Below are 72089 nucleotides of genomic sequence, written 5' to 3'. Positions count from 1 at the left end.
AAAGACAGAAAGGAGCCAGTGTAAGAAGCAAAAAAAAATAAAAAATACGGATTAAAAACCAGTAAGAAAGAGAAAGTGTTATACTTTTTAAAGTGTCTTAGTGTTTTCGTAAAGTAGTGATACTTTTAACAAAGCATTTCTGCAGACACGTTTATATTAAAGGATTTTAGCTATTTAATGTCTGTAAACAACTCCTGTAAATGATTCATGCCATTGGAGAGGGGATCCTCGTTAGCAAAATTACCAAAATGCATCCCACTTGTAAAGCTGCCATCAGAGGTGTTGCTGTTTAGTTGAAAATGTTAATCTAGTCTGCCTGACTCTCATGCTTTGACTGAGGTTTGTGTTAGAAGTTAGAATCTATGGCCCCGACCATGCTTCTAAAATAACCTTGTGCGGTGTATCGATAAATCCACGGCGCTGCCCGCGGTGCTGAAGACGCAGACGGGTTAGAAACATCACATTTTTCTTTCAGTCCCGACCTTCTCTCAGTTTCATCTTGGATTGGTAATATTCTCTGAAGTATATACTATAAAACAGTGTTTTTAATTTGTTCATTCATATGATCTGCTGCTTTCAACTCTTCTCTTTTTTCCGTCATTTTCATGATTACGAACATGACGTTCACACACGGGGGAATAAAAGGAAGTCAAACTCGTCCACTTGCAATGTGAACGGAGTTAATTGCAGATTATTACATGCTTATTTGGATGTAATTGTTTTTTCTAGTGGCGCAGGGTATTATTTATTTCTTTTCCCCAGGACACTTGTAAGATCACAACAATATTTTAGGGAAGACGTGAACAAGTAGAAATTTTAGTTGCTCCAAAGCAGCAATCCCAACAAGTTAAAGATAAACAGATGTAACAATACACAGGTGTGCAGTACACATATACAAATCTACACACACACACACACACACACACACACACACACACACACACACACACACACACACACTAAAAGCCATGTGTATTTTAATATATTTCTCCATTAAAGAATACCCTTTTCATCATCATAATCTTAAAACTGAACAATCAATCTTTCCTCAACCAGGCTCTCAACAAATCGGTTCGATGCATCATGTAGCTCCACTATGACAGGGACGTATTGCAGATGGAAATCAGTAACTAGGTAACACAACCAACCCCACCGCAGATTGGTGTCACTTATCTACTCGTGTAATCTCATCGCAGCCTCACTACAGTGCGTGGTGAAACAACCCAACGGCTCAAGAGATCTCTCGTTCATATCCTCGAGAGAAGATTGTTTTTTAATTTATACAACAAATCATCACAATCCTGCAGTTCCACAATACATTAATGCAGAGATCCTGCTCAGTATCATGCTTAAAAATCAATAAAGTGGACCAGGCGGGATGCATCCCTCTGACAGTGCTTATACGCTCAGTGATTTTATATTCCGGGGCGTTTTGATGCCTTTCCAATATACATCAAACAATATGGCCATTTTCGTGGCATATTGTATCAAAGGACAAGATGCACATATCATTGATGGGGCAACATTCTGCGCTGTGAGAATAACTGGAATAATTCATCATTAGTAGTCGACTGTACTTTGTGGAATATAATGTGCGCCAACAACAGTTATGTGTTATGTGAACAAAGCATACGCGAGCTTGATTAATGTTTGTTAGTGATAAAGTGAACTTAATTTTATCTTTCGTGTACCGTTTCATTCTGCTGTTTTTCGGAGCTGCGGCATTAATAAGTTCAACAGAATGCAGAGTGTGAAAACATTGTTGTACAAATGAAACAAGGTTAAAGTCGGACTGGATCTAGTGTGCGGAGGGAATAGAAATGTATTGTGAAGTAACGCGAGCACCCGTCTTTGTTATTAGCGCGAGTTCAGGCGAACACATGTGAGGGGAAACCACAAGACCGAACGAGGGTCTGAAACGCACCGCGGACCTCCAGTTAATAGACTCTTACACTCCATGAGTGATTGTCAGCGATAGTGGAGAGCACCATTACACATGTCCTCTGCTTCCATACCTCATCATGAAGAGCGGGGGGGGGGGGGAAGCGTTAGAAGAGAGAAACGTTATCGACTTTGATACCATTTGTTTCACAGCTTTTAAGATGAACGTAGCGCTCCATGTGCAATTTTACGTGTTTATAAAAAAAAAATAAAGTATTTTCACGGGCAGGTGCTGTTGCCCTCTGTGGATAATTTGCACTGTTAGCACGTAAAATAGAATAAGTGATCATTTTTCCTTGAGGGCTGCAGCAGAACCACAACACAGTGATTCCAAAGAGCGTCCAACATGTACAATATTCAGCAAATAAACAACCGATTCCCCCGGTCTTCATCCAATCTGTATTCACAGCATACCATCCTCATCCAGCATGGATCATTTTGAATCAATGGACAGTAATGCACCCACAATGCCCCTGTCAGACACACCTCCCCCCTGCAAAGGCAACAGTTGAGGCCGAGATCGAAGATGGCTGGTCACCCTCCCCTATATAATATGCAGAGCAGTAAACATCGTTCAAGCACCGGGTCACATCAGGCAGCGTCTGAGTCCGAGGCCTGATTGCTGTACGTGAATTAGCCACGTAGAAAAAGAAATGGATGCTGGCAGGGACCACTCGGCGGGCTGCTGCATAAACATTAGGGGCTTGAGGTTACCTGGCTGTTTGGGAAGACGCTACAGGCTTCATGCACACAAACAATGACGATGATTTTGCTAACAGAGAAAAGGGAAGAGAGGAAAATTGCAGACAGAGTGTACGTATACCAACACACACACACACACACACACACACACACACACACACACACACACACACACACACACACACACACACACACACACACACACACACACACACACACACACACACACACACACACACACACAGCAGTCTGAGAATGAAGGTTGAAAAAAAATTTGAAGAGATTATGATGCTCCCCGCCATTTCACTTCTGAGCTCGGAGGACATTTTTCATTCTCAAGTGGGTCGACTGAGTTATTAATATAAGGACATGTCCTGGATGATGGAAAAAAGAAATCCCTCCGTATTTTGATTTACAGACGAATCGGAAAAGTTGTGAAGGGGATTATTCTCCATTAGCGAGTCCTGGCAGGTATTGAGACTTCAAATAAACATCTTTCAACCTCCGCTCCACTGACAGGGCTTAACAGTGCGAGTGTTTGTGTTCACTGTATCCAAGACAGTAATAAATTCAATTTTAAAGGTCTTATTGAGAAAATGCTGCTTACATGCACATTTAGTTTAGTCATATTAAAATAGGATTTTGTTGGAGAATGGCTCGAGAACAGCGTTGTTATTGTGTTTTTCTCTATATGCTCTGTTATCCCAGCTAAAGATGACACATCACCGCAATTGTTTTTGCGCAGCTCAAAGCTGTGATTTATGGACTCTGACTTTGTTTTCAGAGTAACAACAGTCAGAACATCCATATAGGTAAAGTACAGGGTGGACAGGACCAGTTTGACCCCGTGGTCAGACTGTGTAATCACACCATCACATGATTTCCACTGGCCTGGATACATTTTTGAGTGTCCCAAGCACCATGAAATTACTTTGTTTCGTTATCAGAATTTGAGCCATTTGTTCTGATAATGTTGTAAAGTGTAGGAGAGCTGCATTGTTGTATTCCTATATAAGTCAACGGATAACTCAACCATAACCAGCAGAAGTCTCTAGTGTGCACGCTTATGTGGGCCCGACTATTCAAAGGCCATGTGGAGGTTCCAAGTCAAATTTACTCCCAAGGAAGTTTGTCTTTTTTTTCTCCATATGACTGAATGGGGCCCTGCCTCCAATGTTATATCCAGATTAACCTTTTGACATCAATGCTCCACTCACATCAGAGCTTGGTACAAGTTGTCTCTTGGGGTGTGTTGGTGGTGAGGGCTGACCTATAGTATGGAGTATCGCAATCGACTCAAAATCGTATCATGGCAGACTTTGTGATATCGGAATATATCCTATCCAAAGAATCGATATTGCATTGTGATGAAATTCGTGATTTACACCCGTGGTAGTCATCTGTGTTTCTTCTACATTCAATATAACAGCACTTTGGTTGCACTTTTGGTGTCCCCCCTTGGAGAAATGTTTATTTTCCCCTTCCCTACAGTGAAACCTACTAAACCCAAGGGAGCCCTGGGCATCACAACGAATGTAGCTCCATACTGTTCTGTTATATATATGGTTTTCTATTATCTAATGTTTGACTTTAAAAACAAAACAAACACTGAAAAAAGTGTTTAAAAAGTCATGGATTTTCTCATGATGCACACAAAAACTGAACATTTGGACTTTGGGGATGTTCAGCCCAGATATCATCAATTCATAATTGATGTTTATAAACATAATCTCCATATCAATGACATTCAAATGACATTCGCGTTAGCGTCACTTTAATTAATTAATTCAAAGCTTTCACCAAAGGCTTGTGGGCTGTTTGTCATATGTGGCAGCTCTCCAAATGGGCCCTTTGCAACAATGCCATGAGGGAGCCGCTGCACTGCTGCTTATAATGAAATGAGCGCTCTGATGGCAGTTTAAAGATGTCACTGACACAGACGAACCAATGGCTATGGAGTAGTGTTTTAGTGGGCTGAAAGCACTGAGACACTTTAACACTACTCACATGTCATATGAATCAAGTTGGTGACAGCGTATTCCACTGTGTGATGTCTGGCTGGTTAATGAGAAGCCTGCTGTGGGCAGACTCAAGAGCTGAATGTACAGTATGTATGTATGTATATATAGAGTTATTACTATAGATAATATTGTTATAGCTATTAGTGAAGATTCTGACTTAAAAATGGGTATAAAGAACATAATCTTAAATCAGTTTTGGATGTTGGGGCTTCCACAGAGTTGGATTGCTTATGTTATAAAGCAGGTTTACAGGAATGATGTACATGATTTGTCCTCATGACCAAAGGTTGTAGATGCTGACAGTTTTAGGAGTCAGCAGATAAAACAAATAAGGAGGCATTTCGTGCAGTGTGGCCTTATAAAGAAAAATGTACCGATTTTCCATTCCTAAAGTAAATTATATTGGGTATATTTTAAACCAGATCACAAAGAGCTTGCAACAGCATAAAATTTAAATTATTCTGGGTGTCGGTTTCAGTTAAACAGAAGACAGCCACAGGTTACGTTTCCAAATGAATGAATTGATGATGTAACTAATTTCAGCTGAAATGTTGATGGGGTACAAGTACTTCAACAAGCCATTAGCCTGCAGCTCACAACGTCCCCGTTGTACGTTGTACAAATGTTCCACATCTCAAAATTGCTTATTCATGTACGTCTGTATTTGTATGAAGTGATATTATGGCCGATTGTTTGTGCAGGGAATCTACTCGTCTTCCTCACAAGAGGAGACCTGGATCACTTCAAAACACAGGTGGCGTCTGAATATGAATGTTTAGCTTTTCACTCTGCAATTCTCAGCCTGAGCTGCATTTCTGAAACAAATGAAACAGCTCCTAATGTGAGGAGTCAGCAGTGCTGTGGTTCATACCGATAAGCTTTCTTGGAATAAAAGGGATAAATAACTCAAATAACTCATTGAAATTAGACACCAAATAACTGCAGTTTGGCTTAAAAGTGGAAGAATGCTCAGACAGCAGACTAAAAGAGAAAGGGTTGTGATATTCAGCAGAGACTTGCCTGGTCCTTGCTTTTTAATAAGGGCTGACTGTGAGCTGCTCAGATCTGTATAGCGCCGTGCATTTCCACCGGGACTGTGCTGTGTGTCAACCCTGTACTCCGGCTCTGAACACAACCCTGACAGAGTCTCGCCTGCTTATTCCTCCTCACCGAACATGAAACGCGCCATGCATGGTCGCATCTACAGTAACAGGATGTAGCAAATTATTTAGTGAAATTAGGAAATGAAAACAGACCTCTTCATCTAATATCCTTTAACATGTTTTCAGCCGACCCGTGCCTTATTTGCTTCGGAAACAGGATTCGCACGTGCTGTTTGTTATAATAATGCCCTCGAGTTATCCCCATGTTTGTATTCAGAATATAAAGACCACAAGTTGTTTGGTTTTTCTTTTAATTTAGATCAAGGTTCCTCCGATTCTTTGTTCTGCACAGATATCCTAACTTTTTCAACATCATTCTGGTGAAGTCATAAGTGATTTCAGTGATTATGCAGAGCAGCGGAAGTATTTAATTTATGCACCCGGAGTTTGCAGTAAGTGGGTTGTGCAGTCTCGCCTGAAATCCCATTGTTGGCTTTGGTTGTCAGATGTTTATTTCAGCCCGCTTGTTAATCCATATTGACATTCGGGGGTTTTACTTCATCACTTGATAACTGCGAGAGGCTTACCTCACCTCGGGGGCCCCGACTCCTCCTGGTGTTCTCGTTGCATCATGTCAAACACATTCTGTCTATTTTTTGATGACGACGTGCCTGTGATGAGATATAACCTCCTGTTGAGTCTCGTATCTCAATTCATGTTTGTCTGAAAATTACCTCAACTCAAATGAACCTGATTCTTAAATAACTTTGTAATTGAATGTGACATGAGTGTGTGTGTGTGTGCATGTGTGTGTGTGCATGTGTGTGTGCGTGTGCGTGTGTGTGTGCGCGCGTGTGCCACAAGATTTCAAAGCCTCACTTTGATATGAGGAGCTACTCTAGGGGCATTACATTATACTTTCGAGGAGGCCTTGTATGAGGTACTTATCCTTAGTTAGCGTATTACCTGCAGTAGCTGACCGTCAGAAGCGGTGCATGGCTCTGCTAAACAGCTAAAGAGCTACCTGTGATAGAATGAGAAACAAAATGCTTTTCGTTTCATCATGAATTCACTCGGGTGATTCTCTGATGCTTCCATTATCCTGTTACTACTTTGTGCTTTACAGGAGTGAGTCAGATGTTCTGTGTATGTGTGTCCAGGTGACTCAGACGTATAAGAAGCGCCTGAACACAGTCCAGTTGGAAGAACAAGTTCTTTGTCTCGAAAACCAGCACAAAAAGATAACTAGCATTCTATTCCGTGAGATGCTTCCCTCTGACTTATGTTGGAAGGTTTGTTATCCATTCAACCATCAGTGTTTGGAAACCCATCAGAGTGCTTTCCAGGCAATCTTCCACAACGGAGCAGAAGTGTTACAGACTGAAGCATCTTTGATCACGAAGGATCTTAGACCAAATACACGTGCTGGCTTACAGAGAGCACAAGTTCCTCTTTGGCATGCTGACGAGTTTCTCTCCAAATTAACGTTGATTTGTGACAGTTGGTTCGTCGCAATTCACCGTGATTCAAACACACTAAAAAAAAACTGTCCAGTTGCACCTGACTCAGACTCAGATCCCCCTAGAAGCAGTAGACCTTTTATTGTTTCTTTAAGACCGGTGCCCCTGCTCTTGTCCTTTGACCCAGCACCCCCAGGTAAAAGTCTTTGATTCTCTGCAGTATCGACATAATGTGCGATGAGAGCTGCACTTCTTAAAACAGATACGAGGCAGAAGCCTGCTGAGAGAGGTGTAGACAGAGGAAGTGTCCGTCTAGATGGAAAGTAATTGATTTGCGATGGGAAGAAGTGCAAAAGACTCTTTATTTAACTCCAGGCGCCGACTTCAGCGGCCTCCACTCTCTCCCGGCTGGGGCACCTTCGGTCCGACTGACCCGAGCCTCAGACGGACGGCTCTTTACCGTTCATTATCTCTGCCACTCACTTTCTGTCTCACTGTCAGTTTCAAACTGCCCTCCCTCTTAACATCCCTCTTACCCTCTAAAGTCTGTCGTTTCAAGAACAATTTTCACTACTTAACTTTTTAAAATGTTCTATGCTGTAAGGATAAAAGAAAAGATGGAGCGCAGGCAGAGAAAATGAAGGGCACGAGTGATGGATGAGCGAAGCCCAACTGAATTTCAAACATATTTAAACAGGAAGATTACCTACTCACATTATTCTCTAATTATGGCATTAATCCTATTGTCTTTGCTCAAATAAGTGTGTGCAGGATTTGTCAATTCATGAAGTGTTACATTACAAACTGTCATTATGCCATAAGTATTATGTCAAGGGGTTTCCGATTGGCCCTACGAACAAATTCCACAATTGTCATTGATCTTTTCATGTTTAACTCCTTATAGTGTTACACTTCAGGTCCAAGCGGTGTCTCCAGCCCAGTTGCCTGGATATAATGTTCGCAGTTAACGTTTCTGCAGACTCCTGATTCACCTAGACACGAGGGGCAAACACGGCATATCATGTTCTCGTTATATGTTGGTCGGTGAAGGGGATGGTGGTGGGGTTTTTAGAGCCAAAGCTGCCAAACAGCAAACCACAGTTCGAGTCACACCACTGGATATCTTTGAGGACACCTGAGGATATTTCCAGCTGTTTGTGTGGCGATAAAACCCGGGGTTTCTTTGAGAGGCTTGAGGAAATTTCGCGCCGTTTGTGCGGTGCAAAAAACTGAAGTCAAACCATCTGCATCCATGATTGTTTTGACCAGCACAGGTATTTCAAGACAAACCACCATTTTTTTGAGAAATCGAAAACTCAGACATAAAGATGCAAAATAAAGAAACATCATATATTTAGAAATTATCTGTGGTTTTGCAGAAACGTACTTACCTAAAAAGTGTTCTGTTGATCGGGTAGACTGAATTACATACTGTCAGGCATCTTCCGCGGTGATGTGAAGCCCCGGCATGAACAGACTTTGCTCTGTCAGCTGGAGGCATGGACACCTGATCTCGAGGGTGTCCTGTGGTGATCCGCTGAGTCCTCCGGGCCTCCATGGATCGGCTTGTTCAGGCATACCACAAGGCTGTTGGACTGGATTGCAATCTGGAAAGTATGAAAGCCATGTCGACAGCCATTTCTGAACTGTATTTGCAGTAAAAGAGGTCACATTGTCCTGCATTGATTTATAACAATAGTCAAACTACATCTGCATCCTCTGCTCTGATAGAAACTGGGTTGAACAGCCAGCCTGCGCCAGTTTTTCTACTTCATTCCTGATTAAGTGCAATAAAATAACGCACTGTATTTCAATGTGAAAGAAGGATGATTTCATAACTGTATTGATATAGAGACAATACATTTCCAGGCCTACAGATGTTGGCAGATTAGCGGTACTCTACAGTGAAGCAACACATTTCGTCTGTGTCAACCAGTGCCTGCAGCAATGCCTGTCTGACTCTTTTCAAAAAACGCCTCGTGCACGTACACGAGAACACATTGTATAATTCATCAGCTGTTTCCTTGATGGGGAAACCCTTGAAGTCACAATGAGTGATTTATGAATTGTAATACAATCTCTGGGTCTTGTCGAAAAGCTTTAATGTATTACTTGAGTCGGTTCACTGAGCAACTGTTTACGTATAACAAGAGCTCTTCCCATGATTCCCTTTGGTGTGTCAACAGAGGAGAAATTGATCTGCAGCAGGAAAATCATTAAATCGTGAGAACTGATTTGAATATTCGGGGAAAGGGCATGCACATGTGTTAGAATAAGTCTCACAGAAGGGGTGATGAATTGCCAGTTCCAAGAAATTTTATTGGAAGAGTCTGTCCCCCCGGCTTATGCACAGGTAAGTAGTAAATAGGAGTTTGTTTACGTACTTCACAGGGTATTGAAAAGGTGAAGATCGTCACCTCGTGTATGAGCTGAGAGGAACACAAACAGTATGAAACGGCTCAAGTGAAACTCTCACTGTCTGCACGACATATTAATATGGAAAATCATCAGAAAATGAAACCGCTTTCACATGGATGCAGTTCAGCGGCGATGTTAATCAGGCAGGTTTATCACCGTCACCATCTCTCTTCAGGGGAAACACTTGCCAATTAGCACCAAACACAACCTAATGTTGTTCCAAAATGATTGTACTGCACAAAGTATTGTGCAAATTAAACAATTCTGACCCGATGATAGCGCTGGAATAATTGCTAAGGGATCACAGAAGTTATTGGAATTAGGAGTCTAATTGAAGTCTATGCCAATTTCATTAATTAATCACTGGAATCCATTAAACAATATAATTTGACTTTCACTCCTGGCATTTTCTTCCTTGTAAAAAAAATAAAAAAAATAAATGGTGCCTTTATTACCCACGATGCAACTCGATTGTGATCTGTTCATTGTAAAATAGCATGAAGTCACAAACCAAATACTGTATGTCCTTTAAGTACCCAGTCCCTGCTGTGATGGAGAAGACGGTGACTTCTTACTTAGGTGTGCTCTTTCAGCGTTCACCTTTTGTCACATCAGCACATCAAAAGGAAGACACCGACTTTTCTCTGATGACTAACCACTCGGAGTGTTCACTGTCTGTGTCTGGGTGTTATGCATGCGAGTGTGTGTGCGCGCGTGTGTACTGTATATGACTGACTGAACAGTGAGGCACACCGCAGCCAAGAAAGAGGAGCCGCAGTGTTGCTTTCTGGTAAGCTCTGCTTTTGTTCGACTCAGAGAGAGCGTGCCTGGCTTAGGAGAGGGATCAGACTGTTGTGCAATTGATCTCTTTGACTGGATATCCAAAGCTGCAACATCAACAGAAAAAAAAAAAAAAAAAAAAAAAAAAAAAAAAAAAGTCAGAAAAGAATTGAGCAGTGCGTTCTGACAGAAAACCAAAAATCATATCACCAAAACGTAAGGAAAATTTAGTCAGCTGGTTGAACCTTGGAGCGGCAGAAGATGAATGTGATTGTGAGTCGAGTTTTCGACGAAAAGTAAACACTGCTCTGTGGAAGGAGAGTCTTGTTTTCCAGCTAAATAGTAAAACTGAGGCCATGTGGTATCAGCTATGACAATAATGCAATGCGTCGTACATTTGTTTTGAAATGCACGTTCAAAACGTTTCTTTCAAAAAGTCAGTGGATGGGCAGATTTGGAGGCGAAGCCCTCGAGGGTGAACCAATATTCTGTCGGACATCTCAGAAGACGTTATCACCGCGGCAGGGTTGTGTAGTGTGAAATTGCTGAGTGGTGTAGTGTGGACGATTCGGCGACTGAAAGGACCCTCACCATAAAATCACTCGCCTTCGTCTCCCGTCCAGTGTGTGAAAATAAAATGTCTGTAGTTACTTTGGATGATAAAAGTGTTGGAGTTCTGACAGATAGCAGACGGCGCTGACGTGCAACAGTAAACACACATTTTAAAAACTCGGGCCAATGTCTGTTTCACTCGGCTACAGCCGCTGCCTTTTATCCCCGTGGAAGGTCACGCACAGGGCTCGCAGCGAGAGAATACCAAAAAGCAGATTTTCAAAAGAAACGTCTCGATCTGTCCCTGCCGTCTCTGGGGAGTGTCGTTTCAACATCAGAACAGGATTCCAGCCATGCTCGGCTACGGAGGACTGCAAATGTAATACTTCAAAAACTCAATCAGAACTTTCACGCTACATTGAGTGGTTTTCTTCTGCACCACAATGTGAGAACGCATTGCTAAATGATTTTTCTTTCTTGATTATTCACTCAAAAAAAAAAAAAAAAAAAAAAAAAAGAGAAAAAGACGAGCTTGATGAAATGTAACAACAAAGCGCAGAAACAAAATGTTCCAGTGAGGCCGACGTTGAAATAAAGGCGACTGGCGCCTGCCCAGCGACGCTACCGCACGCGACACAGCAGCTTCTGTTCCGTTTTGGGAATTTTTCAAAATACGTTTGCGTCCATAAAAGTGATATCAGTGCACTCGACATATTGAATGAGTAAGCTTAACTTACGTTATCGCCATGTCCCACTGTCTTCTTTCTCTTTTTAGACGTTGAATTGTTCAATTTACTGCCTGTCTGCGTTTGACAAAAAGCCAGCCTTGAACTGCAAAGATAAAGGGACAAATCGGATCTCCTATTGTTATGCCAGTGGTGTATGTAAAACATTGGTCCACCTGAAGCGAAACACTCGAGGGCTGCCACAATCTCTGAAGTCTTTTGACTAAAGTGTCAAAAGAAAACACACAAACACACACACGTATCCCAAACTACCAGGTAAACGCTCTCTCTTCCGCCCATCCATGTGTTAAGTGATGAAGTCACAGTCAGCAGTCCGGTACAACCACTCACCTCTGTACATACAATAACTGATTGGTGTCCCTGAGTAAGGCCAAAGATAAACTACATCAAAATCCATCCAACATGATGACTAGTGCAGCTCACTGCATAGTCGGCAAAAAATAAATCCTGTTCAAAATGAACTGCAGATTCCACCGTGACATTTGACAGAATGCGACACACTGAGCTATCTCAGCGAACAGCAGCACCTCAAAGACAAAGGTCACAATGCTCAAATTAATTCACATTGCTACCTTCCAATCCACGATTGAAGTACAGAAGCCCTCACCTCACTGAGATAACCTTTATCTACTGTTACTGATTCAATGTCATACTAGATATTGTGTGGTTTTTTTTTTTCCTTAAGATTGTGTCCTTGGCTTCAGGCCCGCTGAGAAGCTATAAACCACGACCAACCTGCACGGCAGAGGCAGCATCAGTGGGCTGTCAGAGAGCGAACCGGAGTCTGCTTTGCTGCAAAAACATCTTTCAATTTGGAAGAGAGTCTTTTATTCACAGTGGTCTATAGCTATGAACTTCCATCGAAATGTAATGCAAATTTAAACAGGATGAGAAGGAGAAAATGTAATTTATTGCACGTTTCCATCCACTAATGATTTGCTTCAGGGGTGTAACGGTACAAGCATTTGTCCCAACGGCCACAGAACGGACATCAGGGTTTGGTGCGTGTAGTCATACGATGAGAATACGTCTGACTCATTGAGGGTACAATCATTCTGTCTCAGATTACAATCCTAAAGGTGGAAGCTACTCACCTGAAAGCTTACTGACTTCAAACAACTGAAGACGAGACAGAAAGCAAGTCAAAGAAGAAGACACATTTGTCAGGTTTGTATTTCGGCTCAGGAGCTCGGAGACCTGTCCCGCTTCTTTGAAATCGGCTGTGTGGGAAAAGTTCAGGTTTGCAGTGAACTACGCCAGAAACGGAGGAGAGCGAGCGATGGATTGGACGATGTGTTGGCGTTGTTACCACAGTTGTACGGCACATGTGTGGAAACAAGTCGAACATGCTAACACATGTTACAAGACTTATTTCTGATGTCTTTCGAGCAGCCTTTGAATGTGAAAACAACGTTCAAAGACATTGAACCTAGATTGCCTCTTCTTTTTCCTTTCTTTGAACATCCCTGCATAGAAATAGTGAGAGTGTATCTTCAGGCTGTACTCCTATTTCGGGGAGGACTTAATGACACAGAGTGTGGCAACCTGAAACTCACACCATGGCCTGGTAAAAAATAAAATTAAAATATACTTTTATTTTTTTGGTGACATCTTGAAACTTTTTCCCTGTTGAGCAGAACCTGTGAAACTAAGCTGATTTGTGACTGCTGTGTAATGTAACACCACTAAAAAGCTAATAGCATGTGAGCACATCAAGATCAACAGTTTGTTGCTGCCATTTCTCCACTCCAGCGCCATTAAAGCCATCGCGCAGGAACAGGGCACAATGAGATGAAGAAATTAAGCGCGCCAGTTCACCGTCAAATAGAAAATATGGAAAACATGATTGAAAGCTATTAAAATTTCTTTCTTTCATGTACTATTTTGGTGAATCTTCTCCTTGCTCCTTGTGCGCCGCCATTTTTTTTTTTGTCTCTGTAGTGGGAAAAAGTGAGTATTTTCAAGTCACATACTTCGTGATTTTAATGTCTGTCTCCACTGCAGTTTTTCCTCATTTTGTTTTTAACTACGCTCCAACTTTTACCACTCCAGCCAAGTGTGAAAATTTGTTACCACCCAGCGGTCAGGGGGGGGTTAGGAGTCGTTTGTTTGGACAGGAAAATATTATGTCTTGTTTTTTTGTGGGTTTTTTTTTCCTAGTCCATACTCTGCAATTGCTTTTTTGTTTGTCTGTTTTTTTTCCCCCCACAGAAGAATGCTGCTCATAAAAATATGCAACAGGCCTCTCTCGAATTGATCTCTGGGCTCAGGGCAGGTAAGCACACACAACAACACTCTCGCAATCGCTTCATTTAATCACAAACCAAACATGAAGCGCTCGGCTCGGCTTCGTTTTTTTTGTCCTTCCTGCCAGTAGTTGTGTGTGCCCGCGCCTGCAGTTCCCGGCCAAGAGAAAGCTCATTTATCAGGCGGCTATTTATCAGGCTGCTAATCAACCTGATAACCTGCAGCTGTGCCTGCTGCCTGGCTGAGCCACCCTTCACTCTTCACCCAGAGCCGGTGTTAAACCACAGCCCTCTGCTCCACTCTCATATTTCTCACTCTCACAATTATGTAGTAAATCCTTGAACAACCTCAAAGACTTCTAATATACTACCTAACCGTGTGAGGCAGATTAAAGCCTGACTTTTTGCAGATTACAGTCACAGAAAGGAGTCATATTTTCAGATTTCTGTCATTAGCAATGTCAAACTACAGGATAATGTTCAGATTTGTTGTACAAGATCAAAAAAAAAAAACGAGCTCCCACTTGACTGCAGGAAGAGATCTGAGTCCAAATCCTAAATGACTACACTTGCATCTATGTGAACCACCAATTTTGTGCAGGATCCCTGTGATTCTGAAAAACCACCCATAATTGCATACGGTGCAGCATTTAATGCTCTGTGCTGTTGTTTTGAACGTGTGAAAATGTGCAGATTACAGCTTTAAAACATGAACTGTGTTCAGACTCGACAGGCTCTACAAACCCACACAGGTGTTCCCACTTACTCTGGTTGATTAGGCTGCGGCTCAGATTGTAAAGTGGACGGAGATTTGCTGGGACGAGGCCTTTTTTCACAGCTGACGTTAGCCGTGTTTTCCATAAAGCATCGAAGAATGCTGCATTAGAAATGTTATGGGAAAAGTTTGTACACTTGTCGTTTGTCTTTTGTGAAACAGAGTTAATGCACAAAAATGCTTGATGGAAACAGATTTGCCAAAAAAAACTTTGATAGCGAATGTTCAGCTCACATGACTGATCGGCTCTTTCCGTGTCTGTAAGAAGTCGGCACATGTGGACCGATGAAGAGACCGAACTGCTCCTCTGCCTCATCCCTGAAAGAAACAGCAGAGAAATGCTACAATTTACCAGGATTTAAGAAAGGGAATGCTCACGAAAGGATGTGACTAACCCTCACCCATTCTACATTGTTTAGCTCTAGTCTCTGGTTACCTCCACTTCCACTTTGCTTTTCCCGACCGCAATCCTTCAAAATGTGTTACGTGAAGTTACTTAACTTAAATGCATTGACGGGAAGAATAAAGTCGTGGGTTCCCCCAGTTCAACAGGTGCAACAACGGTGAGGAAGGCGTCACTTAAAGGAGCTCCGTGTCGTTCTCTTGTAAACAAACTAAAGTAGTCATTTCAGCATTAGACACCATAAACACCTTGAACACGCCGTCCCCGACACCCTCTCCCTGCCCATCATGCTACCCACCTTCTCAAACCAGGGCATGCTTCACACGTTGAATTGCAAACACGGGAAAAAAATAAAGGAATTAGGAAGGAGAACGCCGCAAAGAATAATAGTCTTGAATTTCATTAGCTGCTTCAACAATGCACGGAACAATTTAATCGACACAAACACAATTAACCCTGTGCTATCCATACCGCTCTCTTCATTACAGAGTAATTGAGAATCAGACCAAGAGAGCTTCTTCTGTTTTTTTCCCCCCACACGCTGTTTAATTAATCTCTGTAGTTGAAGACTGGAAGCAAAAGTCATCAAATTAAGTCAGACAAAAAAAAAAAACCCTCATGGAGCAATTTACTGAGTTTTATTGCATGTGAGTATAGCACGATGTGTCTCGTATTGAGCGCACGCTGTCACAGACAATGACACGCCAATCAATATTCATACCCGCTGTTGCATTGTTTAGTAAATGGCTTGTCTGACTGTGTCGCGTGCGTAAGGTTGCATGTGTCGCCTTTTTATCGTGCTTTTTTTTGTTTTTATGACGTTTCCTAGAGTAGGAGAACGGTTTCCCGCTGCGGTTGTTACGGATTAATATTCAAGGATTCCCGTTTACGCACACACATCCATCATTGTCCATATGCGGGCATTTTCTGCCGAAGTCCCTATAGATTCATTGTCCTTGTAAATACCCTTGGGTGCAGCCACAAACAATATGGCAATCATCAATTCTGTATTTGCGTTTTTCACGCCGTGAAACGTATTTGAGTGGGTGCATTCAGGCCAGTGTACAGCTGGTGCTCCACGTATACAAGGCGTCCAACAATCAGTCCATCAACGGACTCACTGACCAGCGTAATGGCATTACACAGAGCACGAGGCGCACGAACAAACGGGGAGTCGTTAAAAGCATGATTTTGTCACATATCCAAGACTTAGAAAAAAAAAAAAACGGCTTGCATGTCTCCGATATCTCAGCTCTGTGAGATATCGGAGATCATTCCGTGACATTGTGCCATAATAGAATCCGACACACATAAATGATTAATCCAGCCCTGTATTAATGTATATGGTAATGGAATAACAAATGGGATGCCCAAAAATAAATGTTTTTGCCATTCTGCAACATCAAAGTGTGATTAATGGTCGTCAGAAATGTGCAAAAAGGACAGTTTAATACATCGGCTTTGCAGTGCAACCTTCCTTGTGTTTGTTGTGGAGGACAGAAGGAGATTGTAATTTGTTTATTTTGTATCGAATTGGATAAAATAAACTTTAATAAAAAAAATGATGACAAAAACACCCTGAGAGGTCAAAGCTAATTCCACACAAAACAGAGCCGGGCTAGCATTATTATAGTGGTACAACTTGGTTCTGTGTGTAATAAGTGTAAACATTGATTTCTCTGCCCGTGAATAATGAAAAGTCAGGCCTACATTTGTCATGGTTTACTACATTGTCGAATAGGATTAAACAGGTTATTATAATATGGAATATCTGTCAAATCTTAGTTTGTGCACATTCCATTACATCGCCGCCATTATGTACGATGTAATCATGGTATGGGCCGTATTGACTTTAGAGAATGTGGGGCAAATGTAATTAATTAGCTTTAATAGCTAACTAAGTCGCCTTTTCCCTGTTTTGATTTTCCTTTCAAAGAAATGTGTCTTTGTTCTGTCTTTTAAGAAAAGTGTCTCGGGGCCTTTATTAGACTGTGAGAAATGCTATTAGTGTTAATCCATTACAAAAAAATATGTAAATGCCTCTCAGAGCAGGTTATGAAAGGAGTCTGATATTGCCTCCATTGCTCTTGAGAGACCCCAGAGCTCCAGAGTTAATGCCACTTCTCAACACCTTGTTCTTATTCTTTAAATGAAAAGTAAATTAAGTTATGCATAATATTTCACAAGATCAGATGTATCAAATTTTGAGACGTGCACCGCCAAAAACAGAAAACAAATCTAACAATAAGCATGATTTAGATTCATTCTTCACACACTTGAGTTGAGGCGGTTTTCCTCTAACTTTACAGTTAAGTGATGAGTTTCAGCCCAGCGGCTAAAAACACCAACCCACTGCAACAACATCAGCACAGGCATCCAATAGCTTTCTCCACAATTGGCTCAAATAGATTCGAAATGGAGTCATTTAGCTCTCTTTGGCTGTTGAAGCACATGCCTGTCTCCAGGAGATGGCTAGAGGGGATTTCTAAGTCAGTCTTCCATTTGGCATGTAACGATAAAAAGTAGGCTCAATCTTACCTCAACTGTAAAAAAAATAAAAAAAGAAGCACATTAAAAAGGGAAGCTGTAATGAAAGGACTGGCAGATAGGGTAATCCATCCCGGTTGTCCAAACAAAAAAAGGTTAATAGCTTAAGTGTTTGGGGCTTTTAACAGGAGGAAAAACTGACCTGCCACAAACTGTCTGGGGCAGTCCGCAGCCTAACTTAATTTCCTGGCTACTGATCAGGATGGGATTGGATCAACTTAACTTGATGAAGGTCAAGAGAATAGCAATCTGGAGGCAGTGGTGGGTCGTGACATTATTATGCCCCACCCATACTGTAGGTGCAAGTCTGTACGGTTCAACCAAGTTCAACCATTTAGATTATCACATCACATCCAATTATTGTTTTAAATTAGATCCGAATCATGGGATCATATGTGCTGTTCCTTTTTTTCTTCATAGTGCATAGAGGCTGGCTGGTGATCAGAACGACTTTTCATGTAGACAGCCAGAGAGATTAAGAGTAGAAATGATGATGTCCTGCTAGACTTAAGCCCTCATTTGGACCTAGAAGATGTAGCCGCAATCTGTAAAGGAGAGATTTGAGTGTTAACCGTTTGATGCACAAGCTTTGCAAACCCCTTCTAATACACTACTACACTGGATTCATTTCCTGTGTTATGTCATGCATGCATATTTCTTTGCAATATCTTTTCAATCAGTTTCATCATTCCCAACCATATTTCTAACTATTGACAATTAAATATCTAGTACTTATAACGTGTACTTACTCTATGAACAAACAAATGCTTTGTATTTCTCCATTAACTTTACACACATGGGAAACTTTGTTTTGCAAAAGTGGTTGGGACTTCATGGCTCAGATGACAGATGTGATTTTAGGCAATGTTGTGGGGGATAGTATAAGGTCAGAGTAGATATTTACAACGAGAAAAACAAAATGAAAAATGTTGCATAAAAAGCCATTTTGTCTGAAATGTTCAGTTAACATTTCTCAGTCTAAGTTTTTTCTTTAGCACATTTTGAACTAAGCCTGCCTTTAAAAAGTGAAGGGAACAAAATGTGTCACCTCCAAAAGTGACCTATGCACATGTGTCAAAAGGACCCATATGTATAGTATTTGCAATGTGATTTTAAAATTCACAATAACAAATTTATTTCAGGCAACTATTCACCTGCCACACATTTCCGAACTCAACATGGCTGCTTTTGCACATCTGTTGCATCTTAGTCTTATTTTACTTTGGATAGATAGACACGGTTACTGTTCTTAATATTCGAATCTTCAGTTCTGGTTATCTTCAAAATGTATGAAGGGAAAATTATACTAAGGATTTGTGATAACAGAAAAAAAGAGTTAATTGAGGAATACCTGGAATAACATCATGAATTTATTGAATAGATAAAGACCTTTTGATCCTTGTTGTTCATCAAAGGCTCTGTCATGATGATCAAGGTCATGATGAAACCTCCAATTTATGACAACTTTCTAAAATAGCTGTTGGCTGAACCGTCTTCAGCTAAAATGGAACGCCATGTCTTGTCAAATTGTGCCATTATGAGTGCAATACAATGCGGTACCAGAGAGACGCAGCAGACCAACAACGCAGAGAAAGGATAAAAGCACAGGAACACATTTCACATTCATCATACCCACTAAAGAATACACTTTATGTTCACAGTTGTGTTCAGCGTATATGGAAACTGTTTGAACGCTTTACTTATTGTGAACTTGAACATTCACTGCGATTTGGCGGAAATGTTTTTGGCATAACGACCACTTAGGGATATTTTATTTTTTTAAGGGAAAAAAAACAAAAACTTTCAGCCCCTGTAAGCAATATTACTCCCTTCCATTTGATAGCACTGGGCCTAATAGGATTATGCAAGAGGATGCTGTGTGTGATGGAGAGGAGGGGAGACTTTCATGATTTACAAGCCTGACAGGAACAATTAGGAGGGCACGCTCAGTGGGCTATTACTCAACACAGGCTAAATGAAAAGCACGCCTTTCATTTACATCAATGCAGCCATGAGGGGAGAAACTGGAAGTGTAGCTGGAAAGAGATAACTCTTTGTGTCTGAGTCGGGAGCCTATGGAAAACTGAAATGACCCCTTGCAAATCTTTCTATTTGCACGACACAGTCAAGCATTCTTGATTCTGACATCATCAGGACCACTGCTGTGTTATCTTTGCGTGCTAAAGACACTTACAGGATACATTTTACTGCCCGGGAGCGGGGGAAATAAAAGCTGTACGTTCTCTCAGTTGCTCATTATCTAAATGTGTGTAATGTTCACTACGACTGGTGGAATGAGGCATAGCATGATACTGTGGAGGACTGCCATTTTCTTTTATTTGCAGAGTCTGTAATTGAGGGGTGGCTATGGCTTTTTCTGTGAGTCTAAATCAATGCGATGAATAGGCTGATCATTAAAGTAAAAGACTCAAAACAAGATGAGAGGAAACTACAGCTACAGAATGATTATTAGCTTACGACGATCCTGTATCCACATCCATTATCATCCTTTCTCTCAACAGCATATTCTGACAGTATTTGCTTCCTTATGAGCGAGTGCAGGTAGATGAAAGTCTACAAAGAGGACAGCACAGCAAGAGGCAATTAGAGCAGCTGCAGTATTTCTAGGCTGGCCTAATGGGTCACGTGTGAATGCAGCAACGAGGGACTTCCAGCAGCTCCCCGTCCCCACATCTGCTGAATAAATGAAGAGATCTCTCCAAAACGCACAATGTTCGTTGACAGCTGATCAGAGAAGTGGGGAAGTATGCGTGTGTACGGGTGTGTGTTTGTGCATGTGTGTGTGTGTGTGCATGTCTGCTTGTTGAGCGGTTCGGAAGTAAGGTGGCATACTGATCGCTGATGATCAGGATTCTGCGCACATGTTCATTTTTTGTCAAACAGTAAGAGGAGATGGAGGTTTAAGCAGGACTGTTTTTGTTTAATCCCACTCCCACCTGCTCCTGCAGGCTTTTGCACTATTACCACCTGCTGCAAAAGGGACAATCCTATTCGCTTATATTCATGATGAGATTCTGATCACTGTCGCCCTAAAAAGAGGGAAATCAGAAAATCTGTATCCAACATCCCACAAGGACGATGACACATGTAGTCTTTATGGATTTTTCTAATCTAAAGAAGTGATACAGTTGTTCAGTTACTCTGATGTTTTAGATATTTAGAAGATGTCAATAGAAAGTAAGACTAAGCACTGGTGATGAAAAGTAGATTTAAAAAAACATCACGTTTCCCGACCCTGTTTTCGAGTCTTCAAAACAGGGTCTTGTTATCACAAGTTGGTATTTTATTCTAACTGGAAAAAAAAGTTTAAAAAGATGATGATGTGATCTGCTTGGGTCTGTACCAAATGAACATATTCCCTTACATCAGGACAATATGATTTGACAGCTTGTGCATCTTTTTACCACCATCAAGCTTTATTTGTAACAGCCCAACACCAAAGCGTGTAACTGACCAGCCAATCAACTAGAGGTCAGCTTGCGAAAATTGACAGGTTGGCTCAGTTAGGCACAAAAAGTACGTGGGTTAAAGCGGTGACAAAGACAAGAACACCGAAGTGATTGAAACATCAAGGAAGTCCATCTCAGGAGTTGGTTGGGGATGGTTTATTTACTATCACCCTGGCAACCGATGTTCGAGTCGTGTGTGAGGCAAACAGCCAGTAATGGTGACTGTTTTGAGGAAGTAGTTCTTTTCGGTAAAACCATGATCATGACCTAAACCTAACCAATTAGTTTGTGTGCCTTTATTTTGAAATTACAAGCAGGAAAAAAAAAAACTTGTTGTTTTTAAACTTCATAATTTGATCAGATTAAACAAAAAGCATGGTACTTGTAAATGAGGAACTACTGGCTGGATTGCCATCAAATCTTGACATTCATGGTGCCCTGAGGATGTATCCTGCAAGATGGCAACTCCAACCATCATAGCTGTTCACTAAATTTCCTTGTTTTTGCCACTAAGAGGCTGAGAAAGTTATTCAGTGTGCCTGACAACATTAATGTCAACCCAGAGAATTCGTATTTGACATTTTTCTCCAGAAAGCTATATTTTTGGTTTAAGGCTGAGATTTGTACGAATGGTGGAAATTGCAAATGATACGGATACTCATATTTTACTGTATGTAACCAACTGCAGGACACGTTCACAATGTTTAGTATTTATTTAATGTTTATTAATGATGTTTTAGGTGTTTTTGTTTGCACTGAGTTGTATGTCTTAATATGTGTGTGCTATTATTTTTCATGTCCTCAAGCAAGCAGGGTTGCCTAATACTAAAGCAGTAATTTGTAAGTGAGAACTATGAGATAGAAAACATGCACAATGATCATCTTCGGAGATTAGAGTCATATTTTTGACAACAACCCTGTTTTTAAAAGAGATTGCCCTCGGGTGTCATGTATACAGAAAAGAAAAAGCAGTTCCTGATAATTCTGTTTGCAACAGAGCGGCATAAATGTTTAATTTGCGATGTTCAAAGTCTCAAAATTACCATCATCATACTTATGTTATTGTTATTCACTTGAAGGATCATCCGCACAGTATGCTATTTAATCTGCAGCACATTAGAAACTCTGCCAAATAAATTAATGCTCCCAACTTGTTCAGTATGTTGTTCACTAAACCATGTGTGCCTTTTCTGTATCACTGTTACACACTTTAAGCTCCTTGAGAGAAAAAGAGCACCACTCGCAATCAGTTTTGACAGCAGCGGTCATGTAATTTCACGACACACAGCGTGCTTGCTGTTTGGATAAAGAACTTTCTGTATTAAATCTATCGTTGCTGAAGTACAACAGCTTCTCTCCAACACTCAGGTGACATTAGTATGCAGGCTGAAGCTCCCTTCTCACAGGTTTATATCTCTGTTCGGCCACCTGAAGCACCTTTTAGCAAGCCTCTGATCCATGATGTTAGTGCTTTTCCAAATTGATTACCCACCACTCAGGAAAACCTTAAACCTCTGAACAGTGTTTACTGTATCCTGTCTGATCTGTATTCAGTGACACACAATGTTGGAAGTTATGTATAATGATAAATACACCATCCCCTGTATGTAGGGGCAGAGGACAGAAGCAAAGGCTGGGGAAAAACACTGCTTTTACGGATAGATAATTGGGAACCTCCTGCTTCTCATGCCAGAATAACCAATTTGCCTGCGACCTATGTCACATAGCTATAATTACCTCCATCCAATTAGAGACAGATCTTTAGCTCAGCCTTCAGCCGGTACCTTGAATTTCCTTTGCCAGGAATATTCCCTTTTGATTTCGGATCCCTTTTCATCAGGATTGTGCCTTCCATCCAAATCGTGGTCCCTGCCCCCCCCCCCCAAAAAAAATTAAATTGGTGAGTTTTCTGCTGAGTCACAGCTGCTGGAGGAAAAATGTGAATGCGTGTGTACATCTGTCTGGCTTGCAAAGAGGAGAGAAGCGAAAGAATGACTGATTGAATATTTGTCTGCTCCTGCCAGATGCACAGTGAGAGCAAGCTGCCTGTCCTCTGTGCAAACACACCACATACAGTAAGACATCCTAAACTACCACACAGTACAGTGCGTGTGCATACTGTTGTTTGCCAAAAAGAAAGTCTATGGGCTTCATTGTACAGTACGCTTGTCGTTTGGTTACGTTTACGGCTCATTTATGCTCCCTTTACATCCAAAAATAGATGCGTTAGTTTCAAACAATATAATGGCACTGCCCAAACTGTCATGCATCCCACATTGATTTTAAGCAATTCAACCCTCAGAGGGCGCCGCTCAAAGTCAAATCGGTCTTGCATGGACCTCCACTTTTCTTTCCTCATAATTTAATTCCCATCCAGTCTCCTCCCAGGAATTCAGTTGTAATAACGTCTCCTCAAAAAACTACCACCATCCCCGACCCTCTCCCTGTGCTGACTTTTCGCCCATTATATTACTTTGGCTGACTTCCTCCTTTGCTGTCGTAATAATTGCTACTGCCACTGGAGGTCACCATCTGAAAAGATAAGTCATAATGGGCTGCTTTCACAGTCTATCTCTTTGGTCGTTTTTCAGATGAGGCTTGCCTGGCCATTTGATACTGCACGGAAACATTCAATAAGCAGCATATGTCCGGTCTGTAGAGAGATTAGCAATGGGTGTTTCGAAAGTGCAGTGTGTAAACTCAGCGATGAGTAAGCACCGGCAGTATTGCTCTTGACAGATCTGACAGCCTCTCTCCAGTAATACCGAGCTGCGGCTTCATCTCGAGGGTGTATGAATTGAGACAGATTGTTTAGGTAGTGATTCAGAACTGTCATTATTAGGTCCTCAATGCGATCTGCGGCTATTGGATGGCGCCGCCTTGAACAATCGTCCTGCGAGGCAAAGTCTGAAAACTGTTCCAGATAATGTGTCAGTGCAAGCTCCGAGGAGAACCAGCGCTCGGCTACATGGAGTCGTGGACAGTGTTTTGTGACTGAGTACAAAGAAAGTGAAGAGAAAAGAAATAAATAAATGGCAAGTGAGTTAGAGAGGTTGTGAGGGAAGCGGTTTCAACCTTAGAGCAGCTGATATATTCATGCATCGTCGTGATTAGAATTTCTATTCTGCTGCTGCAGTCCTTACAGCAAAGTCCTCTGTTCCAGGTAGTGCGTGTTTGCAGCATGTGAATCATCGACTGCATATGAAATGACATATAATGCAGCCTGTGATGTGAATGTGGATCTGTTTGTGTGATGTGTGTGTGCGTGCCTAATGCACACCATGTCTTAATGGCTGGTTTGCTACAGGTCATCACACATCATATTAAGTGTCTAGTTGAAACAGACTGCCATATGGTGAGCTGAATATCATTATTATTAGTGTGTAGACATCATATGATTTTTTATTTTGTTTTATCCACAGTGTGTTCATTTGAGCATAATAATTTTTGAGCACCAGCTGCAAAAAAAAAGGTGCGCCACCCTCCACACACTCCATCGACAAGAGACAAAGACGAAGCTGAGGAAAACTTCCCTAACTGTCTAATTTGGCCCCAGAATAATTGCCGTTCAATGACAGTGAGTAGCAGACCAGTACAGGCGAGTTGTAACAAAAGCTTGAGAGGCTTACCATACATCATATTTTATGGACAGGCAGCTGTAGATGATACGGTATGGTTCAGCAGCCTGCAGGCCAATGATAACATTAAAAGTCATCTTAAAAAGTATTCCTATGCTAGCATTTCCCCAGGGTAGGATTATAGTAGAAACCAAGTGGCAATATCTTAAATAGTACAGATAAATAATATATGAAGAAAAAAAGCAAATTAATCTTTAAAGTGTAGGCAGATATTTGTTCATTTAAAGATGTCAAAAAGAGAAACTGAATTAAAGCTAATGTTGGTAAGATATTCTAGAAGCATTTCTTGTTTTGTTGTGTGTGAAGAAAATATATCAACACCCTAACAATCAATAAATCAAATGCTCTGACAAACTGAAGGGAAAAAAATCCAGTATCTGTGGGCATTGCCGGCTACTAATAAGCCCATCCAAATGCTTAACAAGGCCCATATGAAAAGATTGGACAGGCAGTCTTCCACAAGGCTAGGTGTATATATTGCTAAAGCTATTAGCGTGCTAGTGACACAAGAATCAACAAGAACATGTTCCCAAAACTAGCTTGACAGTGGAGAGTAAAAAAGATAGGCATGTTTGTTGTTAAAACTCATTATAATAATGTTTGGTGTGTTCTTACATGTGAGTGAGACAGTACTTGGTCGTTGGATATGGTTAGCAATAACAACTATCCAGTATGCATACAGCACAATGTCCCTAAGACCTTAGCAGCTAACATTAGCACATTAACACAGCCCCTGAGCCAAAGAGTAGAGTATCTGTGGCAGCAAAAGACTCGTTCTAAAGTTAAAGTTAGCACAAAGCACACAGCTCCTGAGTCAAAGAGTAGAGTCTCCGTGGGGCCAAAAGAATCATTCTGAAGCTAAAGTTAGCACAAAGCACACAGCCCCGGAGTCAAAGAGTAGAGTATCTGTGGCAGCAAAAGACTCGTTCTAAAGTTAAAGTTAGCACAAAGCACACAGCTCCTGAGTCAAAGAGTAGAGTCTCCGTGGGGCCAATAGAATCATTCTGAAGCTAAAGTTAGCACAAAGCACACAGCCCCTGAGCCAAAGAACTGATCTACAACATACAGATTACAGCTACAGCTACTGAACTGTAGCCTTTTCAGACTGTGGTACATTCCTGACTTCTAGTTTACTTGTGTTTATAAGATTGTAACATTTAACAGACTTGTTTATTTAGCTAATTATGATACATATGTCCCAGCTGGCTAGTAGAATCTACTGGGCTACGGGGTTTCAAAACTCAGTTTCTGAAACCTACATGCAACACAGTGCTCAGAGCATTGCATAGAAAGTGCATACATGCCTGCATGGTCTTGAGTGATGCAGTAAATCTAATTTGAATACTAGCCCGTGCTGATGTGACCTACAAGGTTAAATACACCAAGAGTTATTTGGGGATCATGGAATATTGCATTCCTTGGTAATAAAGTATCATAAATCATGACTCAAAGATGACGTATCAAGGGTTAATCCCCTGATATTCCAAAAGCGTACAGCAGAGTCTGTATGTCTGGTTCACTAAATGGCCAGTGGAGTTAGTTACCACTGAGATAGCATATTAGCTCAAATGGAAAATCTGATGACTAACAGTGATTTAATTTGGATGAGCAGAGATGACATCTTCATGCATGAGGAAACTTCAAAGCCATATTTGGTGAGTCGCAAATGATGCCCCCCTGAGAGTCCTGGAGTTCTTATATTAGCCAAGAAACATCAAAGTCTCACATGTGTGATTAATATTTTTTTTTAATCTACCACTGAATATTGTTTGAAGCTCATCTCTGTTAAATAGCAGCGCACAGTGAATATCTTTTTACTGATTCCTCGTGTTATTTTCTGACGTGCTATTCAAAGAGGCAAATTTGTTTTGATGAGATAAAACAATCACACACACACACAAACACACAAAAAGAGAAATATTTGAAAGAATCTGATTAGTCACAACAATATGGGCTGCCATGGAAACAAATATCTTCTAGTCTGAAGTAGTGCATGTGAAGGGAGATGGGAACCAAGCACATCCAGCATCACTAGAGCGCAGAGATCATTTCTCACTTTGAAGTGTGTTGTCATCCAGAGACTGCAGTTGGTGTTGACACAGACTGGGAGCAAACAAAATCTGGGCTGTTATGTATTTAATGATGGAAGAGGAGGTACACCCACCCCCAAACCAGGCCCCATCCCCAAAGTGTAACACTCTCCACTCTGTGGGCAGCATGTCAGTGCCACTGCAGAGACTTCAGAATAACTGACGATATCGAGAACATTATGTGCATAATGTGCAAATACTGAAGTGGCTGCTTTGCAGTGTGATTGAAACTAAAGTGGATGATGACCGGGTGATTGGGCTGCAACACTAAGCATTTCTTTGTTTTTGTTTTTCACTTTTTTGCCAATGTTGTGATTGGGAGCAAGTGCTTTAAAATTGTTTGCTTGTCTTTTCAAATTGTTTGTCTTGCTGAGATTATTTTGTGTCATATTCTTAAAGGGTATCATGCTCACAGGAACTCAAACCACTTGCGAAAAAAGGAAATAAACTGTCGGATCCATCATCAACTGAAAATGCTAGTACAATGTGTTTACAGGAAAAGTAAATATTAGGAAATAAAATCTTTAGGGTGAATCAGGGAAGGAGTAAGCATGTGAAATCGCTGTCAGTCGGTCGAGGGATGGCAATCTGTCAAGTGGCTGGTCAGTCCAACAGCTGTAATATAGATGATGTGAAATTTTGTGCCAATATTCATTATCCCCAGAGTGATCTTTAATTTGTCCTCGTCCTTCGTGTCATCACCAAGTCAATGTTTTTGCACTTATTGGCACGACATTCGGTACAAACGTTCATGTTTCCTCCGCAATTAATCTCACTGACTTTGGAGAACCCCTGACTTTTCCTCTTGTGCCACCACGAGGTTGACATTTTAGTCTTTTATTGAAACACCTCACTGACAATTGGATGGATGTCTGTGCAAAGAGGTGAAGACATTAACGGTTCCCAGAAGATTCATTATAAAAACTGTGCTCCCCCAGCCTTGCATTTAACACCATCAACAGTTCTAAATTATTTCATTATTTTGCTCATTATTTTGTTGCTGTTATGGTTGACGAGTTTCAGGATTCACCGTTTAAAAGCTGTGTTTATGTGACTTCATGCTGGTACAAAATTCCAATCAGAATGATCAGACTTTGGTGGTCAAGGTCTTTGACCTCTCTACACCCCATTCTCATGAACACAATATTTCAGAAACACATTGAGGGTATTTCTACTGATTTGATTCAAATGTTTACTATGACTCGAAGATGAATTTGGTGGCCAAAGGTCAAGGTCACTGTGATCTCACAAAACACCCTTTTGGCCATAACTCAAGAATTTATTTCATAGTTAATATAAAATTTGACACAAATGTCTAATAGGAAAAAATGATGATGTTATGACAATGTATATCCAAAAGGTTGGTTAAATGCACTGTGACATCATATTATTCTGTTAAAAATGGTCTCCCCATTATTCATAGCTCAGAATCAACAACTTGACTGGTGCACGGAGGCATACAACCACAAGGCGGTGATTCTAGTTATGCTGTTGTACCCTGTCACGACAAAATCAAATAAATGACAACTGTGATTTGTGGGTTGTCAAGCCCTAAGCCTCACTAGAATATATTGCGGTCATTATTTCTCTTGAAAATTCCACAAACTATCCTAAAGTAAAGAACAATCTTGTTATCTGATATTTAAATCGACTTTTAGTAGTGTGTAAACAGTCAAACCCTCCAAGAGGCTCACTGTTACAATAACTGTCCTAACTGAAAAAAAAAAACATGGTTCCTCATTCCCTGTCTGTCGTTTGTTGATCCAACGAAATCATGCTGCTCTGAGTCCCCAACGCCGGATAAGCTGTGTTTGAATGTGGTCTCAGGAGGGCTGGGCACACAGTGCATATGCAAATAGATTTACAGACAACCAATTACACTGAAAAACTCTTCAAACAGAAACCACAAAGGAGAAACCTGCCATTTCTGGATGTAGAGGGCGTAGGGACCAAAAAGTCGAACCCTGACTTAGAGTTAGAGACACAGTGAGAAGAAGTTCTGATCGTAATGTTTTGGATTATATTATAAACTGGATTATGTTCTTACTGAGCGGTGACACTGAGACTACACTTAAAAACACATCTCTATTATGACTGATATGTCATTATGTTTATACGCTATAAATAGCTACCCAGTAATCATCTACATCCAACAGGGAAATTATGTGTTATGTAACAATTCTATATTACATTGATTATTTTTTTGTGTTTATGTGCCCCTGTTGTATAATGGAAATGAGTTAAAGAGCATTAGCGTTGGCTTCTCTGTGGGAGTTTTTACAGATAGTTAAGCCAATTTTCCAGAGACATTAATAGTGATTAATGGTGCTGTGTTTTTAATGCTATTTGTTGGGATAAAACTGGAGAGGCAGTTTGGTGACTAGACTCTGAAAATAGAGCAGAAGTCAATACCCGCTATCTCCACAACAAGGACAGTATCATTACCATCATGGCAGTTTGGAGAATGACTACCATCTGTGGTCAACAAAGCATGCAGTTCTTGTGTATCTCTATGTGCGTGTGTGTTTCAGGAGTGGGAGGTGGATGATGGGATTTTTGTGTTGTCCATGACTGTGTTTTAAATTCTCAAATAATATGATTACTCTGGACTGTATTCAGTGCTCAGGGGAGATGGATTATCTGGAAGCAAGTCTGTTGTCTACTGGCTCTGTGAGGCTGCTCCATGGATACAGAGTCAGAGGCGGAGGCCAAGTTCATTCCTATTAAAAGCTGCTCCATGGCGCATAAAGCCAAAAAAGTTCATCTTGCTGGGTGTAAAATTACTTGCATTGTGCCATCCCATAGAGCGTGCACACGAGAGACTTCCACCAGCCAAGCAGCTAACTTCCGTTTTTTTCCATGTGCCAACTTGAATGGGAATTAAACAATTTACTGGTGCGGCTCTTGTAGTCTTTCCAAATGTTATCAGACCAAATCGCTCAAATTCTGAGAGTCTTACGTGTCATTTAGCAGGAGTTGTGACACTCATGAAACAGTATCCAGGCTACAACAGCCACTTCCTTCACAATGAAGGCCTGTGAGAAAAAAACAGTGAGCCGGTGTGTGTCACATGATGTTGTAACTTCACCGTATGGCCAGTACATGACTTCAGATCCTTTATAGTCCGCTCTTTGGGGCTGTAACTGTAATCATGCAAAGCAGTGCTGGAGATAAACGCGAACATCATCAAGCTGACGTACCCAGAATGAGAATGCTATTACAACATACAGTAAGCTTAGCATATTAGCATCCTAACATTTGCTAATTTGTCCTAAATACAAGCACAGGTGAGGTTGGTAAGACAGGCATTAGTTTTCCAGACAGTCTTTTAACTTCCTGTCAACTCTTTCACCTCAAAACTTAATGATCGATAACGATGGTTGTTTAACTTTTAACATTTAGCTTTGTACACATTGTTGACATTGTTTTTTGTAGTGTTGCTGAGCATTCTTCATCAATTTGAGCATCAACCTGATAGCGAGGTGAGCCAGTTAGCTAGCCTAGCTGACCACCTAAAGCACTGTCAAGTTCAGGACAGTAATGCAACTTTAATTTTTGGCAGCCAGCTCTTCCAAGTGCCAGTTCTAAAACCCATAGTGACCTAACGTTGGCTAAGTGCTTTAAATCAGGCTTACGTTTGCCCTACGCCGAGTGCTACACTACTTAGCTTACGTAAAACAGTAACTTGTGTCTTGATCCGATGATAATTTGCTAGATGCTGTTATAAGAGTTCTTGGCAATCCATCTAAGGTTGTCAAGACATTTCACTTAAGGGCAAAACTCATGGTGATGCTGGAAAGAAAAAAAAATAAATGGGGGATTTCCAGTAGCATGAGGATTCTGGCAACCACATAGATTGGTAGCATTTTTTTTCTGCCAGTTCATCCACTAGTACATGTTGAGATATTTTACAAGATAAGCAGGAACTTCGACCCCCCTGGTGGTGCAGAGAAAATACAATGGGTTAATCGCAGGAGTGTTACAGGATTGATGGTTGTGGGACTGTGGGTGGTTATTAGATGTGATCATGGGGCTCAATATCTTTTGAAGCGTCATACTACACTGTAAGTGTTCAGTGCTGTTCAACTTCTCCCCCGTGGGCTCCACACAACATTCAGCTTCTCTCAGCAGCTGCAGTGAGGGTGTGTGAAGTAACCTCTCATAGTGGGAAAGTCCTTGTTTATTCATGGCTACATCCAGTGGTCTTAGTTGTTCCAGTCCCCATGTGTTTGCTGCATACAGTGGGGAAAATACTCATGAATAATTTAGATGAAAGATAAAAATGTATGTTTACTGCTTTGGTTGTTTCATATGCTAATGAAAACATTTCTCTTTCACCTAGGGATGCGCTGTGGATCTGAGAGAAGCAATTGACAGTGCACATGTCTCTCACCTTGGAGACTTTGGAGAACTCCATTGAGATAATGGAATCAACCAGAAAGAAGTAGAATAGGGTTTGCGTCAGAACATCATCATCAACTTTCAGTCTTTTAATGCAACAGCTGCTGTTTCCCCATTTACACTTTTATGCTTTCCTAAAGCTGCATTTAAATACACAGCATCAACACTTTAAAGTCTCTGCATGCACAGTGGCCCAGAAGCTCAAGCTGTCCTCAGGGATCCAACCATAATGAATGGTTAAGCTGACAGTCATAGGCGAGCAGTGAGGGCTTTTTTTTTTTTTTTGCATAAATCTGGACACTCCCATCACAGCCTTCTGCAGGTCAATAAACGCTGTAGTAGAGAAGGGATTGAGGAAAGTGGTAGTGGGGGGGATTTTCCCTACTTGTCAACTCTGTGTTGTTCCACTCATTAAGCACAGTGAGATTAAGCTGGTGTTGAGACTGAGGGGGAGCTGTGGTTCGTGGTGGGTTGGATCGGCATGCATGCAGAGGGAGCAGTCAGAAGCCCGTCATAGGCCTATGAGCAGGCAGGGCCGGGGGGAAACAGACAATTAAATCAATAAGACAGCAGTCAGCAGATCACTGTGCCGGCTTCAGCCCCCCCCCCCCTAGCACGTTGGAAGAAAAAACTCATTTGAAAATGCTCCTCTCCTATTCAGCTTCAGTATGCTTGCATAAGCAAAGAATAGCCAAACTTTTGTCCTGTGGTGGAGTTATCTGTTGACTTGTCAATCTGAACTTGAACCTGTAACTACGAGTTAATTAGAGTTAAGTAGACAAACATAACACGCTGTGCTTCAAAACAAGGACTTGACCTCTCAAAGTTTCAGAATCTTCTTTCTGTGGTAAATGACTAAACTGGAATTTACTCTTGAATCAACCATTACTGTGAAAGGTACATTGGCAAGATTTTAGTCTATAACAGTCACCCAATCTCTGGGGGGATCTTATGAGTGCCAAACAATGAAACTCAGTGTGACTCCCCAGGAAATTAAAAGTATTACCTCACTTTATTCACTGCCAGTTATCTTATGTATACCTCTCACCCTTTTCCAACATGTGGGGTTAGAGTGTGAGGACCCAAATATATACATACCTAAACCCACACATGCATATAAATAGAAACTGTTAAAAGTAAAGGCTTGGCAACTAAAGGTTTTTGTAGAATTTAGGTTCTTTAGTTGGCCAACTCCAGAGGACTCTGGTTCGCTCAATGCTCGACTTTCTTCACCAGCCAAAAGGGTTACAGGACGTTATCCATACTGATGCAGCTTTTCAGTTTCTGACTCTGTGTCATTGTGTGTTATCATGGCAGAATGTGTTCCTGGAGACACCCATTGTTGCAGGAACTATCACAGGAGCAATTTTGAGTCTTTTGCCAAGTGTTTTTATGTCAGTCTGCGGACATATTTCTGGCAGCACCGTAGTGTCACACCCGTGCAAGACGCAGCCAGGAAATCTTACAGGTGTGTAGCTAAGATCAAAATGGGCCAAGTTTGGCACTGGGAGTGGTCCAACCCGTGAGTACCGAGTAGTCATGGCGCCGTAACTTTAACATGTTATTTTCAAGATGGTTCCTAGTTGGTGCTGAATTTCGAGAAAACCCTTATTTGCTTTGGGAGAATAATTGTGGGAAAACAATGTGCGGTTGTATTTTTTTTTCCTTGAAGATATTTGTAGTTTGTATAAAGCTTAAATTTTGAAATGTAAGAATCTCTCAAATGGTCCTCATGGCGTTGTTTTTTGGAAGAATTAAACAGTCCCTAATAAAATTGATCCAGTCTTTGTGCAGTTATAAGATTTCTGACACCATCTGTGGGTTTGTGTCAACATCCATAGCTGTCTGTCTGAGTACTGACACTAAGAAGTGCAAAGTAATATAAAATTATAAATCCTACTGGAGCTTTGAACGCACAATATGTCATTTCTGCTTCTAGGGAGCTCTCTATCAAAACAAAACAAAACATTTTTTAAGAGCCTTGGGTGGTGAGGGCTGGGGTGGAGCTATAGCTGCTACAGCTGCTCAGAGCCGACTACCTCAGAAAAGGGAGAGTCAGATAATAAACCAGACCTTTTGGAGGAAAATAACACCCTCGTCACATCTGATTCTCTGCTCAGTTTACCGATGGGAGGAGAGCTCAGAGATAACTGTTCAACTTTTGAGATGGATTAAAAAGTAGATTTATCTTCACTCCTGTTTATCAACCTGACTGCAGCAGTGATCTGAGGACCTTCGTGTGTTTATGTACTGTAGTGTTGACCGCTGACTGCAGCTGCAGGGGAATTGTTGCTTTACGTGATGAACGTAACGTTACAGGGAAGGAGGGGGAAAAGAAGAGAAAGAATCGAAATCTCTGGTGAGTGCTGAATTTAGTGAGAGTTGACCTGAATTTAAACACATAGGCACACACACCTGAGAGTCCTTAAGTACTGTGAAGTAATCTGACTGTTTTGGGTGAATAAATACTGCGCCAGTAAGGCAAATAAACACAAATGATCCTAAAATCTGTCTGAAATGACTCAGGCACAAATATACACAGAGAAAGTCGTGTTTAAAAGTTTTATTTCCGTTAAATTTAGTCTCATTCTCCAAGATCTTTACAGTGGATGGAATGACGGGCAACAAAACACACAGTCACCTCTGTGGGTCTGATAATTGTTGAAAACGTTTTGGATAATGCAAGTACACAACTCAACAAAATATATGTGTGTAGAAGATTTCATACATTATAATTCACTTTTTTTTTGCTTTATTGACATCTGATTGCATCTATGCACTGAAACAGGCATAATTTTAAAAAAAAACTATGTCATAAATCTTTAAGTAAGCAGCTGAACAGAAAACTTTTATCTAATTATTATCTAAAGTGTTATCTAATTCAATCTTTGCAGGTTTCTCTCCCCCCTTTGGATGGCATTGTTGTTCATACTATTATGTCCATTCCCTGAAAAAAGAAGACTCTCTGTCATTAAGTCATGAACCTCCAAGAACTGCAGAGAAATCTAAGAAATTAAAGCGATCTGAAAGTCAATATTCAACGTTTCCCAGAGTCCTCTGTGTGCCTCTCTCCGTCCCACCGACTCTATTAATCCCTCTCGCCATTTCATTTTCTCTCTGGTCTCAGATTCTCATTAACACTGCTGCCCTGTTGGCTCTACGTCTCCTCTGTTTCCCCCCACTTTGTGCAGAGCCACTTCTCCTTCCCTTTGCTCCATCCAGCCCCCTTTTCACGACCCCTCATAAACAATGTGTAAGATGTGTGAAAGTAACGGGGGGGGGGGGCCAGAGACGTCCAATTAAAAGCGCAATGCATTTATTATTTCACAGCTCCCCCTCTCTGCCGTCTCCTGAAGCCCTTCAGATTATATAACAGCTCGGTGTCAACAGAGCCAGCCTGTGGAGGACAAGTTGAGGGGGTCTTCGCCGATGATGCAGCTCAGCGGCTGTGGACTTTCCCCAGCAGCTTGCGTACTACCCCCTCACTCCTCCTCCTCCTTCTCCTCCTCCTCCTCCTTCCTCCCTTTGCCATATCCACCCACCCATCCACCCACCAGCCCACCCTCTCCCTGCCTTTCTTACACACACATACACACATACACTCAATCACGAATGCACAGGGATTGCAGCAACAGCAGCAGCACCGCGAGATGGAGATCTCCGCTGCGTGTGTGAGTGCCTATTCCCGGTGAGTGCAGGGACAAGAGCGAGTGAGTGTCAGTGATGCTTGAATGAGGTGTAGAAGGGAAGAAGAGGGGGAGAGATCAGGGTAGAAGGCAGGAGGGGGATATCTGTGAGGACCTGATGAGGTTTTGAGGCAATGTCTTTCTGCTTTTTCCCCTCTCCCATCCCGATAACCTGAATCTTTGCCGGATGTGTCACAACTACTCCAGCTGTCACTGCACCGGCTGCCTCTCTCTGTGTCCTCCCGCAGCCTGTGAGAGCTGCTCCAGTGGCTGGACGGTGCCCTGGCACCCGCTGAATACATGGATGAACACTGGCTCTACAGGGGATCTGTGCTTTCTTGTCCTTTGCACCTCTGATCTGTTTCTTAAGGTAAGAGTTTCCCTTTTTTTTTTTTGAGGGGAGTTGCACACATATTCACAGGTAATGCAGAAAAGAGTGTGTGCATCATCTGCTCGCCTTTTTAAAATCTCAACTGGATCAAAGTGGGTGTCAGAGGCGTGCATGATCCATGGCAAAATGCTGTTAAAAAGTCTTGGGTTAGTGGTGCGTGCGTGTGTATGATCCCCTGCATGCATTAGATATGGATAAATCAGGGAGGGGGCATTTCTGCATCCAAGCACTGAAAGGTTTAATGACTAATAAGGAGGACACGGCCAAGGTTTTCCTTCACCCCAGATGAAAAGGAGGATGAATGCTGATGTAATTCGACTTTGATTTATGTACTTATCATAATGCGTGTCTTTGCAGCCTTTGACAGACGTGCAGCATTTATCTGATGAGGCAGGGGCTGATTATCAAGAATGCTGTACTTGTGAATTGCCCGAGCTTAGATAGTGAAGAATATTGATAGGCGCTCACTGATAGAAGACTATTGTATATTGTACTGTAATAGACTGTCGGAGCGATGATCATATATTGGGAACAACTATCGCATTAAGTGGCGCAGACTGTATGACAAATTCATATGCGATGAGTGATGTGCCCCTCAAGGCTTAATTTGATGAGAGGTGGATCCAGACTTATCATGACTAACGACATGTGTGATCTAGGAAGCTCTGGGGTACTGCATCACATACAGAGCTGCACTTATATTTGCTCTCAGTCGTTGCCTCCCCCCCCACCACCACCTCTCTCTGTCTCCGTCCCTCTATTTTCTACACGTCATTCCTTGACTACCTGAATTTACAGGAAACCCAGACGGGGTACAGCTGTAAGCTGCCAAACACACTGTAGCGTGCCTATCTCGGCATCTCTCTCACTTATAAATCATCTTCTCCATTACACCGTTAATCCTCAGTTTGACCTGAGTACACATGTTTGCCTGTACCCCAGGCCCCTAATTAATCAATAAATTCATCAGGGTGAAGCACTGTGGATGTAAAGTGCTGAAGCCGGAAACTGTCTTCTCCGTTTTTACCATACAAAAAAGAGACCCACACTGGCAGGGGAGCGTGTGATCACCCCAAAAAAAAAAAAAAGAAGGAAAAAAAAAAATGCCCTCTGCATATCAGCCTCTCCAAACGTACTCTTCCCAAGGATCCATTTCACAGCCAGTGCTCTCATCCAGCAGATAGAGGGATGGGAGCTCCAACTATTCCACGTAACAGAAAGTGCTGCTCAGTGATAAATCTTTTAAGCCAATGTCATAAAGCAAACTTTCACAGGTGTAGCCGGCAGCCCCCCGGTAGATACAGATAGCTCTGGACGACAGCTGGAATAAGACGGTGTGTGTGTGTGTGTGTGTGTGTGTGTGTCTGGTGACTGTGAAGCTCTCAAATCGGTGTTCAAAAATTGAACAAAAGACAATATAAAAAAGTCTTGGACCAAAAAGGGGGCTTACACTGTAGGAGGAAGAAGAGCTCGATGCTGTATCGAGAGGAAGATTGCTGCAAATGCATAGGGGCCGAACCTATACTTTACAACCGCACAGCGCTATAGGGAAGGCTACACACGCACATAATGTTGAGGATCGGACGGCGGCGGTGGAATTTCGTCCTTTACATTGTGCTCATGAAAGCAACGCTGCTGCAGTGTCACTTACAAATAACGAGGGGGGGGGGGAACCATCCTCATGCAAAATAGATACAATGCACGGTAATAATGCAGAATGCAAGGGGAGGGGGGGCCGATGAGCACAAGTGTCAACCTGTGCTGAATGACGAGTGAAGCTCCGTTGTCGCACATACTGCTCAAATGATGAGCTGTGGCATTAAAAGAGACTCCCATGTTTATGATGCACTCAGCTTGTAATGATGGTGCAGAGGAGATTACTATGTTTGAGGAGTGGGAGGCCGCCATAATTACATTACTTAACCATTAACGAGAGTGGCGAGACAGTGTTATCCTATGTAAATAACCTACAGATGCACTTGAGTAATTATTAAGTTGACGCGGGCTGACAGGGGATGTAAGGCGATCCGAAGCAAAGCCGTCTCTTCCTCTCTCTGCTTGGCGATGGGGCATAAATCATGAGTCAGCAGTGTTGGTAGGCCCGCCGTAGCACGGAAAAATGGATCCAACCCCCTCGATTAACATTCTTTACAAACAGCCACGTTTCCTTCGCAACATTGTGGTCACAATAAATCAATCACGATACTGTAGCTAAAGGTATTTTGTTTTTCCTCTTTCCTCATACATGCGGCATTTTAGCGTGAGGAACTGAAGGGCAATTGGAACAGACAACGTGGTCTGCCAGGGTACATAAGGAGATTTCAGAGGATTACTTTTGCAATTTTAGAGTCAATGCATTATTCATAATCCTTTGGATAGCTGAGGCCAAATCAGGGAAGGACCTCAGGTCATTAGCAGAGATATCGCTTGCTTTGAGAAGAGGAGGAGGAGAAATAAGACGCAGAGGCAACGGAGATTCACGCTCAGCCATCTGAACATATCCATGTGTCATATCAGCCTCTCTGTCGGCCTCGTCTTTCATCGCGCTCTCTCTGTGTATCCGACTTCCAACAATAATAAGTCAGCGAGGAGCTTTTCTTTATTCCCTTTGTGTGAATTACCATTTAGCTGCTTTACATGCCTTACATGGCTGCATAGGAAATTGTATGGCGCTTAGAGGAGACTTCCTGCAGATGTGATTACCTTTTCAGTGGTGTGAGATTGGTACTTCTGACTGTGAAATAGTATGATCCCGTGTGAATCGGCCTCGAACAAATTCTTTTTTTATCCGTGCAAGCGCTTCTGACAAACAACTTACGCTAAAAATCAAAGTGCATACTAAGCTATGTTTCAGAACAAATATCACCCCCAATAACATTCAGCTGCTCCGAGATTCCAAAGCAACTGTGTGCGAATTCATGACACAGCACACCATATTGTTCTTGTATAATGAGATTGAGCGAGTTGCTTGTTTGTGTTTTTTTTTCTCATCTGGCACTGAATGCATTGCGGTGACTAAAGTGACACTAGAAGCATGGAGTTTTCTGGCGTGGAGTTTTGTTGTTTTGTTTTTTTTTTTAATAGGAAGCGAGATGAACACACAGTTGCCTCTAAATGTATTCCGTTTCATCAACAGTCTGAGCTGAGGGGTAAGGTTACAGTGGTCAGTCTGCAAGGTAAAAGACATGGCAGGACTCCCAAGAAATACAACCTCATGCGTTTTATGATCAGGCCGTGTGTGTGTGTGTGTGTGCTGGCAAAGGCCTCTCTTTCAAAAGGTGACATCACAGCCCACACACACTGATACTAATGCTAACACTGATACTCACACGAAGTGCACAAGTGTCCATACGCACACAGCCGTCATTAAAAAAAAGTGTGTATCAGTGCCACTCTCGGCTGCTCATGTAGTCATTACGTCACTGCACTGCAGATGCAGACCAACCTGCAGATCAGGGGTTAATTTAATCTAATCTATCATGCATTTCCTTTTACAAATTTCATGGGAGCAGTGAAAGTAACAGTAAGGAAATGTCTGCTCAGTATAAATTTCCCCACCAGAACAATCACACTGATGGATTTACAATGTCTGCGAATGATAAAACATGATTACTTTCCGACAAGCGGCGGCACCGTGAATAGCCCGCGTTTTTTTGTGTGGCAACAAATGACTCACTGGAGTTTATTTATCGCGTGGCGTGTTGTCATATGAAAATGATTAGCCAGCCCTTTGTGATGTTTCCTTTCAAACCTATCAGACATCATTTCATTTCCTCTGCGCTTGCTTGATATATTTTCATGCTCGAGCTATGAGATGTTTTTCATTGCAGATCAGACGGGAAAAAATGCAATATGTCTCATTTGATCATATGGAGCTTCCATTTGAAATTGTGCGTTGGGGATTGACTATAAACAAACATGGAAGTCATTTTTAGCTCCTTTGTTTGATCAAAGCAGTTTGTGATTTGTTACATAATCAGTGTAAATCAAGCGATGCCATTGGATAAATGCAAAAGTGAAGGACAGGATTCAGAATAAAGACAATAAAAGTCTAACTGGCTTGAGGATAATCTAAATTCTCTGAAAATGACTTGAGTACATTTCTGCAACTCCATGGTCTGTATGAAAAATCTAAAAAGTAAAGTAGAGTAAAGTAAAGGTAACACTTGTGAGAGGTCTGCCCAGGTGTAAGCATCAGTACGGAACTTACTGGGTCAGAGAAAAATGGAAGTTGGAACAAAGCATGAATAAAATATTTATGGTCCCCCTTTTTTACATTTTGGGAGCGAAAATCCCCTCGGAATAATGCAGTTGCAGCCAAGAACCTGTGGAAAACCTGAAGAAAACCACAGCACAACATCTAAACATTCCCTCTGTCAGGACCGATGCTAATGAAGTGCAGCAGAGCAAAGTCAGAGATTTTAGTTGAGAAATATTTAAGCAAGATCTGCAAATGGGCCATTTTAGCACATTTTGTGCCATCTTCTCAAATCTTATATCAGGTATTCATTCCATCTAAATACAACTGTTTCTGGCTTTGATCTGTGTAGACACATTTCATTTGGTATATTGTTTGTATTCTTAGCATGGAATGCTATGACAGCTAGCGCCAGCGTTGTGGGCATGCACTGTTTTTGCTGCTTCGGTCGCTTGGTTTTGTTCAGGAAAAAATGTTTATGACTTCCTTTTGGCTGAGAACTTCCCGTTGAGCGCTGCATGAGTTTGCTGCTGCATGACTAGCTTTTACGGTGTGTTGTGTTATAAGACACGCCGCCAAGGTCCTAGAGGTTAAACTAATTTGTTAATGATGAATTACACATAGAAAAATTGTAACTAATTACATAAGAAATGTATGTTAATGACTGGTGCGTCATTGGCACGACTCGTTAAACAAGATGCATCTTATAAATGAAGCACATTAATCCCAGATCATCATCGTGCCAAGTTTAGAAACACTAAGGGTCAGGTTTTACTGAGGATCTGAGCATAAACAACTATGGTTTGAATGCGTTCCATTTCTGAGAAGCTTATTGTAAAATGCTTAAATAACACCTCACACTTCTTGGAGACTGTTACACTCCCACTCTAAAGGGAAAACTGTTTCTCGTTTCCAAATATGCTCAAATGATCTCAAGCCATGCGGCAACTTGTTAAATTTCCTATGGTTGAGTTGCGAATGTCTTTATTGAGCTGTTTGTGTTTTCATAAGCCTTTCATAAAGTTGTAACAAGCAGCAATCTGTAAACATTTAAAGTTTAAGGTCAGTTCAGTCAGCCAACACATGGATGAGATTCATGATGAGTTTGTGTTTGGTGTCAAGCCTCTGACCTCGTCACCGCGCTTCAGCATAGCTGAGACTCAGGAGTGATGATAATGAATTTTCCCCAAGGGACTCAGAGCCTACAGGTGGATACAGGTGGAGGAGCCTAACACCAGCTATTATGTCGAGTCTGGTGTGTTTGAGCCGCAGCTGCTGTATGGTGGGTTCCTCTGTTAGGGACCTCAAACCACAGGGGGAATACATTAAATAGTAAACACCTTCTACTTGTGGCCTCGGCCCTGCGGCGGCTCCTGAATAAAACAACTCATTGTGCGGAGAAGACTGTCAAGATATCTAAATGTACCAAAATATATCTGAGGAAATATTATGGGGTATTGATAAGGAGATGACCATAAGCGGGTGGATATACAGCAAGCTTAAATTTGGCAATGAGTGTATCAGTGCAAAGCAGAGAGCAGGAGCTCAGCAGTTCAGATGTAATTATGATATGAAGAACAGTAAAGCGAGCTGTCACATAAACCCATTTGTTTGAGCTGAAATGCTTCTCTAATGTGTGGCCGGATAAGAACTGTGTGGACAAAATGTAAATGGGCGTCAACAGAGACTTTCCAATCAAGCCGGGTGAAGGGCCTGTGTGCAGTACGGCAGCTGTGTTTAAACCTGCGAACCTAACGAGCGCTGTTAGGCTGTAAGAGAGAGCGACTGGAGTTTGCAGTGATCCAATGGGAAACCCCAAAAATTACATCAGCCAAGGGGGAAATAAGCCTCGAAAACCAATTTAGCCCTAAACATATAATTCTGAAACCTGAGTTTTGCTTTTTCACCACACCATATAAATCAATAACATAAATGTGTCACGGTGCATTTGTAAAACAAAAGCCAAAGGAACAATAAGGTCTAACAGCTTAGTTCAGTCCTGTAGTTTAATGTTGGCGAACACAAAAACATCTCCTGAGCGGAGCAACAACATTAACTCACACGTGAGCATCAACAGCAGATACTTAGCTTGAGAGTGTTTCATTGAAGCTGACAACTGATATAAGCAGCAGTCAATGGTGAAAGCAGCCATCTGCAAGCGTTGGCAGAGTTAGCAATGAGCTGAACAGCAGAGACACAAGCAGAACGAAACAGTAAGCAGGGTTGAACAGTTGCATCATGGGTGGGAGCTATTTCAGGGGCATCTGAAAAGTGACGTCAGAAAGTAAGGAAATTGTATCGAACCGATGTTTCCCAACGGACAATGTTGGGTGACTCACATTTGAAGCAGCTTTGAGCTAGAACAGACATGAAACTCACCAGATTAAAACATCAGCACAAGTGTTGTCCTTTAGCTAACAAAAGCTTGTGTCCTATTCGTGAGATTGTTGATTTTCAATTCCTCAAGTACTGACTCTGTGGGATGGCGGCCGACCCAACCTGCAATACCGAAGCGTCAGCGTTTGACAAGTTGGAGAAAGAAATCAGCTATCTTACAAATGGGAGCTTTATTTACCTCTGCCAAAGAGGCTTGTGTTGTCCCCCGTGTCTGTTTGTTTCTTGGTTGGTTTGTCAGCAGGATTACAGAAAAACTACAGAAAGTGTTTCCACGAAACTTGAAGGAGGTTGGGTCTTGGCCCAGAATAGACCTATTAACTCTTAGTGTGGATAAAGAGACAGATCCAGAGATTTTTTTCATTGAAAGATTGCCATTTCTTGGACATTTTCGTTAATCAGGCATATTCAGGTGGCTGGTATCTATGAGTTTGATGATGAATATGGGTTAGGAGTGAGTTTGATATTATAGTTGAATTAAGGGGGACTGTTGGGCATCGTCGGAGGTATGCACTCTACTGAGTGCCATTCTAATTCTGTTGTGTGTATGGCTAATAGATGGCAGTTTGAAGGTAAAGATCATTTTGTAAATTGAGTTTTAGATTCAGGGTCTATTTTAAATGAATTCTGCAACTATGGCGGTTTGTTTTGTTCACCACTGCAAACAACAAATTGTTCTGAATTCACTTATGGGTACTGTAGTATTTAGAGGTGTTTGCCACGCTACACTAACTGAATAAACAGGATTTCTCAGAAAAAATTAGTTGCAGTAATAGAAAAGCGGTGGCCGCAACATCAACCTGAAGGGAAGTTATATTATCCAGGAGAGTCTTGTGTTTATAACACTGAGGATTTGATTGAAAGAGACTTTTTAAAATGGGAATACAGAATGGGCAAAACACCTCTGGAACATCCCAATCAATAATTTGTGTGAATAGATACAAGAGTTGAACGTGTTCACTTAAATAATTGAGTGTTTAATCGTTTTTTATCTTTGTCGTGTAGTTTTAGATGTTTTAATTATGGCACATTTACTCCGTGCTTTAAATTTTGGATTTCGGAAGACAGATCAATGACTTTATCAGAGGCTTAGTGTGTAATAACAGAATGTGAGGTTCTGGTCCCAGAAGGATAAAAGAATCAGGTTCCTTCGTGCTGGATCACATAGTAACACACAGACTTCTTTCTCTTTGTGATTTTTTTTTACAGGAAATATGGTGAGCAAAGAGGACACCAAATGCGTTGTTCTCTCCAATTCAGATGAATCAGATTCAGAGACGGGCCCGTCACACAGCCTTGATGCACAGTCCGGACCCGAATCAGGCAAGCAGCAAGTGAAGAAGAGAAACAAGGCCTTACAGGTGCGTTTTAAGGATATATGCGACGCTCAGAATGAGCATCGGGGAAGACACTCCAGATCCATTTCCTGTAAAGTGACGCACAGAAAATACATGACCATGCCTGCCAGGCGCTCTATTCCAAACGTGACCAAGAGCACGGGCGTGCAGACCTCGCCGGACCTCACTAAGAGATACAAGACTTTTCCTTTCGAGAGGAAAAAAGGACATACATTCAAACATGCTGCTTTGGTGGAAGATTACAAAGGACAAAACAATGGGTTTTTGAGTGACATAAAGGCAGGAGGAGAGGACGGACAACCTATCGGGGAGTCTTCTAAGTACAAGGGTAAGATTGTGGGGCAGACCAAAGCATTGCTTCACCACACTGATGACAGCAGTGATATAGAGGATTTGCTTTCCAGTGCCAACTGCGTGGACGGACCCTCTTGTCCAGACTCTTCACATTTCTCGGAAGAGTGCCATCCACGCAGCTCTCCTTCCAAAAGAGAACCAGAATACCAGGTGTGTGGGACAAGGACCAAACACAAAGGATTACCCAAAGAAGATATGGACGCTGGCACTTCCGCAAAGCGCCAGCTGGCTAACTCAGAATTTTCACAGGACAAAACAAAGGGCTCCGGCCCTGTTGTGTGGACCTCTTTGACACAGGTGGAGTCTTTAGGAAGCCCGTCTGTGAGCTGTAAACGGAAAAAGGGTACACAGATTAACGAACAGCAGTCACAGACACTTCCCCATAGTGCCAAATGCGCTGCACAGTCACAAGGGCAGTGTCGGACAAGGCATGTGTCAGCCTCCTCTAAACTCCAGCAAACGGTCGGGGGGGACGAGGGCTTCCCTCCAAGAGACACGCGAGCCCCAGGCATGGGGAGCAGCCAGCAGATAATGCCCTTATCTGAAGACAAGGATATCAAAGCACAGCTGCAGGCCATGGAGAGCCTCATCAGCTCGAGCCAGGAGACCATCAAGGTCCTACTCGGAGTTATTCAGGAGCTGGAGAAAGGTGAAGCACAGAGAGAGGGGTGAGTAAAGTAAGCTTCGCTGTAGATGCAACCAAACATTCATTATGCACTCTGTGTGCATCACAATTCACAGTGTGCTGCCAGGAGAAGGCTGTGCTAAAAGGTTATTCCAGTTTATTACGACTCGAATGGTATATTTTTGTAGCTTGGGCCATCATTTCTATTGGCATATCATAACACTGTCACCAAGGTGACGACAACATCAGTACAACACAGTTCCATGCCTAAGAAATACAAGCAGACAGTCAGACTGGTTGTAAACAAGCAAACTACCCAGATTTTTTAGAACTGCTTCATCTCAAATCAAAAATGAAAATATTGGCAATAATAATCCAGGAAGTCCTTCTGTAAACTGTGATTGATTTTTCCACTCTCCTCTGTTTTGGGTAATAACTTTTACTGTTTGCCACCGGTTTCTCTTTTGGTTTGACTTTAACGATTGCCTCACTGCTGGTGCCTCTTGCCTCATCTCAGCAATAATCATTTCAGCAATAGCAGCGTGTTCCCAGATTCCAGTAATTAACTTGGTAAGTGAAATGTTTTTATAAAGAATAACAAAGGTGGTCTAAACAAAAAAAATAAGTTGTAAAAGTAATTATCCTCTCACAAGACTGTTTTCATACTGATTTTTTGCTTCATTTGTGTTTATACACATTACTTGTGTTAGTTATTCGCCCCACAAGACCCAAACTGAATAACTCGCTCTGCATTAGCCTAGCGAGCTACGGCAGGCACTGAGGGTGTGTGTGAGTGCGTCTGAGTTCAGTTCAGCCTCTGACCGAACTCATCACTCACCAGAGATATTAATGAAGTGAAGTGTGTTTCCCCTCCAGTCAGCAGTCAACAAAGAGAGACTAATTACAGTTCACTGCACACAGCAGTGGATTTCAGCACCTCCGAGTCTGACTGCTGCAGAGAAAGAGATAAAAGAAGATAAATCCACTTTTAAAGCCCAAAAGTTTGAAAAGTAAACTTTGAGCTTTCCCTCCATTCCTCTCCAGGTCAGAGAAGAATCTGGTGTTTATTCCTCCAGAACCTCCAGCTCTGACCCAGGCTTTCCTCCCAGAGCTCCCCGCGCAATTTGAATTTTCAGGCCATTCACGACGTTAATTCACATTTTGTGGCGCAAATCTATGCCCATTTGCACTGAAGAAGATGTCTAGGTGTTTCAGTGAATAATTGAAAACATTGATCTGTCGGTGGTGCATAAAATTGCACTACTGTCAGAGCATCGCTATTGTATTTGTATCATATGAAATTCAACAGTCAAGGTTTACAGGGTTATTTCTGAAACACAGTACAATACATGTTGGTACTTGCTCTCTCTGCAATTTTAAAGCAAGAGCAAATGTGCCTCCAGCTAGTCTTTATGTGTCATATTTCATTAGAGACTTACCTGTAAAGGAGAGAAAGCCTTAACAAGGTCCATAAATTCCTCAAGGCATGTCCACAGCCAGACTCTTACCGCTGTGCAATTGTAGGAATCAATGTGCTCCATCTCTTAAAACCCATAGCAACACAAAGCAAATCGTATTTAAGTCTTATCCATATCCAGTGGAGAACAAGGCACCCTAGTGAGGTTCTGTGGAACTTGGTTGTAAAGGCCCAATTAGTGCAGCCTCATAACACTTTGCCTTTCATCTCCACAAAACTGCGTCTGCTGTAGCTATAGTGCTTCCACTGTGTTGTGTTCCATCAGTGTTACTAGAGATTTGCATTCACAGGATGCAAAGGCCAGATACACTTCCCCGTGTTGCGAGGCTGGACAACAGTGGCTTACAGTATAACAAATGCACTATAACTTAAGAACACACATTGAAATTGACAAAATTACACGCGAATGAATAAAACATGCTGGCAAAATACGCACATAACAACCAAATACACGCGCTGCAACAGCCCAAAACACTTCCATTCGTGAAAACGTGAAAATATCAAAAAGATGCAAAGTCACACAAACCCCGAAAACAGGTGCAACAAGTGCTCCAGGCGTCTAGGGGAGCGCTCTCCACAGACTGCAAGAACCAAGACTTTAATCTGAATACTTATTGTGTGACTGATGGTGATGTTTTCCAGTCAGAGAGACTAAGTACATTTAAATCCAAATCTAAGGGTGCACCGATTGATCAGCCACCAAAAAAATGTGTTTTAAAAAAGTGTAATTAGCGGCCTCGATCAAAGGTGCCCATCAGATAAAAGCAAGACGGTTTTCTCTGTGCTCTGCTGAAATGCAGTAGCATGCTGCAGGGCTCGAGACTAATGGTGTCCCATCATCCCTCAGTGGCAAATTGAATTGATAATTACTGTCTACTACTGAGGCCGCACTGACCACAACTGAGCTCATCTTCTAATGCTGTTACTATAGTTTTCTTTCCCTCGACTGTGCTGTGTCGGTGCTTGTTACAATCACTGGCTACTGGCTGGACCTGAGAAAAATAAGAAGATTCTGAATTATTCCCACGCCAACGGTCAATCTATCCCCACAGCCACAAACCGCTCGCTGACGGGACTCAAATATATGTTGCGCTGGTTAAGAGGACACTGAAATCTGTATTGATATCAGCAGGAGGAGAGCTAGTTAGCAGTTGGTGAGCAGCAGGGTGCCGTGATGAAGCCCGCAGGAAGACAGCCAGGCTCTGAGGCAAACTCTCATAGTGGCCAAACTGTGTAGTTACAATGATATGTGAAGCACTGCAGTATTCTTATAACCGGGAAGTCGGGCTTCATGCCCCACCGAGCAGCATTCATAGCCTTCAAAGCTGCATCCAGATTTCAATGTGATGTCCGTGGCTGTTGTGTGTTTGGCCGCTAAGGATGCTAACAGCTAATAATAGATTAGAGCACAGCTGAACAAGGCCGGACAGACAGTTTCTGTACAGAAGAGCATCAAGTGTTTAACGGTGAACTGCAGTTTAAAGCAACAACGCGGTAAATAAATGTACAGAAGTATATTCACAAAACATCACCATCAGCCACACAACACGTATTCTGTTCACAACCCTGGCTTTAACAGTCGGTGGAGAGGGCTCCCCCCAGAGGCCTGGAGCACTTCTGTTGGCTGAGATGCAGCGTTTTTTTTTTGCATGTGTTTTGGGGTTTTGTGTGTTTTTTACTTTGCATCGTCTCTATATGTGCATGTTGTCTTTTGGCAGTTTTTGGGAAGTACTTTGGGCAGTTGCAGCCAATTCGGGTGATTGGTTGTGTGAATTTGCATTGCCTCTCTGCAGGTGTTGTCTCATTGGTGAGGATGTTTTTTTTATTTGCTTGCGTCTTATCTGTTTTTACATGTTTTTCTTAAGTTGCAGCGCATCTGCCCTTTGTCAGTGTACTAGACAGTCAGATAGCCCTCTGAGAAGATGCAAAAAGCAACTAAAAGCCTGCTCTTACCAGGAATAAATACATGATGTCAAGTATTTTTTTTAAGTAACTGCTTTTAGCCTTCATGCAGTGACAAAAGGATAATCTATTGGTCCAGCAGGAGTACAGGCACAATGCTTGAAGGAAACTATTCTCTTCGTGGTAGTTATCTCTGCTGCTTATCTCTGTTTACATTGGAAATAACATTATTACAAAATGATATACTTCTCCTTTTTTTTCTCATGTAGCCAGTTACAAACATGACTAATATTTCCTGCAAAAGTCCAGCAGGAACAAATACCGCTCATCTGTTTCACATCCTAACCAGTTTGATGAGGTCACACTTGATGTGTGACACTCAACACAACAAACAATACATTTGCATTACAGCTGTGGTGTTATTAGGTGACAGACAACACTTTTCAGCTACACACATTTGGTTTTTTTTGCATGATCAGATATATCACAACAGTCTATGGTGTGATGCACATCTAGGTTATACTTAACTGAGAAAATTGCCATACCGTTATACATAGGCCTATACCATTATATGCAAATTTCAAGGTCTCTATCATGCAAGTCATCGTACTGCATCATATGCTCGGTTAACGTGTATCGCCTGTACTGTATAATACATGCGAAACACAACAATATGCAGTAGTCAGGCAGGTAGAGCAGCAGGCACGTAGTCAGGGGGTGTGGACATGGAAACGGGAATGATGAGGGCAGGACAGATCCCAGGACAGCTGACGTGGGCAAACAACACAGCAGTGAATCTGTGCCAACAAGCAGTTAGCTCAGAGAACGACTTTCAGAGGTGCCGTTTTTTTTTACCCCCACATGACGCATCTATGAAGTCATTCTCTATGTCACTCTGTGCTTTAATACAGTGCCACTATAGTGGGTCATGAACATTTTACCCTGAATGGGAGACTGAAGTGTTTTTCTTTTTTTTTGTGCTGAGTGCTCTCAGTGATTATGAATTTAGGTTAATACGCTTTGATTATTAGAGCGAAGCTCTTTAAATGACAAGCATGTACATGAAAAGCCAGGCAGCAGCACAGCACTAGTGTAGACCTTGTCTGTGCAGTGAGTTACTGTCCTTGCACACAGCTGCTCAAAGAGACTTCATTTGAGAACAAGGTGGGATGGATGAACTCGCTGACCTTGAGCTCCATTCAGCATTTTCGATCCGCACAGAGGCTGTTCTGTCACCACCCGATGAGGTCACCTCTCATGTCATGGCGAACAGTTGAGGTCTGACCCCTCCACATGTCATCCAACAGGACGGACAGCTATTGTGACAGCAAGCAATTACATGTGCAGCCCCTAACACAGCCCCTCCCATTATCCCCTCAGCACTGCAGCCTGCCATTGCATGCAGCAACATATAGCGTGAAAAACAAAATGCACGCCTGCATGCATATGTATGAACTCATATATATAAGAAAATAAAAAAAAAACTGCCGATAAAGGAGAGGGTCTGTTAAAGCCTCAGTATTTTCAATCAGTCCTATCCTCGTCGTTTGGAAAAGTCCTTTGCGAAGGACTTTCAATACAAAAAAAATAAAATGACAACTCTAATGCAGTAAAGAAAGCCGTCCCTCTGGGCTGTGTGCATATACCATAAACAGAGCAGATACAATCTGTCCTGATGATTGTTTTTTGTTTTTTTTTTTTCAATCTGTGATGCCCATTGTGTCTGCAGCAAATTGAGTTGGATAATATATAAAGATGTACAGTATAGCGCAGAATGTAAAGGCATTGATTTTTCACTCCACATGATTCATGCAGCATTTAGCTGCTGCTTACCTCCTTTTGCCTATAGAACAGAGACACAGAACATATTTTAAAACTATGCCATGGGAATGCGCGGTAATCCCATTATGTAAAATCAGCAATGCTACACACTTTATTAGCCAGATCTAAAAGAACTGCAGGATTGAGAGCGCCTGCTGCATTTTTGTCTGTTAGGAATAAACAAGACGGGGCTTAAAGACCAAGCCGAACAAATCTGGTTGATAGCTGATGCCCCACAGGTGTTGAAATGTGAAGCTGAAGTCTGCCACCGAAGATCACATATATCTTTTCATCTCTCTGTTCACAGGCTCTCTTACCGAACAGGACAAGACACAGCAAATTGTGACACTTGTCGAAACAGCGCATGCATCATTTACAGGTGGGTCCCTCTTCCCCGCTGATGTGTCGTTAATGCTGCATTAAATGCTGTTTTCTGCATGATAAATTTGGTTTGCCGTGAAAAGGGATGTTTACAGGAGGTGTTTGGTGCAGTGACACTTCTCCGTACAGAAAATGTATCAGTAAAGGGAGGGCACTGCAGAGACAGATAGAGAGAAGACAGCAAAATAACAATGATCGTTTTGATAAAATGAAAATGAAGCTTTCACGGACAATGGAATCCTCTACAAGAAAAAAAGAAAGAACTATGAAAAGGAAATATGCAGCTAGTGGCAGTACATTGCGTCTTATGCACCAAAGCATGTTTTTCCTCAATGGAAGGTTAAAGAAATAACACCTCCAATATCATTTGCGGGGGTTCCTGGGGAACTTTTGGTCTCACTGCAATGAATAAGTAATCATACACTGCAGAGGGAAGTGAAAGAGTTGCAGTAGGATAGGAAACACTGTTGACCCTGTCACACTGTCCTGTCATGAGGACCCAGAATCTCATCAAATCCCTGAAAAACATGACAAATGATTCAGATACACACCTCGGATTAGAAACCAGAATAAGGATTTAACTTCTTTCATTTATGCGTTTTTTGTTTTTTTTAAATACACTGTAATGCAAAGTGGTTTTGTGTTCTGATGCGCCGTGAGCTGAAAAATGGCTCAGAAGCAGGTGGGAAATCCACTCAAGCCATGACCTCGTGTCATTTGTCACTTTAATCCAAAGGCCTCCACCGCTGGAGCCGGTCACTGCCTCGTTCTCGGAAAAAGGAAACAGGCAGCTATTTGGAAAGTACTCTCAAGCTGAGATAATGCACGTTGTACAGTGGGACTTCACAGTAGTTTTTTGTGGGGGCCTGAGAGAAAGAACCTTTAAAACCACCAAATCACACAAATTAGAGATGTAAAGCTTATATCCCCTCTCAATATGAGAGTTTGCTGCGGAGAAAAAGATCTTCTTACGTACTTCTGCTTCATGCTTCCCTTTTTAAACAATACTGCAAAACAGTGAGAGGTTTTTTTCACCAGCAAGACAACAAGGCCAATCCCGTCTTACTCTTGATATTCTAAACACCTTAAGACACATACCTATGGATGATTTCAAGTGCAAAGAAAAGGAAATCTATCAGGTTTTTTTACTCTGTACAGTTTTCAAGATGCCTGTTTTCTCTTCTCCCTCGACGAGTGCATTGTGTCCAGCTGACCCAGATTCTGGTGTAAAACCATTGTGGAACTTGAAAGCAGGGTCTCCTTTCATATCAGATGCAGTGGGGCTTAGAAAACATTAGGCCTCTTATGCAAGATCCACTCGTACGAACATATTGGTTCTTAGAAGCGGCGCATTAACCAAAAGTGGCCCTCACCTGCTGTATGAGTCACGAACAGACGGCGTCTCCTTGACCTTCATCGAAGTCGTGGTCTGCTTCGCTCCAGCAAGATGTATTTTTGGCATCTAAATTCATGTCAAACGAAAATCAAATCAAATCATTTCTGTTTTTCATATCCCAAAATCATGATCACATTGCCTCAGTGGGCTTTACAGTCTGTACAGTGAACGACAACCTTTCCTAGACCCTCGATTCGAGTGAGGCACACAAACTCCTCTCCGACGTCGGTAATCGTAAACCATTCTTAATATCTGTCAGTGCAGCTCTGCTCAGATGACACAGCGGTTTTTGGGCCCCCAAATACCTTCACTACCACCACAAATGTGTTGTTGTTTTTTCAGTGATTAAATGATGCACATACTCAGGTCGTAGCCGTCACTTAAAACTTGTGACATTTGCAGAAAGCTTAGGGAAACAGAGTTAGACAGATTAAGAATAAGTATACGAAAATGCCCCTACATGACACCCATTGACTTCAAGTTCACAGCGTCACGTGCTGTGGATGGAAATGGAAAGTGGAAGTGGAGAAAATTCACACTGGAAATTGTGATGGCACATTCTCCAGATCTGGGCAGCGCACTAATCAAGACCCAGACATGAGCCGCTGGCTTGTCTGAGGAGTAAGACAACGATCGTTTTGTATTCCACTCCCGGTGCATCAAAACAGATGTTGGTCTAGGTAGAAGTAAAAATAGGAACAAAAGACTTCCCTCCATCGATATACAAAAACACAACAAGAGAACAGAGTGCTGCAGAGCGACAGTCGCTCTCACTCCTTCACACCTCTGCAGAACGGGGAGCAGCTGTGGAACGTAGTCAATAAAACTGGAAAACATATTTAAGCCTCGACAGAATGAGCCTGAGAAGCCATCACAGAATAAGGTTCGACAACCATCAGCACGAAGGCAGAAGGCAGACCACCGGTCCTCAGCAAGAACTGAAAAACTGACTCGGCACTCCTCGGTAAGGCAAAACAAACATACCAGATATCAGCAAAGCCAAATCATCAGACCTGATTCTGCTATCAGAGAAACTGACGGGAGTCAGCAGTAAGAATTTCAAAGCTGTTGCATTCCTGATGACCTGATGGCTAACTAAAGTAAAGAGATCCTTCAAATCGCGTCTGCCTGACAAGCTGTGAAGACTCTCACTGTGCCTGTAGGACTAAAGTATGCTTTTGAAACAGATGGACTGTTCACATTTAACCTACACTATTCCTACATCCAGCTGCTCGCTCTGGAAGATGTCGCAGTAAACAAGGTGAAGTTTCGTGATGAGACAAGAGTGGCACCGTCCTCCCTGACAAACTGTCGCCCTTTCCCTTTGTCTCCGCTCTAACGTGGCCAAATCTTGTTGAGCTGTCAACATCGAAAACAATAATACTCTGCAGGGTCATGATCTCCCCTGCACCAGCTTTTCAAGCGCTTCATTTTCTACTTATTATTCTCTTAATTCCGAGGACTTCACTGAGCCATAAAATTGGAGAGGAGGACAAAATTGTGTCAGCTCTCTTTCAGTGCTAAAGTCAAAACAATGCGACACAGCAGGAGAGATGTGGATACCTGGGGACAGTTCATTATGGTCTCATTGTGGCATTTGTTCCTGTTTAGTTACAGTTCTTGAGTCAGCACATCCTTGTTTCCATCCGTATCTATTTCCATGGTGTGCCTCAAGGTTCAGTCCTGGGCCCCATTCTTTTCTGTTTGTACATGTTCTATCCACAAACATGATACTTGTTGCTACAAAGGCGACACACTCTCTCTAGACAAGCTAAGTCCAGCTGACAATCTTGTTTTGGAGTTTTAGATATTAACTGATATAAACTGCCCCAGCTAAAAGCCGTTCCCCACCAGTGTGGCAATGTAATTTACTGAAACATCAATAAGTACACTTCACGATCAGATCTGATAATTTATGTTATGAATATCAGCGACATTTCCTTCTTCATTGTATCCCAGCTGTTGGGAGATCTCACACCCTAAACTGTCCTTGACATGGTTGTTGAGGAACTCTTTGTGGTGTTTGTCATGCAGTCTCGGATGCGGTGAGACCAAACTGACAAGGCATCAGCTGAAACGAAGGATATCATTGGTCAAACGTGTATTTCTGCATGCATCCAGGTATTTTTTTCCCCAGCATGAACATTCTGCAGCTGTGTTGTGTGCATACGTTAATAAGAACCCATAAAATATGTTTTTTTATACAAAAAAATTAAATATTTCATACTAAAACCCATGCTTGGTGTGAAAAGGCTTTAAAGCGAGATCCGGTGGTGATCTTTGGTAGAAATCTTCCATTTACTGAGTCAAGAACAATTCCAGTAGTTAACATTTCTCTCTCTGTATTTTTTTTTCCCACACATACATAATGCACAGTTCAGAGGCCCTCGTCTCCCAGTTAGAGAAGTAATTCCCATGGTAACCAAAGTTTCAACAGATTAATTGACTTAATAAACCCGACCTGTTGCAGGGTATCGAGGGCGACAGTATTTAAAAAGGGAAATATGTCTGGGTTTTTCTGGCTTTGTGAAGCTTAAAATTAGAAAATCTGACCTACATAAATACAATTTAAAACAATTTACCATGGCAAAATTCTTCCAGTTTCCAGTTTCGGAAAATAAATTAGAATTCGTGCGGTTCACCATTCTAACTTCCACATGATCACAATGCCCATAAATCATGCAGTGAATTAATCATGGGTGAGAAACTCTACTGTACTGTAGCAAAGAAGTCTTTTCTTTCATTTTAGCCTTTGGTTATTCCTCTACGTCTCATTTCTTACGTACCGCGCTGTAGGTGCTCTCTTGTGTAACAGCAAGAATGCTGCAGTGTGTCGCTGTTTGTGTCGGTTTGTGTCCCTATTGATTAAACAGGCCTTTACATTGATTTGTTTTCATGGGTTTTGCCATTACTGTAAGTAACTGTGGAGTTCACTCTGGGGGGTTAAAGCAGAGTGGGTCCGTGAGAATATTAAGCACTATGCAAATAAACGGTTGCACGAGGCTGTGAAGGGTATTTATCAGCATCATGTGATTCTGACTGGGCCTATTGTTTAATTGTCTTACTGCAGATAAATGGGGCAATGCAAGGAAGCCCACAGCACAGTGGTGCAAAGAAAGCCTATATCTGAGTTCCTCTTTTTTGTTTTGTTTTTTCGTCTCGCTGATCTTATCTAGATAAGACAAAGTGTGCCAGCTCGGTATGTTGGCTTAATTAACAAATGTTGAACAATTTCTGATGGCGAAAAAAAAAGTGCCTTCACTAAAACAAAGCATGTGGTACGGTAATAAAATCACAGTCGAGAGCCACTCTGCAGCGCGCTAATAAAGAGGCGGATTATCGTTTCGTCTGTGATCTGTATCATTAGTTGTTTATTTCGGTTTCCCTCAACTGGTTTTTAACAGTCTTTGAATAGAGCTGAGCCGCAGTTGGCAAGCTGGGTAGTAATCTATCACAGTCCTATCTGTCTCTGCCAAAGCAATTGTCATAAATATCTTAAATTCTGCAAATAGCTGCTGTTTAATATTCTTCAGCAGAGCCCGGCTGCACAAACCTTCAAAGACAGAATTATGTTTCGGGGGGGAAATAAAGGCATTTCTTTATTGTTCGGCTTTTATCTCGGATGCACTTTTGCTGTCACGGATGGTAAAAATGCAGCACAACTCAAGCGGCTGTATGATCTCATTACCGGCATCCCTTTTAATATAGTAGCCTATCAATCCAGTGAGCGGACTGCAGCGGTAACGTAACATGTGGCGAAGGCAAAAGTTGAGACCGAAAGGCCGATTCCACAGTTGGACGGCGACGGCGGGTTGTAGCTGTAGCCAAGATTAGCCGCCCCTGAGATGCAGCCTTTAATTTCAGAGCAGTCCAGCATCTCCCGGTATGTCCGATAAATTCTGGATTCTCGCAGCTGCTGAGCTCAGGTAGTCAATCTACGGGGCTTATCCAGACTTCGGCTCTCCCCTGACAGACTCCACCCACCCTCGGTACACTGCAGCATCTCATACATCACTGCAACAAATAGGGCATACATATGGCGAGTAAGAGAGGGAGAGAGAGCCTGGATGTACAGTACGGGTGATAATTTAGCGGAGTGACTGTAATGGTGCTGTGCATCGTGCTAAGGAGAAAAAGGGGCTTGTTAAAGGGTTTCTTCACCCATATTCAAAAAATGTCTGCAGATAGTTTCAGGTTTGTCTCTGCGATCTCTCTTGCTGCCCCAATAAATGAGGGTCAGAAGAGTTGCAGAGAGAGAGGATTTGCTTGCTTTAGAAGTGTTTTTCCCCGCTCTGTGTGTGTTTCTCTTTCCAACAAAATCTTAAAATATTACTTGAAGGAAGATTTAACAACTCCATAGGCTGTTGTTATCACCACCAGCTCTTCAATTCTAAGAAATCATGTTTTGTCTGTAATTTTGGACAAATACTACAGTACCCATGGGTCCAGGCCAACGCTGCTGGCATGGCAAAGAGTCCCGTCGTAGGCGTGAATCAGAGCGGTGGAGAATTCAAAACACAGCGAAAACAGCTGAAAGAATTGCTGAATTAACCCACAGTTGACCCAGATTATTGAAGTGACCCGATCAAAGCTGAGGATTTCTATACACAGGGTTATAACTTTGACTTTTTGACAGGTATTGTCAGAGATTTCACACCGTTAGACACACGGCCTACTTCTACTGAAGCATGATGGCAACCTGCGCTGAACTGCTGGCTTTGATAAAGATCAATAACGGTGATGACGTGATTTTTGTTTAAAAGAGCAGGCCAACGACATTGACCTGATGTTAGCCCATTTTTTTACATGACAGTGACATTTTTTTTTCTACAGATGTAGACACTGAAGCTGTAGTGAAAAGTGTGACGGTGCTGGTTTGATGGCGGTACGACTACCAACGGATCATTTTCACTAACTTCTTTGCCTCGAAACACATTGAATCTCTCGATGACACGATGCACCAGCGCTGCTCAAGCAGGCAGTGCTGGCAGTCTTTTAAGTTACTCCGACAGTGAATGATACCGTATCCACCTCCCGCTCTTCATACTTCCTTGCCGTAATTATCTGCGCGTGTTGTTCAAGCACGATTTACAAGAGCATCCTCTGCAAAATTATATGTGGTGTACCACTGAGTCCACCTCGAGTGCAGCAGGCAGCCTCGCGCTCAGATCAAAGCATTAAAGGATTTTTAGTCCTCTCACGCTGCGCCGAATCAAAACCAGCATTTGAATCAAAGTACACAATGTGGTATTTCCAATTTGGAAACTAACAATGACTTTGAAGAACGGTTAAGTTCAGGGGGGGAAGGCAACTGCTCTGCGATATGATGAGAGGCAAGGAGCTAATTAGCACTTGTGTCCCACGCTGAGATGGCGGAGCCGTGGTTGTTTTGGTGAACAATTGTCATGATTGCCTTTCCTGTTTTGTTCTCATTAATGAGATCGGGTCTTTTTCTCCGTCAGTCTGTGAGGCAGAGAGCCATGTAATCGACAAGCGGCGGTGGCTTTTATATCTCACACACATGTCGGGGGAGAGTCTCTGCGTCTGATTTACATAACCTGTGGGGAGTTTTCTGCTTCAACTGTTGCCTGTCAGTGGAGGAAATAACTGTCACTCTCTGGTGATTTAATCTACTACGCCCCGTCATGTAGTTCTGAAGATGTTACACTATACCGGGCTCAAAAACCACTCATCTTGTCAAGTGGAGAGTTTGAACTGTGGATGGCCAAAGGGGAAATCACGGGAGGAGAAATGACTTTTGCGCTGAAAGGTGCCAGTAGCAGATAGAACAGAGAGGAGGCGGCGAGCAGGTACGCGCTGTGGAAGGAAACAGGAGTTTACCGTTGCTAAAAAGACGCCGCACAGCAGCCAAATCCCTCCCAGGAGCGACAATCATTGAACGGTGCTCAGCGCACCACGACCACAGACAAACAGACGGCCCTGCCGCTGATCACAGCCACAGCTACTCACACCGCATAGCTGAAGAGATGATTAATCTGCTTTGCTGAATGCCCCGGAAAAAGCCTCCCTGTCTCCAGCCGCTTCAATCTGCTTGTGTACAGAGATGATCTTAGATATAGGGCTTTTGTTTGCCGAGGCACTTGCTCCCCAGTGCCACCCGCGTCGTACCGTGCCGCGCCGCCTCTGGTTTTCCCACTGAGGCGTTTGTCCACGCCGTACAGTAATTGCAGTGATCTGTCAAGTGATTAATTGCTTAATAATTGCTGAGGCTATTCTGTGTTGCGCTGTGCTGCTGTGATTGTGCTCTGCTTTCCGTCCAGTCAACAATACTTACACAGCAAATTTGTAACATAGACGCAACGGTTTTAACGCGAAGCTAAATCAGTGGGATGAAATCAGGAGGAAATGAATAAATGGAAAGTAGGCGCATCGCATAACGCAGGAAACGGCACCTCTGCCATCATCCTGGCTGTATAACTGAGTTTTTTCCACTGTCAGGCATTCAGAAGGTGCTAAGTGAAGGGATCGCCGCCACTTCGAGTGGAAATACGGACAATATGCACATGAGAAAATGAAGAATGAACCGATCACTGTGCAACAAGGGCATTTGTTGTGACACAAGAGAGAAAACTTGCGAACAAAAACCCTCCTCATATGAATAATGAGCTCCAGGCAGCCACAAATTTAAACCTGTGTGCATTTCTGGCTGCATTTTTATATTTAATCCAACGAATTAAAAATAGGAACACAAGCAGGAGAAAATCTAATTAATGGACGATATACTGGGAATTTGTTTTGACACGAGAAAACTTGCTTAAAAACCCCCTTTTAGAGAAATAATGAGTTCCAAGCAGCCACAGAACCCTGCGCATGGTTGACTTTATTGTCATTTAATTGAACGTAATGATTCAAAAAGATTAAAATATAGATATAAACGCAGGAGGAAATGAAATAATGGATGATATGAACAGGAGATCCATCGGATACTGCGGGAAACAGCAGCTCTGCCCCAGATGAAGTCTTCTGTGTGCCTGCAAAACAAAAAGAAAGCTTGTTGTTTTTTCCTCAGGAAGATGCAAAGTGAAGTGTTAGTTTTCATTTCACTGAGAAAGAATGGAAAATGCACGTAAGAAAATGAAGAACGAGCACCGTGCGTTTAGTTTTGGAAAAAAAAAATCCTTTTTTTTCTACGAACGCTGAGTTTGGAGCAGCCACCGACCCGTGCTCGTGTACTTTTTTGAATTTCTTTTCATTTAATCTAACATAATGATTCATTGTAAGTCCCAGCCCGACAAAGTACTATCCAGCCCTCCATCCGGTTTCTCCCCTGAAGGCTTTAATAGAGCTCTGTTCTTAACTGACACTTATCTTAAGGGTGAAGACAGTCCCTGGGATTCATTATGTCACTTCGAGTTGAGCGTATCCTTCAGCAAACTAATTACACTGCCCATCAAAGCGGCTGCCCAGTCGGCCCGGGCTTTGTACCTTTAACGTCTATTTGTGTGCCTGCAGACGAGAAGAGGGCTACACGTTTGACCTTGACATGTCAGATGTCATCTCTTTTAGCAGCGCCAGCCCTCCCTCCCACCTTTAATCCCACCAGACTGACAGGAGAGAGCTCTGTAAGTCCTAGTATTTAACTGCGCTCTTTTAAATGCGGCGTGTTGAGTAGCGTTGGATGAGGATAAATAAAAAAAAATTCCCCCTCTAAACCAAAAAAAAAGCAACAGAACGTTTCATTATCAGGTACGGGTTGTTGAGGAGTGTCACTCTGGCAGGCAGACGGCGGATGATTGGTTCTCTTTTATCTCCTCTATGATGCTTTCGAAATTTATCGCACCCCCCAGGAATAAATACATTAACAGAGCGCCACAAATCAATAGCAATAAAGTGAAAGGAGATGGTTTATAATAATGCATTTATCCCGAGCTTGAATACAGGCAGTTAATCAGGGTCTGCTTGGCCTCTCGATGGTTTCATTTGGATGGGATTAAGCCCCGCGTTTCTCCCAGGCCTGGGAGATTTAATCGGAGAGAGAGTTCAACAACGGTGCCGGAACAAAATCAGACGATGACCAGCCTGGGATTATACTGGCGGCATGTGGAAAGTCTGATGTCAGGAGCAACCCACATTCTGGCTCCCTTTTTTTTTTTCTGATACGCGCACATAATCTATGCAGGAAAAGCCCTTTGACTGCATGCATGAAAAATACAGAGACGATGCAAAGGAACTCTATTACTCGGTGGGAGTCTCTGAAATGTGGATACGTGCCGCAAGAGATATGTGCTGCCAGGGTGTCTGTCGGTGCATTTGAACCGTTTTTTTTTTTTTTTTTTTTTTTTTGCCTCCCTCCCAGCATCCATCTGGACATCGTAGGATTACTGACATAAAAAAAAAAGAAAAAGAAAAAAGAAACAAAGTAAAAAAAAATGAGTCATAAATGTTACAGCCACCCCAAAAAGACAACTTTTAGAAAACCTCCTGATGCACCTGAATCTAATCTGTGTTGTAAGAAAATTCACAAAATTCCACCTCTTCTTGTGTTGCAGTGTCGAGCTGGACTTCAAGCAGCAGGAGGACAAGCTACAGCCCCTGATGAAGAGACTCTGCCCCATGGACAGCCAACAATGCCCCGCTCTGCCTTACCCCAACGAGGTCTTCACATCCACGCCGAAGCGCAAGACCAAGACAGAGTCCAAAAAGCACGCTCGTTGGAAACTCTGGTTCCTCTGAATAAAACATGAATACAGCCTATTTTTTTTTTCCCACTGGGCGCATTAATACCCCTGTTATTCGCTGAAATGGATGAGGGAGTATTCGGAGGGAGCAATCAACATGTGAGGATGGATAACGACAGAGCCCCGGCTCATTTTGGGGGGGTTTCCGATGTTGAGACTGCACATTAAGTCAGCTGGGGGGACAGCAGAGAGACACCGAGAAATAAAACATTTTAAATCCTGTCAAAACCTTTTTCTGGCATGTTTGCTGAAGAGGGATGGACACGCGCCTGCAACAACTAGGTGAGCTTTGGGATCCTCTTTTTTTTCTACATGTATTTTTCATACTGTGTAAAGATGGATGTTATTTATACACCGAGCGAATGCACCTCTCACTCTGTACTTTATGTGTGTGTGTGTGTTTTCTTTATTTATCACGTCCTCCAATGCAGTGCACTTTTTGGTCTCTTTTCTCCCCCTTAGAGCATATTGTTTGGCAACAAGAGGAGGCGCCATGTGGAGGGGCCCTTTTTTATGAGCGAAGCTATAATCTTTGAATGGACATCAGCCCCCGCCCCCCCACCCCTCCCCCCCGACTCCGGCAAAGCACAAACATTTGACTGTTGAGAGGAACATGCGTTAAAAAAAAAGACTGAAACACAGTACAGTACATGGCGGCGTGTCAGCGCTGTCCTTATAACCCTGCCTTCTCCCCTCTTCCTCCTTATCTGTCGACGTCCCGCTCAGTTTGTCTGTCTGACTGAACGTCTGCCTGCCTCTGTTAATAACCCCTGTCTCCCCCCCCTCTCTCTCTCTCTCTTCCTCCCTCTCTCCCTCTCTCTCCCTTTATCTCCCTCTATGTTTTTTTTTTTTTTTCTTCTGTCTCTCCATTTAGCTCTCTCACTGTGCAACCAACCGACTAGCCAGCCAACCTCGCCTCACTCATCCTGTCCCTTTTTCTTTGTTGGCTACACTGACGCATAACGTTGAAATCTATATTTTAGAATATCTGCTTCTTTTTAGCAGAGTACTGTGAAATGACATTTTAAAACATATATATATATATATATATATATATATACGTTTGGGCTCCTCCTCTTGCAGCAGGTACAATTGTTGAACTATGAAAAGTCTTCTGGGTAAGGTGAGATTTTTTTAAACAGCATATATATATATAATGTTTTGACTACTTCTAAGGCAGAATATTTTCTATGATAACTTAAACTTACAGTTGTTTTTTTCTTTCTTTTTTTTTTTTTTTTTTTCCAACAAAAAGTAAAAGCTATTTTGACATTTCTCTTTGAGTCCATGAAGCGTTTGCCTTTGCCTCTCGGTCACTCATCGTGTCACAGCAAAGCCTCTGATGTGAAAGTTTTCAACCTGATGTGTTTTCAGTCATTTGCCTCATGTCCATTCCAAGAGTTGAATTATTGATTTATCTTGCCTCTGCGAGTTCCATCGTGTACAACGACACAACTGTTTATTTCACGGAAGATGATCACAGAACAATCACCTGTCCACCGGCCCCCACAAACAACTGTGCACTGAACTTGTACGAGATGAAGGGCTATAAACAGTGCTGGAGGAGAATGGTAGCAACCTTACAGCGGAGAGGACTTGTAGCCACCAGCTTTGGTTAAGTACAACAAAACAAAAAGACTGACGATGTAGCAAACGACACTGAACTTGCACGCTGTTACAAAGCAGGTATTTACTGAGTTCTTAAAGTCATTTTATAACAGCAGCTCTTATGTAGATTACGACACTGTTAGATGTTTGAGAAATGTCAGGATGTGACGTACAGGCCGCCCATAGTTAGACCGCGCAGCGTAGGTTACATTATTCAGGTTCACCAATATCCATGCAAAGATCTGTACCTTGAGAAAAGTGCAATTTTAGTGATTATGTGCAATATTATGCATTTTTCTACTGTTTCTACATCACAATTAAAACATTTTCAACTGAAGGTGATCCGGTGTGCTGCTATGTCTACTGAATGCTAGAGGCGATAAGAGTTGCAAAGTGCGAGGAGCTATTTTGGGCGCTGCCGGTTCCAGAAGGAAAGGGCCCATTAATTCTTCCCGTGGACAATGTTGCCCGCGTTGGAGCCCTTCCGCGGCTTCAATCTGCATGAAGCTCTCAGAGTTTTGTCATCAGTACAAAACAGCAACTACAGGCTGCATCAGACATTTTTTTTTTTTCCTTCTGTCAAACTTTGAAGGTACCAGTTCATAAAAGTGTCAGGGTAGCTACAAGGTGGCTTAAACTCTGGAGGTGTATTTTTGTCGTATGGATAACATTTTTAAATAAAACGTCTGCCGAGATTGTAGAAAGGCGCAGAATGAAAGCATCTCTTGTCCTCTAAAACATTTTTATGATTGTGAGTCAATGATTTTAAAGTGTTTGTCAGGTGCAAAATGATTGTTTTGTTTATGTCTGTGTAAGAATTCTGAAGTTGGCTCCAGACCTAACAAGGGTTTGTCAGCCGATAAAATGAGCAATAGAAATAGCTACGGTGTCACACGCTATATGTCGTGAAAAGTCTTGCTAGTTGCCAAAGTTTGTGTGGGGGGGGGGGGGCGTGAGATGGCTGCAGTCAAGCCATTTTGACTTCATGTGCCAGTGAGCAGCTTTTATGGGAATACTGTGTCCAGATTTGTATTTTAAGGTCCTTGGTACAATCACATGAAACAAAGCCTAATTCCTTACCTTGGTGTGAGTCTGGGCAGGGTTCCTCTTCAAGGAGTCCGCTTTGTCGCACTGTCCGAGGGTAAGACGAAGGTTACTCAGTTGGTTACATCCTGCAACCTCACCACTAGATGCCACTACATCCTGTAAACTGGTCCTTTAAACTGTCACCTATGATACTGAAGACCGTCAAAAACCTTAAAGCAGACAACGACAGCGGTACTGGAGTGTCGTCACAGCCAGAGCCACATTCACCCAGACCACACTTGACATCTTTTGTGCTCCGGTGAAGCAGAGTTGGACCGTGACCAGGAGCTCGGCAGCAATGCAGTCGGGCCACTTCTTCTCTTTTATAATGTGATTAGTGCGCAATATCAAGAAGAGACACAACCTTCAGTTCAAGACCAGGAGGCGAGCAGGAGACGGTCGTTCAAGTCCATCAAACTGAGTGACCTGACCCAACACATCTGTCCTTCTGCCCTGATTACCACCACAGCGTCTGTCTCTCTCATTCTCCTCAGCTGATTCCCATTTTATATTTATACCAATGTCCTCTATCATGTGATTCCTTCCTCCTTCCTTTCCTTCCTCCACTTTTGCCACAGCTCTTGGTTCTCCCACAGCTTTCTTCCCTTTCTGCCATCTGCTTCTGACTCTCAGGCAAGCAGCTCTGTCCAGATTTTTTCAGTTTCTGTTTACAAAAGCCAAATTAGTTTATTGATCGACCGAGTTTAGAAGCAAAAAAAAAAAAAAGGCTTTTCTACCAATTTTGGCATTATTTGTTTTATTATTTGTTATCATAAATAAAAACAGTTCAACATTGTTACAGTAGCTGATGAGAATAGTTTTATAAATATCACTGATCACATAATGTTCAAAGTGTAATTGGAGTCATTTATCTCAAAAAATATTTTTAAGATTCAAGGGTACATTCAAGATACATCTGGGCTTTGCAACTTATACATTGTTCCATGGGTACAAATACTATCAGAATAAATAAAATGCATAGAAAAAAACACACAGTCCTCTCTAGGATAGTGTACAAAGGTTCTGACAATCATGTGATCACAGGAAGTATTATGTCAAAGTAAAGTGCAGTTCATTTATTGATGTCAAGGTCTGTGATGTATGGAAGCCTATGTCTGCTAAAAGAAATACATTAAAAAAAAAAAAAAAAGTTTGACTTTAAGCCATTGAGTCAAAAGTTTTGTGTGAGTATCTCATCATTTCGACTCACCATCTCTGTTTTTATTCTTATCACGTATAACTTTCCATTTGTTTTCCCCCTGGCAGAAGTGGGCTTTAAACCTATGTCAGTACTTATTGTCCCAAGGAAAAAAAAAATAACAAAAGTCCCCAAGACTTCCACAGATTCTATTCCAGGCTGAAAAGTTTCACTTCCCCCTCTTTGCTTCAAAGTTTGACCACGCTTCCTCTCTTTGCATTTATCTAAGTGTGTGGTTATTACAGAGCACTGCAAACATTTACCGAGATGTACAACGCGGCAGATCACACTGCAGACTCAGTTCATTTGAAAGACTGGACAATGTGTGACCAAATGTCTTCACCTTTAAAGGTTAGATTTGCAGAACATCCTAAAACTTCAGTGCCTTCCTTTATTTCCAAGCCGTAATTCTTTTTTTAGGAACTCACCTGACGATGCACCTGCCTTGTCATCAGCCTTCTCGACGTCTCTAGCCTGCTGCTGAGTTTCTTGCGTTCAAGTAATTCATCGTTTTAAAAAGATTCATTGGATTTCAAGACAGAAATTCAGTCATATTTAGATGTATCCACCTTCTTTACATTTCGAGCTCCTTTTCGCAACCTGACTGCTAGCCGACGGATGATGGAAACTTGGCCAGCTTGCTAGTTAACTACAGCTAACATGCTATAGCTAGCTAACATTTTATATTAATGTGGCTGCTGGTTGGTAAGTTCATGCTCTGTGTTGTAAAAAGACCAACAGTACTTGTACAGTGAATTACACAAAAAGATGTTTGTCAATTTAAAAGATAATTTAAGTCACAGCTTGTCCATTTGGTTCCATTTGTGAGTGTAGTCTTTTCTAATTCAGTCTTAAACTTGATTAGTTTTATCACAAACTGCATCTTTCTCGAGTTGACAAACATCATGTGTGTGATTCATGACACAATTCAAACAGCATCTCCCGCCATTCACTACCGCACATATTCTTTTCTGAAGTAAGGTCCCGTGGTGGTCCGCTGGAGGTCTGGATAATCCTTCATAAATACAACCTCAAGAGTACAGTGCTTCAAAAGGTGTCGGATGTTATGCGTGATATAATACACGCTATAAATTACATCTCGCTTTCTCTCGACACAGATTGCCTCTCTGAAATCAGCGTTTTTTGTGTGGCGTTACGAACACCCTTGAGGAAGACCATTAGGCTGGAGCCGCCGGTCCCTCTGGTGTTCAGCACAGTGCCCACACCTCTGAGTGGGCAGCCCATGGCAGGAGCTTGATTACCGGGGACAATGATGTACTTGGTCACGGTATTTAGGTGGTAGCTCCTTAAATCCACCAGCGCCGAGACACACGCGTTGAAGGCCTGGCAGAGGTCTGAGCTGGAGTGGGACAGGATGAAGTCTCGCAGAGACGGAGAGACGGACAGGGTTTCTATCAGCTGACGGTGGGCAGGAGGCATGTAATCCCTCATGCGTGTCAGGAAGGCTCCTAGACAGGGCGAATCGATGGAGAGAACAGGAAAAGAAGGCCATTGAAAGAAAGAAAATTACAACCTTTCCTGGAGACTTTCTCTGTCTGACTATTCAACTGACTGCACAAACAGCGCGATTCCATTCGTGAGCAGCAACCGAGGGGCCAAAGGTCGAAGGGAAAGCACCTTTACCTGTCTCGTCCTCGTGCCGGATGCACAGCAAAGCATCGAAACACTGAATGGCCGAACTCTGGGCTGCACTTCCGCCCGATAACAAAATGGGCTCATCGCTCAGTCCTTCGTAGACCAGCCCCCTTGGAAGCATGGGGTTGTCTTGCCACCTAGTTCAAACCACATACGTGAACTATAAACTTTGTTTCATTCCTCCACGTGCAGTTAGAAGCACAAGGTACCATTTTAAATGTTGACATACAGTGCAGCAACAGAAAAAAAGTACAAAAGAAAGGAAGGAAGATAACTCTGCACCTGATGAGATCAATATTCAAATAATGATTAACTTCAGTATGTATGGATTTGCGACGGCTCACCCCGAGACAAAAATCCTCAATGTTCCATGAAACACAGTTGGATCGACGTGATCTGAAAGGAGCACAAAAAAAATTCAGTTAATCTAATTACCTCGAATTTCTCTGCCTTCATAAAAGGCTCAGCGTGTAAATTGATTAAATTCCGATTGGGCCAGGTGTTAATTTAAACTTACGATGCATGAGCTTGAAAGTTTCCTTCATCTTCTTCAAAGACTGAGTTACTTTGACCAGACCTTTCTGTATGCCGATGAGGTCCGAGATTTTCATGGCGCGCATCACCTCCAAAGCCCCCTGGTTAGAGTCGAAAGTTTAAAATCCATCACTGAGGATGCTCACTCACAAGCCATAAAGACACAGACACGGTTTGTGGACAGGAAGAAAAAAAAAAAAGGGGAAGTGGACAGATGGACGGACGGCATCAGACTGGAGTTCAGAAAGAGTTAGACGTGAAAAAAAAGGAGAGTATCGGCGGCCAGCACTAACCCTTATGCCTGAGCTGGCGGCCATCTCGACCAACAGTGACACAATGAAAAATCCCTTGCAGCTCTCCCCGCCGGGGAAGGAAAATATCAAGTCCATGTTCCTGTATTTGAAAGTGATGTTGTGAAAGTTGATGAGCTGTGCAGCGTCAGACATGGAAAAATCATGTGAAACTGCAACTGAGAAACTTAAAAACGGGGAATCCCTTTTTTTTTTCCTTTTACTCACCCAATTTCCATATCCCTAAAACGAAAATGAAAGAAAGGAAAAATAAATAAGAAAGTTATTCATCTACACGAGTGGCTGAAGTTTACACCTGATTGTTTTGTTACTGTTGTAATTAAAGACAGTCTGTTGACCATGTACGTTACATCTCGACATGAAACAAGGGAACCTTCCTCACCCTGAGGGATCCTTTAATTTCCAGTTTGCCAAAACTGTATCTGCATACGTCAGGATGGGCGGAAGGCCGAGCCTGCAGGACACCTGCCAGAAGGGCCAGGCCAGGGCTTTGGGGAGAATCTGCCAGACAACCACAATGTTTAAGCAGAGACGCTAACACACATATTTATAGACATCATCACAGATCTTTACCTCCCTTCATTCCATCGCCGGTTGTGTCTTACCTGAGCAGGCGCGTGGTGTCCTTCCTGCCACACATATCCCATGGTGATGAATCCCAGCGCGAGGTGAGCCAGCCTGAGCTCTCGGTGGTTACTCAAGAGGTGAGGATCCAAGACCGGCATCTAGACGCGTGTTTCAACAGGTGAAAACTATATGTTCACATTCACACGCATGGGCTGTCAACCGCGATTGCGCTAGGTATTTGCATGAGGAAGGCGGCGCTCATTTCTCACCTTGTGAACCAGATCCCGTAGTTTACGCGTTTCTATCAGATGTGTGAGATTATTTGCCAGGTCCAGCCACACCCGATAATAGTCTGGAAGGTTAGTCTGGGAGACAATAAGAACAAAATGACTCGCTCATTGATTTTTGATTGTTTTGTTTTTTGTTTTGTTTTGTTTTTTTGCATGGGGGATTTTCATGTTGTGTGTAATCAGTAACATCATCAGCTCGTGTTTGCTATTGTGCCTGACCTGCATGTCAGGGAATGACTGCAGCTATCAATCAGACAGAGAAAGCAATTTAAAAATAGGAGGCAGTAGAAAACTGAGAAATTTAGTCAAGCATAAAACAGGGGAATGCCTAGATGGAAAATATCATTGTATACAGCACGAAGGTGCACAGGACAGTTTCGCCGGGGGAGGGGGGGGGGGGCATCCACTAATTCTCTATTTCCCTTCGATGCTGCCAAACCACCATTCACAATGACATAGTGCACTGTGCACCTTGAATAATCCAAAGTTCAAATTCAATCGTTATTCAGTTAAAACCAGTTCAGTCACATTCAATCAGTGGTGTCTTCCAGAAAGAAAAATAAGGAATGATGCAATTTAAAGGCATCCGAACAGATTTCCTGTCTGTTTTTTTTTGTTTGTTTGTTCGTTTGAAGCCAATACGATACGAATTTCAGCGGAGAGCAATTCAACTCTTCGAGATATTAAGGCAGATATAGAAAGGTGTCTGCTTTGCCGCCATCATTACGTCAGGGTTGTAGACAGTGAAGCAGTTTCCGCTGGACAAAGCATATCAAAGTCACTCCTCTCCCTGTCTTTCTACTTCTTTTTCCTTTCTGTGCATAAAACCGTGCAGATGATCAAAATGAATAACCGACAAGTTTAACATTAGATCCCTAAAATATAAATGAAAAGCCAAGCCTTGTCCCAAAGAACCACCAGTGGCATCATATATTATCCAAATTATCCATCTGTGTGTCTTTGTACTGTAAAAAAATGTGGCCGTTCCTCTAAATATTTAATTTGCGATGGTAAAAAGTTTGGTCGCCATAGTTTCTTTGCATAGTAACACTGGCAATAATGACACTAACAGTGCCGTTGCATAGTAATCCCTGTTTCTATGGTCTCGTTGATAAATGTGGAGAAGGAGATTTAAAATAATAAAGACGAAAACGAAACAAACACACACACTTGTTTGCTGTGCGCTACAATCAGAATTAACCCAAAAGAAATTACAGCCACGTCCCCGCTGTATCACACCCTATTTATCACATATCCACACAAACTCCCTGTAGGCAATAACAACATCACGCTTCAGGAGCTGCTTTAAGGAGACCTATTAGAAAGGAGAATGATGACTGAAGATGTTTGTCAAGTTACAGCCGACCAGCTTGTCGTGCACAAAACCAAAGAAGTGCTTATGAAAGAGCTGGTGGCGTACTCTGGCTGACCAGCGCCGAAACCGCACATGGCTTTGAAGATACGTATCACTTCTTCAAATCGAGAATGAATGAACTGAATGAATGCATAACACACCCAGAGGTGCCATGTCACAAAAATTCCAAGCCTGGGAAAGGCCCCGAAATTTGAGAGAGGACACATTAAAGTTGCGCGACGTGGCAGAGAGACCTAGTTTCGATAATGTGTCCATTGTGTGTTGATGCTATTGTAAATCTCCCTCATTATGTTAAAATAATATTACAGTTAACACCAGACAAGAGAGCATTCGTCCATTCTGTGAGCAAAAGGGCCTTTGGACTCTATCTGTGCACATGCTGCCGGTGCGAAAGCTAAAACTGTCAATGCTGACGTGTGCGGTTTTTGCGATGTTTACAAATCGATCACTATCATCTCCTGCTGACTGACTTCCCATTGTGTAAACTGTCACGTTTGAGCCGTTCTGTGCATGTATTGTTATATTCCCACAAACTCTCTCGTAAGAGGAAGACTTCGTGCAACAAGAATATCTTGTTGGACAGTGGGCAGGTCCAATCATGTGAGCCGCTCAATGTGAACTTGAAGAGACTTTCACCTGATCAATAACCTTCTGTAATCTCACAAAAATAAAAAATAAAAACAGCTGACCAACTGCTTAAACAAAAGGCAGAAGATAAGGAGAAAGTAGTCCTTAATGGTAAACAAAAGTGTGTGTGTGTGAGAGTGTGTGTGTGTGTGTGTGTACATTGTGTATGATGTTGGTGTGGTTTTGAGAGGGGACTGTCCATCGTATTAGAAAAGATGACAGTGAAACTTACCAGTGGCTCTTCAAGGAGAAACCCAAGCTCCTCGGAAATATCAAACGCATCGAAGTCTGCCTGCAGCGTTTCTCCGCCGTGAGTCTCCATGAGTTCTGTCCTGCTCTGTCCTGAGAGGAGGATCACTCTGTCTGTCCGTCCGACACACACACAGATATCAATCTTTAAACTTCTTCTGAGCTTCCACTACCTTTGTCACATGCCATTATTTGAACACCTCCCCTCTGACAAAGAGCCAATGAGATTTCTTGCATTTTAATGTCAGGGCATTGCAATGTGAAGCTGAAGTTCCCTTTTTTGTACAGTATGCAATAGAAAAGGATAGCTTCCTATTTTTTGGCAGTCGATGAAAGAGACTGGGAAACAATAGCTGCTGCCAAAACAACAGAAATTGTTATGCACACATTCTGCCGAAGGAATCAGCAAAACACCATGATTATGTGACTTGACATTTGCAATATTGATGAATATGTTTGAGCAGGTTACTCAATACACACAGCTGCTGTTTGATCCAAGCCATTGTACAGTGATGAATTATTGAAAAACTGCGCATTTTAAAGGTGCAATGTGTGAGAATCTTTGCTTGGTTGCTAACAAGCTGGCCCCTGCCCATCGCGGTCCAAATATACCATTGTTTGAAGTGTAACACCAACACTTCTGGTGTGGTTCTGCTCCCAGTCCACACTGCTAACTGAGCTAACTGAGCTAACTGAGTGGCTAACGGCAGCTAACAGTTGCCAGCAGTTAGTGGTTACTTTGATTTACCGGCCCTTATTGGTTTTAAGTATTACTTCAGGTTGCCAATACTTACACAATGCACCTTTAATTTCTCACCACTGTTCAGACATCAGAAGACATCACCTCACACCCCTCACATGCCCTCTAGGTTACTTATTAATCAATTGGAATGTATTTTGTGAAAGACACAGAAGGCTACCAACACAGCTTTTTATCATTTTACGTCTGCGAGCTCGACATTTTGGCGTGTCTTCGACTGGAAACCTGATTGTGTGGGGGACAGGATGGCAAAAACTGCGAGCTGCGACTTTGCAGATAAAATACTAATAACTGATATGATCACACTCGGTATTGTTCGGTTTGGTATTGACTCTATTAACTCGAAGGAGCTCCTTTGTACCTGCGTTTTGTTTAAACTGTCTTTTCATTTCAGTCTCTCTGTAAGTTGCTCTCTCGTCCCAAACGACCTCTCAGCCTCAGAGTTTTCTGCAGATTCCGTCCAAAGTGCCGTGTGTTCGTGATAGCCTGGCTCACTCCATTAATACACGTCGCTCTGCCATTTTGGATAAAGTGGCTGACATTTGTTCCATCCATCTATTCATCCCCCTGGTTAAATGATACCATTTGGTGTTTCGGGAGTGAATGTTGGAGGGGAGAACGGCTGTGGAAACTCTAAAGTTTAAGAAAGGCCAAAAAACTTTTGAAGATGGCAAGACTCTGCTGAAGTCCGTGGTGTAAAGGGTGAAGAGGAAAGGAGAGATGACAGGACTGAAATAACCTTCTTTCTTTGTGGAAGCAGATTAGAGATGTCAGGACATCATCCCCTCTTCTACTTTCATTTCTGTCCGTCCAACTCAGCCGTCGGTTTTGGACAGATTTAACACATGTTGGTTCGACTTGACTCGACTTGGATTTGCATTTCCGTTACAATAGGGAAAATTACTGGGAGCTGAACTTGTTTGGCTCATTTAAGCAGTAAAACCTATTCACATTGAATTCAGACGATTGTTTGAGTCTACGAATCTCATTGGTGAGGAGTCTGAACCCCCTCTGGCCCAGGTGAAGATTTCTTTTCTACGTCCTGGGCAGTTCAGTCTTCACCTCAGCGTGATGTTTGTCCAGGCTAAAATCTTCATCTTTAACAATGTGTATTCGTCTCATGTTCTGTTTGAAATGTAAAAAAACATTTATTTCAATAAAACTGTGTGAGAAACATTTTATAACTTTGATCAGCAAAGATTTTATCCCGAGCTTACATGAAGAGAAGCACTTGATACGATGTTCTGCTGTGGTGGAAGAAGCAGTGCTGGAAAAAAATCCCTTCGTGCTTTAAGTGGATACGCGGAGTCGTTTCCAAGTAGTTCGGCTTGTTCCACTGCAACATCTCCGTCTCATTCCCTCGCTCTGCAAAACTAAAAACTGCAGTAACTAACTTTTTATAAACTGTCACAAATTTACCACGGCATGAAATTAAACAAATTAGGCTTTTTTTTTCTTTTTTTTTTATCTCCAGTTACATTCGCTTGGGATTTTTTACAATCAACACAACAGCCTCATTCTCCGCTTCCTCCCTGGCACATTTCATGCATTTCTCTGTTTGAAAAACCACATATTATACGGACTCGAACACATCTGCAGTCGCTCCGCAATCAAGGCCCAGTGGGGCACGTCGAGATGCCAAGTGCAATATATAATGTTGACACAGGCTGTGCACCAAATGTGAGAATTTGAGGAAGTTGTGCCAGTTTTTCTTGCGTTGCACATACAGTGCAAGCTCAGTCCAAACAATGTGAAACATCTCATGTAGAGAAAGAAATTCCAAAAGACCTCAACAATGCATCCGTTTATTTTCCACTCTGACGTAAATAGGCTAGGCAAAATATTTTGTTCAA

General features: G+C 42.2%; 2 protein-coding genes across 6 annotated transcripts; one reads left to right on the top strand and one right to left on the bottom strand.

Annotated features, from left to right (window-relative positions):
• Window positions 1–34698: 34698 nt before the first annotated feature.
• insyn2ab (inhibitory synaptic factor 2Ab) lies at window positions 34699–62304 on the top strand. Of its 5 annotated transcripts, none has more exons than XR_003986852.1 (5): window positions 34699–35349; window positions 43172–44342; window positions 49807–49878; window positions 59787–60257; window positions 60850–62304. XR_003986852.1 is itself a non-coding variant. In XM_030440943.1 (5 exons), the coding sequence occupies exons 3-5, from the start codon at window positions 43177–43179 to the stop codon at window positions 59968–59970; spliced, it is 1422 nt and encodes a 473-aa protein (XP_030296803.1). In that variant the 5' UTR covers window positions 34699–34981; window positions 35187–35349; window positions 43172–43176; the 3' UTR covers window positions 59971–62304. The 5 variants fall into 5 exon arrangements, 2 of the variants coding, with proteins under 2 accessions (XP_030296803.1, XP_030296802.1); XR_003986850.1 differs by having other exon boundaries at window positions 60438–62304; XR_003986851.1 differs by having other exon boundaries at window positions 60407–62304.
• Window positions 62305–63419: 1115 nt separating this feature from the next.
• LOC115596133 (indoleamine 2,3-dioxygenase 2-like) lies at window positions 63420–69591 on the bottom strand. The gene is made up of 10 exons (XM_030440944.1): window positions 69460–69591; window positions 67205–67300; window positions 66974–67093; window positions 66751–66869; window positions 66576–66590; window positions 66351–66450; window positions 66041–66158; window positions 65868–65919; window positions 65512–65660; window positions 63420–65336 (listed from the first exon to the last, which is right to left on the bottom strand). The coding sequence occupies exons 1-10, from the start codon at window positions 69547–69549 to the stop codon at window positions 64960–64962; spliced, it is 1236 nt and encodes a 411-aa protein (XP_030296804.1). The 5' UTR covers window positions 69550–69591; the 3' UTR covers window positions 63420–64959.
• Window positions 69592–72089: the final 2498 nt, after the last annotated feature.

The sequence above is a fragment of the Sparus aurata genome, chromosome 15 (genome assembly GCF_900880675.1).
Source record: "Sparus aurata chromosome 15, fSpaAur1.1, whole genome shotgun sequence".
Classification (NCBI taxonomy): Eukaryota; Metazoa; Chordata; class Actinopteri; order Spariformes; family Sparidae; genus Sparus; species Sparus aurata.
The sequence above is the reverse complement of the archived record's forward strand: the minus strand, read 5'-3'. Positions and strand labels throughout refer to the sequence as shown.

Coding starts and splice junctions, on each gene's coding strand:
- insyn2ab (XM_030440943.1), top strand. CDS start 43,177: ATGGTGAGCAAAGAGGACACCAAATGCGTTGTTCTCTCCAATTCAGAT. Junction 44,343..49,806: donor GGTGAAGCACAGAGAGAGGG/GTGAGTAAAGTA, acceptor CTCTGTTCACAG/GCTCTCTTACCGAACAGGAC. Junction 49,879..59,786: donor AGCGCATGCATCATTTACAG/GTGGGTCCCTCT, acceptor CTTGTGTTGCAG/TGTCGAGCTGGACTTCAAGC.
- LOC115596133 (XM_030440944.1), bottom strand. CDS start 69,549: ATGGAGACTCACGGCGGAGAAACGCTGCAGGCAGACTTCGATGCGTTT. Junction 66,870..66,973: donor GACACCACGCGCCTGCTCAG/GTAAGACACAAC, acceptor GTTGTCTGGCAG/ATTCTCCCCAAAGCCCTGGC. Junction 65,661..65,867: donor TTGAGGATTTTTGTCTCGGG/GTGAGCCGTCGC, acceptor GGTTTGAACTAG/GTGGCAAGACAACCCCATGC.